The sequence below is a fragment of the Ranitomeya variabilis genome, chromosome 3 (assembly GCF_051348905.1).
Source record: "Ranitomeya variabilis isolate aRanVar5 chromosome 3, aRanVar5.hap1, whole genome shotgun sequence".
In the NCBI taxonomy this organism is placed as follows: Eukaryota; Metazoa; Chordata; class Amphibia; order Anura; family Dendrobatidae; genus Ranitomeya; species Ranitomeya variabilis.
Window position 1 is genome coordinate 198625782 of NC_135234.1, and position 70193 is coordinate 198695974.

The 70193-nt window shown below is 45.2% G+C and overlaps 1 protein-coding gene across 2 annotated transcripts; it reads right to left on the minus strand.

Annotated features, from left to right (window-relative positions):
• Positions 1 to 5277: 5277 nt before the first annotated feature.
• NRAS (NRAS proto-oncogene, GTPase) lies at positions 5278 to 35860 on the minus strand. Of its 2 annotated transcripts, none has more exons than XM_077294973.1 (6): positions 35628 to 35860; positions 11987 to 12114; positions 10357 to 10535; positions 6741 to 6900; positions 6528 to 6651; positions 5278 to 6437 (listed from the first exon to the last, which is right to left on the minus strand). In XM_077294973.1, exons 2-5 carry the CDS (start codon positions 12095 to 12097, stop codon positions 6532 to 6534), a joined length of 570 nt encoding a protein of 189 aa, XP_077151088.1. In that variant the 5' UTR covers positions 12098 to 12114; positions 35628 to 35860; the 3' UTR covers positions 5278 to 6437; positions 6528 to 6531. The 2 variants fall into 2 exon arrangements, with proteins under 2 accessions (XP_077151088.1, XP_077151089.1); XM_077294974.1 differs by having other exon boundaries at positions 35797 to 35855.
• Between the last annotated feature and the right edge of the window lie 34333 nt (positions 35861 to 70193).

Consider the following 70193-nt stretch of genomic DNA (forward strand, 5'->3'; position numbering starts at 1 on the left):
GGGGTGCCTTAATTGCAGCACATGCTGTTTATTCTGTTTTTTCTTTAAAATTGCAACATGTAAGTTGAAAAACAATGTTTAATTGTTGTATTACTTTGGGCCTCTAATTATATAATATTGGTATATTTACATTTATTTCTGAAGATATTATGCAGTCTATGAAAAAAAATGAAGGGGTGCCAAAAACAAAACCAAACACTATTGTGCTCTTTCTCCAGCCCAGATACAGAATGATATACAATGGTGCACAGAGACTCCCTACTGAGGTCCTCCCGCTCAGATGAAAGAACACTTCCTTAAACTAAAAAAAAATTAAAAAAAATTAGGAATTACAGTAGTCATGTTCCCCGTAATAGGTGCAGAATGTTTAAGAATACCAAAGAACTTGGCATAAATGCCTGATTCGAGCCATTATTTTAAGCAATTTATTTTTTTCTGTAAATTGATGCAATGTCTTACCCCCAAAACTAAAATGGAACCATTTGAAGACATGCATATAGGGGACCTACCCCTATAAAAATCATACTGGTACAGTAGACTTTAGTTTTATTACATATGTAAATGAGAAGCTTCGGTGTGACCAAGCACTTAATTGAGGGATGGAGCCCTTGGCCATCACCCACTCCTCCCCTTTTGGTAATGGACAGCGCTCACTTTTGGAGTGGTCCGACACCAATCTCTAACTGTACACATACTGAGACTGCAAGGCCACCATCATCCCTCTCCTGTAGTGGCCATTCTTTATACACAGTCACAAAGCACCTGCTGCCCGATACGGACGAGAAGGAGAGAAGAACACTCACATTATCAATGTGTGAGCGCTCTCATCACTGTCCTGTGTAGTGGACGCCTACTGCTGTCTGAACTTGTGTGCAGCTAGCGGCCTCAACACACCGGAATGATAACGGAACTGTGCACGCTGACACTGTGCGTGCTCTTGGCACCTGCTCTGTCTGTATGTGCAGGGCTGTGGCTTTAGATCAGGCATCGCTCAAAGAGAGCCCTATCAATCACCATAAAGGGGTTGGTGGTGGAAGGCTTTCTGAGCAGGCAAAACAGTGCACTGAAGACCCTTCATTTATATTATATAGTTTTTTTTATGTTAAACTAACCTACAATACTGGTATGATTTTTTTTTTTCTTTATAAGTGCAAAGTCCCTTTTTTGACAGTCTAAAAAAATTTCTATTTTTTTTTCGGGGGGGGGGGGGGGGGGGGGACTAACTCCCTTTAAATTAATAAAGGGAACCAACATTCCTCACTTTCTTTTTTTTAACCTAATAATTCGAAATAGGGGGGACCTTAGATGCAAACACGTTCTTGACCCCTGACTTTCTGCCTTCCTTTAGGGGCCTTCTTGACCTCTAGTTTTCTCTGTGTCTTATATTATCATTAGAAATAGGCCCGATGCTATCGCATCAGGAGTGAGATGAAATTAACATCTGTGCATACTTAGTGGTGCTGACAGGAGCAGTGGACATGTGTCACACCGTTTGCACTTTCCAACATATCTGTTCTATATCATCCCTCTGCATTTTTGTATTTTTGTGCAGGCGCAAGTGACACTGCCGCGGTGCCTTATGGGATTCGGGAACAGCGGCCGGGAGTCCCAACTGGCGATTATATATAGATGTTTAAATTTTTAAAGGCCAAAACTGAGTTTACAGTAATATAAAAGAAAAAAAAAGGGTTTACTACTGTTAGTAGCCAGTTGAAAAAAAGAACGCCCTCAGTGGGGAAAACAGGGTAATCTTGTAGTTGGATACCTTTCACAGTAATATGTAATGCTACACTTTGTTACATTTAGATACGCATGGGATTTGGATACTTAGATTCAACCACTGTAATCTCATATCTAATATATAATTGCCTAGAATACTACTTCCTGCAATTTGTGCCAACTTCCGTGGCTTTGTCCGGAGCTAATGTCCGGAGATAAGTGACGTCACCAGTGTCCTACACCCAGGCAGAGCACAGTGGCCCCAGGCAGAGCACAGGGGCCCCAAGCAGAACATGGGGCCCCAGGCAGAGCACAGGGGCCCCAGGCAGAGCACAGTGGCCCCAGGCAGAGCACACACCAAATCGGAGGCCGAGGGGCCCCGCCCACCAAATCGGAGGCCGAGGGTCCCCGCCCACCAAATCGGAGGCCGAGGGTCCCCGCCCACCAAATCGGAGGCCGAGGGGCCCCGCCCACCAAATCGGAGGCCGAGGGGCCCCGCCAAGCAAATCGGAGGCCGAGGGGCCCCGCCAAGCAAATCGGAGGCCGAGGGTCCCCACCCACCAAATCGGAGGACGAGGGGCCCCACCCACCAAATCGGAGGCCGAGGAGCCCCGCCCACCAAAAGTAAGTGCGGCCCCAAAAGTAAGTGCGCCCCCGGGTGCAAAAGTAAGTGCGCCCCCGGGTGCAAAAGTAAGTGCGCCCCCGGGTGCAAAAGTAAGTGCGCCCCCGGGTGCAAAAGTGAGTGCGCCCCCGGGTGCAAAAGTGAGTGCGCCTCCGGGTGCAAAAGTAAGCGCGCCCCCGGCCCCAGGTGCAAAAGTAAGCGCGCCCCCCAGTCCCGTGTGTGAAAAGTGATGCTGTAAAGCTGGTAGCGCTGTTCAAGCACCATGTATTTCCTTCAGGAAATGCCCATCTAATATATAATTGCCTAGAATACTACTTCCTGCAATTTGTGCCAACTTCCGTGGCTTTGTCCGGAGATAATGTCCGGAGCTAATGTCCGGAGATAAGTGACATCACCAGTGTCCTACACCCAGGCAGAGCACAGGGGCCCCAGGCAGCATATGGGGCCCCAGGCAGAGCACAGTGGCCCCAGGCAGAGCACAGTGGTCCCAGGCAGCCTATGGGGCCCCAGGCAGAGCACAGGGGCCCCAGGCAGCATATGGGGCCCCAGGCAGAGCACAGTGGCCCCAGGCAGAGCACAGGGGCCCCAGGCAGAACATGGGGCCCCAGGCAGAACATGGGGCCCCAGGCAGAGCACAGGGGCCCCAGGCAGAGCACAGGGGCCCCAGGCAGAGCACAGGGGCCCCAGGCAGCATATGGGGCCCCAGGCAGAGCACAGGGGCCCCATGCAGAGCACAGGGGCCCCAGGCAGCATATGGGGCCTCAGGCAGAGCACAGTGGCCCCAGGCAGCATATGGGGCCCCAGGCAGAGCACAGTGGCCCCAGGCAGAGCACAGGGGCCCCAGGCAGAACATGGGGCCCCAGGCAGAACATGGGGCCCCAGGCAGAACATGGGGCCCCAGGCAGAGCACAGGGGCCCCAGGCAGAGCACAGGGGCCCCAGGCAGCATATGGGGCCCCAGGCAGAGCACAGGGGCCCCATGCAGAGCACAGGGGCCCCAGGCAGCATATGGGGCCCCAGGCAGAGCACAGTGGCCCCAGGCAGAGCACAGGGGCCCCAGGCAGAGCACAGGGGCCCCAGGCAGAGCACAGGGGCCCCAGGCAGAGCACAGGGGCCCCAGGCAGAGCACAGTGGCCCCAGGCAGAGCACAGGGGCCCCAGGCAGCCTATGGGGCCCCAGGCAGAGCACAGTGGCCCCAGGCAGAGCACAGGGGCCCCAGGCAGCATATGGGGCCCCAGGCAGAGCACAGTGGCCCCAGGCAGAGCACAGGGGCCCCAGGCAGCATATGGGGCCCCAGGCAGAGCACAGTGGTCCCAGGCAGAGCACAGTGGCCCCAGGCAGAGCACAGGGGCCCCAGGCAGAGCACAGTGGCCCCAGGCAGAACATGGGGCCCCAGGCAGAGCACAGGGGCCCCAGGCAGAACATGGGGCCCCAGGCAGAGCACAGGGGCCCCAGGCAGCATATGGGGCCCCAGGCAGAGCACAGGGGCCCCAGGCAGCATATGGGGCCTCAGGCAGAGCACAGTGGCCCCAGGCAGCATATGGGGCCCCAGGCAGAGCACAGTGGCCCCAGGCAGAGCACAGTGGCCCCAGGCAGCATATGGGGCCCCAGGCAGAGCACAGTGGCCCCAGGCAGCATATGGGGCCCCAGGCAGAGCACAGTGGTCCCAGGCAGAGCACAGGGGCCCCAGGCAGCCTATGGGGCCCCAGGCAGAGCACAGTGGCCCCAGGCAGAACATGGGGCCCCAGGCAGCATATGGGGCCCCAGGCAGAGCACAGTGGTCCCAGGTAGAGCACAGGGGCCCCAGGCAGCCTATGGGGCCCCAGGCAGAGCACAGGGGCCCCAGGCAGCATATGGGGCCCCAGGCAGAGCACAGGGGCCCCAGGCAGCATATGGGGCCCCAGGCAGAGCACAGGGGCCCCAGGCAGAGCACAGGGGCCCCAGGCAGCATATGGGGCCCCAGGCAGAGCACAGCGATATTTTGGACCACTGTGCGGTGTTTCAGACCCCCTGTGTGATGTCTGGGGCCCTGTTCTTAAGTATATTAAAGATTAAAGTAACATATATTAAAGTATATTATAGATCAAATTTGACACGTTTATGAGCACCATTGAGTGATATACTCAAGAATTACATAATTTTTCAACATTTTATGGTTTCAAACTGTAAACACTCAGAGTTTTTTTTACTTCAACCAGAAAACCTTAACGGTTCATAAAAAACTTGACTGTTCAGGATATGATAAAAGTCATAGTATTCTGAATCTTTAACTTATAAAGATACCTTTACATGGGGTGATTATTGGTTCCAGAGAGGCTTTCGGCCGATAATCGTACACATGGCTGGTGACAGGACAATACAATATAAACGTTCAAAGGTAAACACTGATAACATTAAAATCTAATATATAATTGCCTAGAATACTACTTCCGGCAATTTGTGCCAACTTCCGTGGCTTTGTCCGGAGATAATGTCCGGAGATAAGTGACGTCACCAGCGTCCTACACCCGCTCAGGGTGGACAAAGATATATGCCTTCGTGGTGCGCGGCACTTTTCTGATTGGTTGCCGCCTGCCGCGAGCGACCAATCAGAAATGTGCCGTACTGTCAAGAGCTGGTGAGTGCAGCCATTTTTTGTTCTTTCTTACTATTATTTATTAATTGTATTATTCTTACATTTGAATAAATAAAGTATATATGGATTCTAGACTCCCGATTCTTTAGAATCGGGCTGCCATCTAGTTACTAAATAAACACGCAAAATAGAATACAATCTTTTATCTTGAATACACATCTTGATCTCAATGACCACACAAAGCTGCCAGAATACTGGACATAAGTGTCGTCAAGGGACGAGAGGAAAAGAGAAGTTGGTTTCATCAGACCGGTCACTCCAAACATGGATACCCGGACACATGACTACGGTAATATTTCCGCTTATTGTGTGAACAGTGGCTTTTATATAAATCTTTCAAACTTTTCTCCAACAACAGCCTAAGACTTAATAATCCCCTTAGAGTTCATGTCAGTCCAGATGGCGTTTCAAAGCCGTACAGTCTTTATCAGGAACGCTACAAATGCTTGCATAAGTACATTCTCGATTGTCTCTTGCTTGAATTCAGGCAACTTTGTAGATTTCAAGTTTTCCTATATTACAATGGGTTACAAAAATTAGGAAATATGAATAAATGTATATCTTACGACATCAGAATTAAAAGACCATGTATTTATTAATACTTGGTCACACTGAGTTACTTGGCTTTACGTAAATCTATATTTCAGTTTATGATAATGTACAAATACAGAAGGAAAATACGTTTTAATTTCACGGTTATAAAATACTGATCCAAACAAAAGGTTAGTTTAACATAACTCAGTATATGTAGCCTTCCTTCTATGCCGTAACAGAGTAAGGCTGACTGTGAACAACTACAAAACCCATATCACAACAGTTTGCACTGACACGATCATGATAATCTTGGTCCATCCATAACCATCTTTGCATCTGAGTAGAACTCAAGCAAGAACGGCTCAAAAAGTCAAGTAATTGGGCCGTCAAGAGCTGCAAAGGCCATCATGGCATTTTCTTAAACATTTCAAAGTGGGTTGTTTTGTGAAAGCGGTAACTAGTGATCATCAAGGGACGTAAGGCACAGTTGGCTGAACACAGTGCATCAGGCTTCATTGCCAGTTCAAGGTAAAGGGACGTCTTCTCTTGTTTTAAGACATACTATATGGAATAGTGGTATAGCCCTAAAGTTAGTAAACTGCACGGCAGGTGGTCACTACATGACTTAAATCCTTGAGATGAAGTGCAGCAATAAAAATACAAAGCAATCATCTCCACATCATACTCGGTTTAACCACAAACATCAAGGTCATTTCCTTTGGGGTTAGAGCTTTACATCAGGTGCGGTTAACACGTTGGTCCACATGGCAGTGGTTGTGTGGCAAGTGTGCACACAGTGGTACGACCATCCATGAACGAGGTAAATCATTTGTCAAGTGGAGTTTCTGTTATAACAGTCTTGTGAGATGGCATGCCAGCTTTGGTCTTCTTGTGGAGAGCAAGACCTCCAGTGCTTTGGCCAAAAATTCTAGAAAATGAGAGTTGGCAAACATCAAATCTTTGAATACACAGGATTACAGTACAAAACCAATATATATCATGGATAATTATCCCTTACCAGATTACATGAGGGAACAAGGCAATTTTATGCAGCCCTGGTTACTGTCTTCATTGCTATCAAGCTTTTTCATCCTGTACTGATGGATTTCACGAACCAGGGTATAAAAAGCATCTTCAACACCCTGGAGAGACAGTTTGCATGGAAATCAATGATACGGTGGCCAAATATAATATTGCAAAATATATTTGGATCACAAAGATGAGCATATACCTGTCTTGTTTTTGCAGATGTCTCAACAAATGGGATTCCGTAACTTCTAGCCAATTCTTGGGCTTGCTTGGTGTCCACAGTTCTGGTTGGGAGATCACATTTGTTACCAACAAGTACCATTGGAACATCATCTGAGTCTTTTACTCTTTTTATCTGCTCCCTAAAAATGAAAGAATGGGCATTTATTACAAATAACCTATAGAGGCAACATGTATGTGTTATGTATAATTATCTAGTAATAAGGATGCTCAAGAAGATTATACCACCATATAAACTGGTTATACATACAATCCACAAAGCAATACAGATGTCACCAATAGGGTTGAGCGAAACGGATCGTTCATTTTCATAAGTCGCCGACTTTTGGCAAAGTCGGCGTCTCATGAAACCCGACCCCTGTGCGGGGTCGGCCATGCGGTACGCGATCTTGGCGCCAAAGTCGCGTTTCGTATGACGCGTTTAGCGCCATTTTTTCAGCCAATGAAGGAGTGTGGGCAGAGTGATGACATAGGGGTTAGGGGCGTGCACGCCTATCTTCATTTCATCGCTTGTGCGCAGTAGGGATTTGGAATGTGTAAAACGAAATTTTCTGTGCTGGGACGGAGGGAGAGGGAGAGGGAGAGGGAGAGAATAAAAAAAAACAAAAAAAAACCCCATTGACGTGCATAGGGTTTCGTGTTCCGGCCGATCCTCGACTTTTCGCAGCAATCGGCCGATTTCGCCCGACTCGACTTTTCAAAAAGTCGGCTTTCGCGAAACATGACTCGACCCTAAAAAAGTCAAAGTCGCTCAACCCTAGTCACCAACATGAAAGTACAAGCAGCACTGAAGAACTGGAGCCTCATGGATATCATTCACATCCTTTTCTTACTCTCAAACCACAAAAACTCTTACAGTCGTTCTGATTCATTCTGGTCTTGACTAATGCAACTATTAATTGGTCTTCCCCTCACTAAACTCTCCCCTCTCTAATCTAGCCTGAACGCAGCAGTCAGGCTCCGGTTTTTATCCAGCCACTATACTGATACCTTCACCCTGTACCAGTTATTGCACTGGTCGCCCAACTTTGGAAAATAACCACTCACCCACAAAACTCACCAGTTTTACGCAGCCATACATCTCTATTCACCATCCTACCTGTGCTATCAGTTATGTTAATGATACAAGAAAGACATCCTCCATAACACCCAATTTCCCACTCCAGTCTCTTAAGACGTTTTGCTGTGCTGGGCCAGTTCCCCGTAATGCAGTATCCTAGACAATCCAGTTAATTCACAGTTTTGAGGATGTCCTACAAAGACATCTTTTTAGACAGATCTCCCTTTAAACAGATTTACTCAGAACCTGGTCCTTTCTTTTAACAGATCCCCCTTACTCTATGCAGTCAATGGCATTTTGAATCTGTACATGTAAAGCTGAATGAGCTAGATAGCAGCCTACATACATATAGCCAAATTTATGAATAAGATTATTAGGGAATCTGTCAGAATGTTTTGCTACCTCATCTGACAACAGCATGATGTAGGCAAAGAGATCCTGAATCCAACGATGTATCATTTATTTTACTGGGTGCAGCGGTTCTGACGCAATCAGGGTTATTAGACTTAGCAATGCAGCAAAGCTCAGAAAGCTAACCCCGCCCACACCACAGCTAACTCCGCCCACACTAGACTGTCAGTGTATATAGTCTATTAACAGTGGGCTGCTTATTACAGAAGCGGCAGAGCCACACTGAGCTGAGAAACAATTTCGCCAAAGCAATGGGGAAAACATTTAGTTGCAGATGTCAGTGCAGAGTGATAAAATGAGGTAAATACACAGATGCCTCGTGAAAAAAACTCAGAGGAATATGTCAAAGACCATTTAACCAAATTATTCATGTTGGACTGCACACTCGATGCAATAGTGGCTGCAGAGCTATTAGCAAAGTATTAGTCACCTAATGAGTAGTGATGAGCGAATATACTCGTTACTCGAGATTTCCCGAGCATGCTCGGGTGTCCTCCAAGTATTTTTTAATGCTCGGAAATTTTGATTTTATTGCCGCAGCTGAATGATTTACATCTGTTAGCCAGCATAAGTACATGTGGGGGTTGCCTGGTTGCTAGGGAATCCCCACATGTAATTATACTGGCTAACAGATGTAAATCATTCAGCTGCGGCAAGATAAACTAAATCTCCGAGCACTACAAAATACTCGGAGGACCCCCGAGCATGCTCGGGAAATCTCAAATAACGAGTATATTCGCTCATCACTACTAATGAGTTAACTTTTGTTAAGTCCAAGTTGGAATTATCAAAAATAATCTCATACTGGGAGAAGATATACATGTCTCCAGGGGAAATAAAAAAAAATAAACCTTTTATTCCACTCTGCAGCTACAATTACATCATGTGTCCAGTTCGGTATGAAAAATTTGGTGTAAGGTCTTCTTTAACTATATAAAAGGAGAACCCCGCTACTGGCCCATTCTGCCCTCACCTAGCAGAGCAGAGATACTCAGTGCTCCTCTATGAATTTCAAGAGCATTTAACCGAATGCCCACCATGTAAAGCTAGTGGTCACTGCGCGGTGGAGGCTTACCAAGAAAACAACTGATTGCTGTAAATTAAGGGGCATTTACACTGCAAAATAATCATGGCCAAGAGCATTGTTAAAAACGTTTGCATCACCATTATCATGCCCTGTAAACAGACTGGCGATCACCCAGCAGAGGAGCCAAACGCTCATTCATTTAGTGAAATTCTCTTCTGCGCAGTACAATTTAAAAAAAAAAAAAAAAAAAAAACAACACAACATTCTTGATGCTGTATCATTCAGTGTAAACAGGACTTGCACTCGGTCGGCCAGTGCGCATCGTTTACTAGGATCTGTTGTGTATATAGACATTCGGCGGTCGTAACATGCAGGCGGTCACACTGTGTGAACAGACCCTTAGAGAGGACAAATTAACATCGCCAGCTTCTATTCAATGAGTGGTTGTCTTTAGACAACTGATTTAATTTAGGGGGGGAATTACTTTAGCACTGGAGCCTTGTAGCACTGGAGTCCAAGGAGTTTGTATAGGTTTCCTCCCACACTCCACATACTGATTGGGTGTCCCAATGGGGACAGCAATGATGTATGTAAAGCGCTGTGGAATTAAGGGTGTTCTATAAATGAAAAAAAAAAAAATGATTTATTTTAATTCTTATCTTATTGACTATCAGAAAAAGAAAAGTAATCCCTTGGGCCTATGAGCAGACATCAGTATTCTACTAAGAACAAATGTGATTTTGCCTGCATTGCTCTTTTATTACTAGGTGGAATCCTTAAGTTATGGATAGGTCAGTTATATGATACATGACGAGACCAAATAGGCCATGGAAATTCATAAACTGTATGAGAGAGAAAAAAAAAGGCTGCAATATCTTTTTCTAACACTTCAGACGAGAAAACAAATTGCCCAAACAGTGCCCTGCCTGCCTCCACCATTGTGGGGTCGGTAACTGAGGATATGAGCTTTATACAGTCTGGTCATTCCTGTACTCCCGAGCCGGCAGAGGCTGCCACCAGGGAGTCATGGTCGGACCATGGAACAGGCAGGCTTAAATATTCATTACACTTGTGCGTTACCTATAGGAATTGATATCTGCAAATGATTTGCTATTGTTGATTGCGAACACGCAGAGGAAGCCTTCCCCCGTGCGCATGTACTGGTCGCGCATGGCGCTGTACTCTTCCTGACCCGCGGTGTCCAAGATATCTAGCAAGCAGGTCTCCCCATCAATCACCACCTGCTTCCGGTAAGAATCCTACAGGGAGACAGAGGCAAGGGAGGAAGAAATAGATCACACGTATGATTAGTTTGCTTCATTCATTGAGACACAATGGCACAAAACCTCATTGATGTGGCACAGTCAGGTCTGTCAAAAGGCAACATCTCTTCACTTTCACAAGCAAGTCTCAGCTTTCTTTCCCTTATGCAAACAGATTTTTAGCTGCCATATGTTTCAAAATCCTTAAAAAGGCCATTTGTTTGCGAGACAAGTTGTACTTTTGAATGACACCATTGATTTTACCATAATGTACTGTAAAACGGGAAAACAAAATCCAAATGCAGTGAAATTGGAAAAAAACAAAAGTGAAATTCTACAATTGTTTATTATTATTTATTTTCCATGTTCACTATATGGTAACACCGAGCTGGTAATATATGATTCCCCAGGTCAGTATGAGTACTCAGATACCAAATATGTATTTTTTTTCTTTTATTTAAGTGGTGAATTTGATTTTGAAAATTTCCATGAAAAAAAAAAAAAAAAAAGTTTTGCTTTTGTCACCATTTCCCAAGACCCGTAATGTTTTCAGTGTTTCGTGATCTTGGGCTGGGCGGGGGCTTATTTTTTGCTCCCTGAGCTGACATTTCTATTGATAACATTTAGGAGTAGATACAATATTTTGATCGCCTCTTCTAGAGTTTCAATATTTTTTGCTCGTTACTCTATTTACCGATCGGATTAATTTATTTCATATTTCAGCAAGGAAACGGTAGGGACTTTTTAATTAAAGTACATTAGAAAATAGATTAGATTATGGCATTAAATAGATAGGCACTGAGAATGAAAGTTTGGGTTTCGGACTACCCCTTTAACTTGTTTAGTGTGTGTAGCCTGTAGCAGCCCCAATAGAGAGTACTAGTGTAGCGACTAGGGTTGAGCGAAACGGGTCGTTCATTTTCATAAGTCGCCGACTTTTGGCAAAGTCGCGTTTCGTATGACGCTTTTAGCGCCATTTTTGCAGCCAATGAAGGAGCGGTAGAGTGCTGACGTAGGTGTTAGGGGGCGTACACAACAGGCATTTTTTTTCGCGTGCATTACAGCGATGTGCAAAGTGTAAAATGAGGGAGAGGGGTTGTGATTTTAAAAAACTTTCTTCATTCGGCCGAAACCCGACTTTTCACGAGAGAGAGAGAGAGAGAGAGAGAGAGAGAGAGAGAGAGAGAGAGAGAGAGAGAGAGAGAGAGAGAGAGAGAGAGAGAGAGAGAGAGAGAGAGAGAGAGAGAGAGAGAGAGACTTTCTTCATTGGGTTTCGGCCGTAACCCGACTTTTCACGGTGGTCGGCCGATTACACTCGACTTTTAAGACAGTCGGGTTTCACAAAACCCGACTCGACCCTAAAAAACTACAGGTCGCTCAACCCTAGTAGCGACCATGCTCGTGCAAATATCACTTATCTCCTAGGTTCGGCTGATTGTAGGCTGTACCTCAATGGTAGGATCGTATTCATCCACAAAATGGTTCTGTATAAGCTGTATCGTTAAGGCACTCTTCCCAACGCCCCCAGCTCCCACCACCACCAGCTTATATTCCGTCATTTCTGTCGCATGGATCCCTGCAGAAAAAAAATAATAATTTCAGTTAAAATTTATACAATAAATATGTAAAAGAAAAAAAAACAAACAAAAAAAAAACCAAACACACTTTTTGTCATTTTAATGGGTCCGATCGCTGGAGCTCCACGCCCACAAGAGAAGGGGAACTGATACCGTGGTCTTCCTCGCAATAGTCAGGAGTGACCGATCCGCTATGGTGGTGCATGCTCACTGCTCCATTTAGCGTTTATGGGACTGATGGAGACCGAGTACAGCGCTCGACTGGATAAAGACATTTACGTGCTCACATCTATTCACATTATATCGGCAGCCTACGCCGGAGATGTTGGGAGAAGGTGGCACTGTATCCAAGTGTACGGGCACATGGGCTCCTCTGCTGCACAATAGTCCGTCTTTCCACTGTAGACCTTAGTATAGAATACGTAGACGGCAGCAGTCTGACATGGGCCATGGATAAATCCTTACAAAAAAAATATACTATTTTATCAGACGTAATAGCAAAAGTAATTTGTGTTTTTGGACTACGAGAGACCAAGAGAAATAAGAGAATGTTCTTACTTAGCAAGTTCCCCGCACGGACCAGTGCCAAGTCATTTCCCATTATGTGCCCATTTGTCTGTTTCTAAAAACAAGATTGTAGCCATGGAGAAAAATGTAACAACCAGTAAGATGAAACCACAGAAATGATGATTATGTCTGCAGGTTTCCTTTTCGGTTTGAGATGCTCGTGAACCCCTCAAATCCCATAGAAAGGGAGCTGCACAGGGGGCTCCTCCATAGTTACAGAACTGGTGGCCGAGAAAAGGCACCTGACGGAAACCGCAGATCTTCCCATCCCATAATATAACGCATGAAGTCCGCCATCACTCCAGGATAAGGCTAGTTTCACACTAGCGTTAACTGCAATACGTCGCAAATGCGTCGTTTTCCCGAAAATACGCATCCAGCAAAAGTTCTTGCTGGATGCGTTTTTTCGTCATAGACTAACATTAGCGACGCATTTGCGACGCATTGCCAAACGTCGCGTCCGTTTTGCGACGCTTGGGCGTGTGGTAGCGGACCGTCGGGAAAAAAAAACCTTACATGTAACGTTTTTTGCTCCCGACGGTCCGCTTTTTCCGACCGCGCGTGCGCGGCCGGAACTCCGCCCACACCTCCCAGCACCTCACAATGGGGCAGCGGATGCGTGGGAAAAATGCATCCGCTGCCCCCGTTGTGCGGCGGGGACAACGCTAGCGTCGGGGACCTCGGCCCGACGCTAGTGTGAAACTAGCCTTAGAGGAGACCAGACAGGCGAAGGAAGACACAGGGACGGACATTCTGCTGCAACTATCCACAGTCAGCCTCCCATTATACATGCTGTTAACCCTTTCAGGGGCAGGAGATTTGTGGTTTTCACCTTTAGCAGTTTCCTCCCCATCTTTTCTTTATGTTATGGTTGGTGTAGCCATACGGGGGCTTGTTTTTAAAAAAGGCAAGTTGTAGTTCTAATCGATACTATTCCTTTTCTCATGTAATGTATTGAAGAAAGAGACAGAAAAAGCCAAATCCTAAGGCTACTTTTACACTAGCGTCGTACAACGCACGTTGCAATGCGACGTGCCGACGCATACTGTGAAAAAAAAAAAAAAAGGGGGGCAGCGGATGCAGTTTTAAAACGCATCCGCTGCCCCATTGTGATGTCCGGGGAGGCGCGGTCGGAAATAGCGGACACGACGCACAAAAAAAGTTACATGTAACTTTTTTTGTGCCGACGGTCCGCCACAATATGACACATCCGTCACACGACGGATGCAACGTGTGGCAATCCGTCGCTAATGCAAGTGTATGGAGAAAAACGCATCCTGCGGGCAATTTTGCAGGATGCGTTTTTCTCCAAAACGACGCATTGCGACGTGCGTCGTACGACGCTAGTGTCAAAAGCACCCTAAGTGGTGTGAAAAGGTGAATCCCCCACAAAAATGCAATTGCCACATTGTCTCTCCGGTTTTTCTCTTCTGGCGTTCAGTAAAAATGAGACATCAGAATTATTCTACATTATTACGATAACGACGATAGCAAAGTGCTGTAGCCTGAGAAGCAGCCATCTGCCGGTACCCCGGGCGCCTCTTCTGACTTGTAGGCCGGCGAGACATCACCATGGTCACACGATGCTGCTCGTGACGTCGCACCTGGCCCACTAATCAGAAGAGACCCCCGGGATGTCGACCGGTCGCAGTCCTCCTGCAAATCCAGATACGAAAGTGCAGAAAAAATTAATAAAAAAAATAAATTCAACATAAAAACCTAATTTAAAAGGGTCGCTAATCGCTATACTTTCAAGTAACTTTTCAAATTACGCAATCATGTGCAAACATCAGGAATAAAGGTACCTTCACACTAAACAACTTTCCAACGAGAATGACAACGATCCGTGACGTTGCAGCGTCCTGGATAGCGATCTCGTTGTGTTTGACACGCAGCAGCGATCTGGATCCTGCTGTGATATCGCTGTTCGGAGCTAGAAGTCCAGAACTTTATTTGGTCGTCAGGTCGGCGTGTATCGTCGTGTTTGACAGCAAAAGCAACGATGTCAGCAATGTTTTACATGGAGCTAACGACCTGTGAGAACGATAAGTGAGCCACCGTTACGTCACTGGATCGCTCCTGCATCGTTCTGGAGCTGCTGTGTTTGACGTCTCTAAAGCCAGCGATCTAGTTTAGGTCGGATCGTTGTCTATATCGCTGGAGCGTCGCTTAGTGTAACGGTACCTTTAGACTATTCCTGGCCATTATATGACTTGCAGATTGGAGGTTATCAGCCGCGAGGATGTCTCCATACATATCACAGCTCACAATGGAGGACAATAGATGGCAGTCCTGAGCTGTACATCCAGCAGTAGGGTGAGATGACAGACTTGATAGAAAGTGCAGCACTAGTTTTCTGTGTCTCCCACCCCCTCACCATACAGTATAATATGCAGTGTAACCTGACACCTCAGTGGTGGCAGTCTGTCTCTTTATTAAGCTGTCTTTTTAGCTGATATTTTTCTCTCTGAATGAATAGTAAGATCAGAAGGCGGGGGAGGGGAAAGTATTGTTCCATAGGTGGAGAGAGAACCTGGATTGTCTGATAAGATATTACAAACATTCTTAGGGTACCGTCACACATTGAAATTTCCATCGCTACGACGTTACGATTCGTGACGTTCTAGCGATATCGTTACGATATCGCTGTGTCTGACACGCTACTGCGATCAGACACCCTGCTGAGAATCGTACGTCGTAGCAGATCGTTTGGAACTTTCTTTCGTCGCTTGATCACCCGCTGACATCGCTGGATCGTTGTGTGTGACAGCGATCCAGCGATGTCTTCGCTTGTAACCAGGGTAAACATCGGGTAACTAAGCGCAGGGCCGCGCTTAGTAACCCGATGTTTACCCTGGTTACAAGCGTAAACGTAAAAAAACAAACCGTACATACTCACCCGTCGGTGTCCTTCAGGTCCCTTGCCGTCTGCTTCCTGCTCTGAGTGCCGGCCGGAAAGTGAGAGCAGATCACAGCGGTGCTGCGCTCTGCTCTCACTGTACGGCTGCACTCAGAGCAGGAAGCAGACGGCAAGGGACCTGAAGGACACCGACGGGTGAGTATGTACGGTTTGTTTTTTTACGTTTACGCTTGTAACCAGGGTAAACATCGGGTTACTAAGCGCGGCCCTGCGCTTAGTTACCCGATGTTTACCCTGGTTACCCGGGGACTTCGGCATCGCTCCAGCGCCGTGATTGCAACGTGTGACCGCAGTCTACGACGCTGGAGCGATGATTATACGACGCTGCGACGTCACGAATCGTGCCGTCGCAGCGATGAAAATTTCAATGTGTGACGGTACCCTTACATTCGCCTGTACTATTGATTTATGCAAAGTTGGTGGAAAGTACAGTTCCCTTTTGAACAATAGGTCACTTTCTGATTACAAATTCCCTTTCACAGACGTCAACATCTAGAGTCTCGCTAGGTGTTCCACTGAAATAAATATCATTATTCACATAGTCCATGAGCCAAGAACCAAATTTGACGATATCGGTACCAAGCGGAGTGACTAATTCTCTTTGGTATTTTTAGGTAGATGCATGTCTGTAGTTTATTTTTTGATATGATAGCCCTTACATATACGTAGCTTATTAACCCCTTCAGCCCTAGGCCTATTTGTACCCAAGTGCCTAAGCCAATCTGACCTGTGCCACTTCATGGGCTAATAACTTTGGAACGCTTTCACCTATCCAAGCCATTCTGAGATTGTTTTCTCGTGACATATTGTACTTCACGTCAGTGCTAAATGGGAGTCAATATATTTTACCTTTCTATATAAAAAAATGCTAAATATTCGGAAATTTTGGAAAAATCGGCAATTTTTTAACTTTGAAATTCTCTGCTTTTTACAAAAATACTGATACCCCCCATAATAGTTATTAATTTACACTCCCCACATGTTTACTTCATATTGGCATCATTTTGAAAATGAAACCTTATTGTTTTACGACGTAATAGGGCTTATAGTTTTATGCGCAATTTTTCACATTTACAGCAAAACCCACTTTTCAAAGGACCAAGTCACTTCTGAAGTCACTTTAAGGGGCTTACATAACAGAAACCACCCATAAATTACCCCATTTTGCAAACTACACCCCTCAAGCTGTTCAAAACTCATTTTTAAAAACTGTTAACCCTTTAGGTGTTCCACAGGAATTTTAGCATGAGCCAAGAACCAAATATGACGATATCGGTACCACCCGGAGTGACTAGATGTAGTATTTGTAACAAAATTTAATCCAAGTTATGTAAATACACACTGAACATGTCATGTGCATATATATATATATATATATATATATATATATATATATATATATATATATATATATATATATATATATATATATGTTACTCCATAATATCTTCAACATCGGACTCTGAATCTGACTGTTGTTCTACTGGCTCGTCTTCAGTACCCTTGTTCTGGCATGTCTGTAATCTGCACATGTCTGTGCACTTCAGGCCATTGCTGAGGCAAGTACACTGAGGAAGTTCACATGACCGCACACACTTGCAGGACAGTAGCTGTATAATAGCTTCTGGTGCTGGTGCCCCTTGCATCCACTTGACAACAAGCTTTCCGTCGTTATCTATCATCCAACCGCAGTCTGTTGGGTTTGCAACCCATGGCTGGCTCTGCAGACTTCTCCTCCAGATCGCAGCCTGGTAGTTTGCACGCAGTGCATGCATGAAAAGGCAGTCCTGGCAAGGAGGGAGTTGACTTGACTCTACCACTCCACGTCTGGCACAGAACAGCTGATAACGGAGCCTGTTTACCTCAGTTGTTTGGGTAGTTGGCAGGTACATGTGGCAGGTGATTTCCTGTAACTTCTCAAAAAGTTCGGTAGACACTTCCCATGAACGACCAACTTCCTGAAAGGCATCCTGGTATGTCTTGTTCATCTTCAACTGCTTGAGTGTCGTCATCTTCCCACGGCCAGCGAATGCACTGACGGTGTCACAGCCTGTAAATGCATGCATACCAATCAATGAATCACATACGCTGCCTCCCAATGTTCGGCTCAGAGTGGTGATATCCAGGAATCTTGTCCGGTTCTGTGTACCGCATTTCTGGAACAGGTGGGATGGGATTTTGTGGCACATGCCCAGACACAGGACCATGACATCAGTATCCTCCGAAGTGATGATGACCGACTTGTAACCAGATTCTGCTGCATGAAGAGCATGGAGAAGGAGGCGTGTGTCTGCTTCTTCTTGATTTGACTTAAGGTCAGCAGCCTCTTCCCACTGTTCTTTGGTGATCTTAAAGCAGAGCTGCTCACATGTGACATACAGCTCCTTCTCCTCAAGCTTCTCCCTGTGGTGTTTCGCCTTCCATTCTTCTACCAGAAACTTTATGAGACTTGCCTTGTTGGAGGAACTACTTAGAAGCTTTTTCCACTGCTGGATGTTGTGCCCATGTTGAATGTTCTTGAAATGGATCCCTGTGCCTTCATATCTGTTGACTCTTTCTGTATCTTTGATGGATGTCTCCTTGTAGACGTCAAAGACAATATCAATGCGCTTGCTCTTAGCACCCTCATGGATAGCGCGACTCATTGCTGTGCCTGCTAGCTGGCCAAATGTTGCATTGTTTCCCTTCAGTTTCTGAACCAGGCTCATCCCATCAATGATGGTTGCAGAGGGCTCGGGGATCACTTCTGCAGGACGAGCATTCCTCTCCAACTCCCTTGCGAGGGCAGCCTTGTTGGTCTTGCGGATAGACCCATCACCATTGGCAAGTGCCCATGGCAATGGACCCAGGGGATGAGTCAAGACATCACTCATTTGTAGCTTTCTGTTCTCAGCTACAAGTATCATCTGGCCAAATAGGTTTCTGTCAGCCTTCAAAATTACCTCCTTGCCAAGACCTTGTCTGCGTGTCTTCATTTGGATGTTAGAGAACGTTTTAAGTTTGTTCTTCGTCATCTTGTCATGAAACAATGTAGTTGGCTTATCGGTACCCAAACGCTCATCCTTGAATGTTTGATATGCATCCTCTCCTATACTGTATGCCCCTTGAAGGTCTTTGGCTACATCTGGTGGTGCTACAGTCGCTGTTGACAAACTGATAAGTTCACCATTATGCTCTTTGTTGAAGGGGTTCACCCAACCTGTCTCCAGCAGTTGAACGAAAGATTGGACATCGGCTTCATCTCTTCTAATCCTAGACACCTGTAGGTCTGAATGGCTGAAGTCAGTATATTGTTGGCCTACCAGGGCCCTCAGCTGCCTCAAGTACATACTGCGGTACTCTGATGTCAGGTAGAACCTGGAAACAGCTCCAACTTTGAGGCTGAAGCCTTTTGTGCCCCCTGGTGTCTGGGTGTCTTTGTTGATTGTCTCTTCAATGGTCTGGTCCACAGGAATTCGTCCAAAAGGATTCTTGCTACCGATCTGGACCGAAAAGCCACCTTGCATGAAGTATTCATGGACCTCTGGGTGTTCTATGGGCAGCCGAGACATTGTGGCATAGTAATAGGTTAGGTATCGGGCATAGTTGACCTTGTCATAGGCAAAACACCATGGTATCATCTGTCGGATTGCTCCTAGGTGAAGCATCCAGTTGCCTTCTCTTGAAGCTCGAACCAGGGCCAGCATGGTCTCGACCATGTCCAAGTATGACATCCAGAATGCTGAGAGTTGTTCATTTCTGAGGGTCTCAAGATAAACTTGAAAGAGCTTCAGGGTAAGTGTGCAAGATTCATTATCCAAGAGCTTTTCGAAGGATCCCTGCGACACACTGATGCGAAAGTTTGTGATGTTCTTCAGTGTTTCATCCAGATGGTGAAGGTCCCTTGCATGGTTTTCTTCTAGCCATGGAAGGAAGTTTTTCCATGCAAGCCTCATAAGTGCTTCATAGACCAGCTTGTGTAGTCTCACTGCTCTGTTGTACCTCCGGCCGTCCATCACTCCAGACACTGATCCTTCAGCGATTACACCGGATTCAACACACAGATCTCTAAGGCCTGCATCCTGAAATCTGTTCCCTATGATAGAGAGGAGATTACAGATTGTGTGGAAGACACCCATTCTAATTATAATGTTCTTGAACTTCTCCTGTTTCCAGATAACCTCGGCAGCTTTGGCATAGAGTGCTTGATCAAACACACACACAATTCTGTTAAGCTTCAGGGTCTGCATGATGGCATGTGTTTGCTCCAAGACTTCATTCACAGTGGACATGGCTGTTGCAGGAGCATTGATAGTGGGCAGGTAGCTTACAGTGTCCTGGGCCACTACAATGTCGCTGCGGATTTTTATGTTGAACCCAGTCCAACTGCTGGTGGTCTGATCCTCATGGTCTGACATTCTAGCCAGAAGCCAGATATGGTTTTTGGTTTTTGAATCCTGGACCTCCTTGGTAGTGTTAACATTCGAAGTCTCAATCCTGGGTGGCTCTCCCCGCTGCCCAACATTGTATATCGGTAGCATTAATTCTGTCAGAGTTATGCTTCTTTTCTTCGACTTGGTTACATCTGGCAGGACTTTCTTTGTCACAGAGCATGCAACATTGGACTGAACAGCAATGCCATTGACTCTATGAGATGTACCTGCTCCACTTAGTGTCTCCTCAAGTCTGTCAATGTTATCCCAGGCCAGGGTTGTGAACACACCTGGGTAGATACTTGCTGGCATTGGGATGTCATCCTTTGAACATTCCAACTTCTGGATACAAAGGGCTGTATCGATCTCCTCAGCCATTGAATATGACACACAGTGGCCAAGACGATTCAGAGTTCGAATCAGTTCTGTATTGCCGGTCAAAGACTTAACTGCAAAGGATAGCAGTACGTGCTTTGGTGGCTTTGTCTTTCCATTGGTAACAGCAAAAACCAAGTCACTGCCGAAGGATGTGGCAAGACGTTGAGCTCTTTCACAGGTAGTTTGGCACTCACAATCTCCTGTAAGCAGGGTTTGCAGGAATTGAGTGACTAATGCAGGAACGACATTCTGATCTGTATTGGGAGGCCATGGCTGACTCACATCTTGCTTCTTGATCTCATTCCTTAGCTGCATTGCTGCTTTGGTTACGATATCTCCAGAGTTAGCAGCTCTTGCTTCTTGCAGATCTTTTGTCATGCTGTGTACTTGCCGGACAAGGTCGTCCATTGATAGGCTACATGGATAGACTAGAAGCTTACCTTTCTCATCTGAGAGAAAGCGGAGTGATTCCCCAATCTCTGTTTCAAGTTTTCGTCGAACATGTTTCTTTGTCGATGGTTTCAGTTGGATGATACCACGGGATATCATTAATCTCTCAAGCCTAGATGTGAGGTTTATCATAGGCAGTACTTCTGGGTTTGGGAACAATTTAGTCCTTATATACAAGAAGAGTTCTTCAAGGGCCTCTTTCTCTGCCTCTTCGTAGCGTACTTCCTCGCTTTCGACCTGATTTTCAGCTGCACTAGACCTACAGGCCACTTGGGAATCATCTTTTGTGAATAGTTTGTAGCACGACTTGTGGTAGTGCCCCTCTGCAGCAACAAGGTCTCTGCTAAGTAAACCAAGTATTCTCTGTGTGCCTTTCCTTATCGCTGCTCTGCGGATCGTCTCATCTGCTCGTAGCTCAACACACTGGACAATTGGCTCCCTTGTTTGTTTTCCTTTTAGGTACTTGCTTGACTTCTCACAGAAGATACATACTTTGGCATACACCCTGCTATCACTGGGGGCACCCCTCGGTAGCTTCCTCATGGAGATTTTGCTTGCTGTTTCGACATTGACACCCTTGCCAAGGATAGAATCCAGTGACTTCTTCATTGTAAAGATACTACGACATTTACGGTGATATTGTATGTGTGGTATTTCTCCTTCTTCAAGGCCCTTAGCTGCTACCAGGACTGATTCATGCTGCCTGATCTCTGCAGCCCTAAGCAATGTTTTCCAGGAGTCCAAATCCTTAAGGGACGCCAGATCATCGCTGTCATCATTAGAGCAGTGTATGATACAGTCGATCCGTGATTTCTTCCTTGCTGGTACTTCCATCATGCCGTTAGATAGTCAGTAAACACCTGCAAACACAAAGAAAAACATTAAAATTTTATTTACCGTATTTCCTGGCGTATAAGACGACTTTTTAGCCATGAAAAACATGGCTCCAAGAGGGCGGTTGTCTTATACGCCGAATACAGCCGCCGGGGGGAAAGGCCGCCGCGCAGGGAAGGAGGAGGCAGGGGCCCACCTTCATGAGGCGCTCGTTCTTAGAGCTGGGAGCGCTGGTGCTAGGTGACTGTTCCCCCTCTCTCCACAAGTTCCTTACCAGCAGCAGCACACAGTACAGGACTACAGGACCTGTGGTGATGTCACGGCCATGTGATCAGTCACAAGCCTGGGAGGTGTCAGCCTCTACAGAGGGAGATAGGAGCTCTGCAGAGAAGACCGGAGAGTCCTGTTCAGCACAGAACGTGTATGTGTCAGTGTGTGTGCGTGTGTTGGGGCACCTCAGGGTGTCTTCAAATGTGACATAGCCCCCTAGATTTCTTCCAGTAAAATTTGCACTCCAAAAGTCATTTGGCGCTCCTTCCCTTCCGAGGCCTGCCGTTCCCCAATACTGCAGTGTACGACAACATATCGGGTGTTGTTGTGTTCGGGAGAGATTGGTGAACAAATAGTGGGGTGCATTTTTTGCTGGTACACCTCTTAAAAATAAAAAAATGAGCCTAAAATGACACCTTCATGTAAAAAATGCACTTTTTCCATTTTCTCAACCAAGTGTTTCCAACTACTGTGAAACACTGGTTGGGTCAAAGTGGTCACTATACCCCCTAAAAGATTCCTTGGGGGTGTAGTTTCCAAAATAGGGTCACTTTTTGGGGTTTCCACTGTGGGGGTACCTCAGGCAGCCTTCAAATGTGACATGGCCCCCTAGATTTCTTCCAGTGAATCCGCCACCCAAAAACCACATAGCGCTCCTTCCGTGTTGAGCTGTGCTGTGTGCCCATACTTTAGTTTACGAGTACATGTGGGGTGTTTCTATAAACTGCAGAATTAGGGTAACCAAGTTTGGGTTTGCCGTTAACCCTTGCTAGGTTGCAGGTAAAATTGGATTACAATGTAATATCTGGAAAAAAAATGAAATTTTGAAATTTCGCCTTCATTCTGCTAAAATTCCTGTGGAACACCTAAAGGGTTAACAGTTTTTAAAAATGAGTTTTGAACAGCTTGAGGGGTGTAGTTTGCAAAATGGGGTAATTTATGGGTGGTTTCTGTTATGTAAGCCCCTTAAAGTGACTTCAGAAGTGACTTGGTCCTTTGAAAAGTGGGTTTTGCTGTAAATGTGAAAAATTGCGCATAAAACTATAAGCCCTATTACGTCGTAAAACAATAAGGTTTCATTTTCAAAATGATGCCAATATGAAGTAAACATGTGGGGAGTGTAAATTAATAACTATTATGGGGGGTATCAGTATTTTTGTAAAAAGCAGAGAATTTCAAAGTTAAAAAATTGCCGATTTTTCCAAAATTTCCGAATATTTAGCATTTTTTTATATAGAAAGGTAAAATATATTGACTCCCATTTAGCACTGACGTGAAGTACAATATGTCACGAGAAAACAATCTCAGAATGGCTTGGATAGGTGAAAGCGTTCCAAAGTTATTAGCCCATGAAGTGGCACAGGTCAGATTGGCTTAGGCACTTGGGTACAAATAGGCCTAGGGCTGAAGGGGTTAATAAGCTACGTATATGTAAGGGCTATCATATCAAAAAATAAACTACAGACATGCATCTACCTAAAAATACCAAAGAAAATTAGTCACTCCGGGTGGTACCGATATCTGGCCCGGCTCATGGACTAACAGGAATGAAATACAAATTAAGAAAATGAAACAAAAATGAAAGATTCCATACAACCTTCATTTACATTATATGATACAATATACAATTTATAGAGCAATACCCTCTAAAAGCTGGCTACACCACAGATAGCGGTCAGTGAAAGGCTCGAACAGTCGACAGCTACCTCCCCCAGGCCCCACGTGTTCAATTCAAATGCTGCCAGGCCCCTCCTTTGTGGCGGGTTTATCAACAGGGAGGACAAAAGGGTCCTTTGTTCAAATTTCAAGTGCTTAAAAGGAGTATTCCAAACTCCAAGATCCCATCCCAGTATGTAGTAAGTGTATTAACAATAATATTAGCAAATACCTCCAATTAGAAATGTACTATAGTTCTTCTGATTAGCTATGTTGCTTAGACCAGGTGCAAGGCATTGCAGTAGCTTAGATATCCATGGTTACAATCACTAACAACTCACTATGAATGGATGTAACCGGATACCTAAGCTGCCGCAATGCCCTGTACATGAGGTAAGCGACATAGAAATGTAGTATAGTTCTTCTGATAAGCTATGTCGCTTACCTCATGTACAGGGCATTGCGGCAGCTGAGATATCCGGTTACATCCACTCATAGTGAGTTGTTAGTGATTGTAACCATGGATATCTAAGCTACTGCAACAGGAGGTATTTGCTAATATTATTATTACACCTACTACCTAATGGGATAGGATCTTGGAGATGGAAATACCCCTTTAATCCTTCTCTCCCCAACATCAACTGTCATGAGAGAAATGGTGGCCTCTATACACATTAAATGGATGTCTGTCTGTCTGTCTGGTCCACTTTACAAGAATATTAATAAGGATGGAGGGTTTAACCTCAGTGCTCTTCTATTGCCCATCTTTGGGGAGCAGGCACTGGACATTTAAGGATGACAGCCAAAGTAAGTGAAATGCAGCCAAAACTATGGACATTTAAGGGGTAGATGTTACTATGCGTGCGCTGGCGCCATTCTTCTGGATGTCATTTTTTTATTTTTATTTTCTTAACCCCACACTATGATATGCAGTATATATAATAGGGGGTAGATCAGTGAGGGATCAGTGACCTGTCAGAAGCCATACTGAAGAATACCTAATCAGAGCACCACATGAAGACCCCCACAGGCCGTCCCAAAGCGCGAGCATATCATTAACTCACACCTGAAAATAAAGAATAAACAACCACAAGACAGATTTCACCAAACAAGGTATCATTTTAATCGCGCCAAACAGACACTTGCTGTAGGTTACTGAGAACAATCCTGCTGAAGGGTTCTCTTTATTATTTATTTATTTATTTTTTTAAACGCTAGTCACACTAAATACACTGCTCAAAAAAATGAAGGGAACACTAAAATCCCACATCCTAGATATCACTTAATGAAATATTCCAGTTGTAAATCTTTATTCATTAAATAGTGGAATGTGTTGAGAATCATAAAACCTAAAAATGATCATCGTAAATCACAACTAATATCTCATGGAGGTCTGGAGTTGGAATGATGCTCAAAATCAAAGTGGAAAATGAAGTTACAGGCTGATCCAACTTCAGCGGAAATACCTCAAGACAAGGAAGTGATGATCAGTAGTGTGTGTGGCCTCCACGTGCCTGTATGACGTCCCTACAACGCCTGGGCATGCTCCTGATGAGGCGGCGGATGGTCTCCTGAGGGATCTCCTCCCAGACCTGGACTAAAGCATCCGCCAACTCCTGGACAGTCTGTGGTGCAACGTGACCTTGGTGGATGGTGCGAGACATGATGTCCCAGATGTGTTCAATCGGATTCAGGCCTGGGGAATGGGCGGGCCAGTCCATAGCTTCAATGCCTTCATCTTGCAGGAACTGCTGATACACTCCAGCCACATGAGGTCTGGCACTGTCCTGCATTAGGAGGAACCCAGGGCCAACCGCACCAGCATATGGTCTCACAAGGGGTCTGAGGATCTCATCTTGGTACCTAATGGCAGTCAGGCTACCTCTGGCAAGAACATGGAAGGCTGAGCCAAACCAGTCATGCTTAAGGATGTTGCAGGCAGCAGATCGCTCTCAATGGCACCTCCAGACTCTGTCACATGTGCTCAGTGTGAACCTGCTTTCATCTGTAAAGAGCACAGGGCACCAGTGGCAAATTTGCCAATCTTTGTGTACTGTGGCAAATGTCAAGCGTCCTGCACGGTGTTGGGCTGTGAGCACAACCCCCATCTGTGGACATCGGGCCTCAGACCATCCTCCTGGAGTCGGTTTCTAACCGTTTGTGCAGACACATGCACATTTGTGGCCTGCTGGAGGTCATTTTGCAGGGCTCTGGAAGTGCTCCTCCTGTTCCTCCTTGCACAAAGGCTGAGGTAGCGGTCCTGCTGCTGGGTTGTAGCCCCCCTACAGCCCCCTCCACATCTCCTGGTATATGGCCTGTCTCCTGGTAGCACCTCGAGCCTCTGGACACGACGCTGACAGACACAGCAAACCTTGCCACAGCTCGCATTGATGTGCCATCCTGGATGAGCTGCACTACCTGAGCCACTTGTGTGGGTTGTAGAGTCCGTCTCATGCTACCACGAGTGTGAAAGCACAACCAACATTCAAAAGTGACCAAAACATCAGCCAGAAAACATTGGTACTGAGATGTGGTCTGTGGTCCCCACCTGCAGAACCACTCCTTTATTGAGTGTGTCTTGATAATTGCCAATAATTTCCATCTGTTGTCTATTCCATTTGCACATCAGCATGTGTAATTGATTGTCAAACAGTGTTGCTTCCTAAGTGGACAGTTTGAATTCACAGAAGTTTGATTTACTTGGAGTTATATTCTATTGTTTAGGTGTTCCCTTTATTTTTTTGAGCAGTGTATATTGATGTGATGTAGATTTCGCTTTTGTTCACTCATTTGCAAGTTATTATATTATAATATTGATAGAGAAATTATTAACACTTCTATGTTTTCAAGCATTCTGACTGTGCAGCATCTTTTCCCACACCTACTTAAAGGGAACCTGTGAGCAGTTTTGGCTGATATAAGATATGACCACTGCCTTTCAGGGCATATCTACAGCATTCTATCATGCTGTGGATAAGCCTCTGGTCCGACCTGAAAAATAAGTTTTATTATACTCACCTGGGGGGGGGGTCCGGTCTAATGGGTGTCGCAGGTCCGGTGCCTCCCACCTTCTTATGATCGCCGACTTCCTGCTTGCTTCATGGCTCCCCGGCATCGCTCTCGGCGCAGGCATACTTATTACCCTGTTGAGGGCAGAGAAAAGAACTGCAGTGCTCAGGAGCTGGGAAAGGTCAGAGAGGCCCAGCACCTGAGCACTGCAGTACTTTTCCCTGCCCTCAACAAGGTAATAAGTATGCCTGCGCAGGAGCGCCGATGCCGGGGAGAGGTGAAAAAGCAGGAGGGCAGCCATCATAAGATGGAAGGCACCGGACCCAGACCTGCGACACCCATCAGACTGGACCGCCCCACAGGTGAGTATAATAAAATTTATTTTTCAGGTTGGACCAGGGGCTTATCTACAGCATGATAGAATGCTTTAGATAAGCCCTGAAAGGCGGTGGCCGTATCTTATATCTGTCAAACCTGGTGACAGGTTCCCTTTAAAGGGAACCTGTCACCAAATTTGTCCCATGAGGTAAGGCAAGTACCTGTAAGCCCTCATATACAATACTTGAATATGCAGACTACATGCCCCAGACTCCAGTCTGCAAGATAAGAAAAAGCCCTTTTATTATACTTATCTACAGGGTGGTCCGGTTCGATGGCCGTCGCTGTCTTGGTCCTCCTCCGTTTCATGTGGATGACGCATCCTACGCAGAGCACTTCTCTCTACCCTGCAGGGCAAAGCAAAGTACGGCAGTGTGTCGGCACATGCGCACTGCAGTGCTTTACAGAGAAGCACGCTGCGCCGGACCGCCATGCTGGACACTATGGATGATGTAGGACGTGTCATCCACACAGAGGAGAAGAACCATCGGGCATAGTATAATAAATTATCTTTTTCTTGTCTTGCAGGCTGGATTGGGGGCATATACACTGCATATTAGAATGCTGTATATGAGGGCTTACAGGTACTGGCCTTCCCTCATATTGGAAAGACCTGGTGACAAGTTCCCTTTAAAATGTTATGCTCAGTTCTGTGCACGATGACCACATCACACAATCTCACAGCTGCACATATAGTGGCTCTAGCCATCACTGTTGCACAGAGGTCACAGCGGGGAGGCACACCCCAACACTTCCTACCATTCACAAAACATCCCAAATGTGACTCCAACAGCAAGGGTCAGGAAGCGAAGCCGCTCATTCACAATGTGTGCACAGTAACTGAACCAATACCATCAGGTAGAGAAGGATTTCCACTTTTGGACACAACTTTACCATAACTGTCTCCGATACCAATACACCAAGCAGGTCTGCGTACAGGGGTCATCAGTAGTTATATGGCATATTTACCCTAACCACAACACAAAGCTGCACGTGACACGGGTGGATAAGAGGCTGGTTCCACAGAGAACAGTGCGATTAATCTGCCACCAAAGACGACTATAGTAGGCTATGTGCACACGTTGCGGATTTGCCTGTGGAATTTTCCGTGCGGATTCTGCATCTCTTGGCAGAAAATGCAGGTCAAAATCTGCGCATTTTTCCTGTGGATTTTGTGCGGATTTCATGTGTTTTTACCCCTGTGTATAATGGAATAGGTGCAGAAACGCTGCAGAAAGGCACAAAATTGACATGGTCCTTTTTTTAATCTGCTGCGGATTCCATGTGGAATTTTTCACACCATTAGCACAGCAACTTTTTTTTGCCATTGATTTACATTGTACTGTAAATCAAATGCGGTTCTGCACGGAAAAAAACGCTGCGAATCCGCAGTAAATCCGCAATGTGTGGACATAGCCTTAAAGTTGTCCAGGAGTAGGAGAAAAAAAAGGAGAAAAAAAAAAGATCTGCCCATTTCCCCCCAAAACAAACCGTGCCCCCATATCTGTCTGTAGGCGGTGTATGGTAATACTGCACGGTGGCATCGCCCCCATATCTGTCTGTAGGCGGTGTATGGTAATACTGCACGGTGGCATCAGGGGACTGCACTACAGTACCAGAAAGCCGATAGGGAAGAGTGGGGACGTTTCTGGAAATGAAAAAAAATGAAAACCTATTTTATCCCGGTCCTGGAAAGCAGATATGGTTGCTGCACTTACACAAAGCAGAGTTAGACTATACAGGCTTACAGTGCACTTGGCGTAATTTAAAGTGAATCTGTCACGTTTTTTCCCCATCCCAAGAGCAGCCCGATGTAGGGGCGGAGACCCCAATGCCAGCAATGTGTCACTTACTGGGCTACATGCAGTAGTTTTCATCAACTCAGTTTTATCTGCTGCAGATGTAGCAGTGCTCTCAATGCTGAGCTCTATATAACCACCCCCCTCCATACAGATCGACAGCTTCCTGTTTACACTGTGCATAGGCAGAAAGCCGCCAATTCGTTGTGGGGGCAGGGTTATACAGAGCTCATGAATATGGAGGACTACACAGCAGCAAGCTTACTAGTCCTCTAGTGATAATCTGTGGAATCATGGTCTCTATCCCTACATTATTCGGTGGCACACACCTAGTGACAGATTTCCTTTTTGGCTGTGTAGTCTCAGGTAACATCGACTATTAGCTGGATTCCTTTGTGCCATGTATGTAGTTTGCCAAATTTGTTCCTTACGTCACCTTGGGATGACTGATGATGCAAGGAGCCACGTCCCTTCTAAGTGGAGCCGGCATCATTTCGGAGACATGCACCCGAATGCCCCATAGAAGATTCAGTACAGTCGGCACTCGCTCCAGGACCACGCCAGCTTCAATTAGAATAGCAGTGGCCACTGGCTAAGGGTATGTGCACACTGACTCTTTTTAAGGCAAATTAGCCCGTCGTAAATACGAACATAATGAACGGCAATGTAAAGGCGGCATTGCTGTGCACAAGTCCAGTCTGCTGTTCCTTCTTCTAACTGCTTCAGGGCTGGACGCCGTACAGAAGTGACATGATCACTCCTCGGGGGCTTCTGTTTAGAAGCTGTCTGCGCTTTATGGTGGAAAGTTATATGTATAATGTGTTTATATGAGGCATTTGTTTCACTCATCCAGTTTGCCTCTCATCTTAATAGACTTTCATGTCTGTGTCATCGCTTTGGCACCGAGATCCGCTGTAAGCCGGCAAAGTAATGACAGGAGAATCTGCGTTGTGATATTCTCACCCATACTTAATCTCACATAGCCCTTTCCTGTTATTACCAAATGGCTATCCTGCCTGAAAACGAGCAGAGAGGGGGTGTACTGTTTACCTATATAGAAGAATCTACTAACAACAGATCACAAGGTCCCGACCTCCATGTAAGTGCTTTACTTTACGGGAGATCGATTCAATCGTAACATTTGTTTTGGTTATCGTTTTATCACAAAAAGAACAGTGACCTCACTTGTAATTACCCAACGGTGATATTTGTCGTAATCGCTTTTATTATCCACTTATCTCCCCTTAAAGGAAATCTGTCAGCAGGTTTTTGCTACCCCATCCGAGAACAGCATAATGTAAGGACAGAGATCCTGATTCCAGCGATGTATCACTTACTGGGGCTGCTTGCTTTAAATGCTGCACATCTAGCAGTTCTCCAAATGCTGAGCCCTGTATAAGGCTATGTTCACATGCTGCGGATTTTGCTGCGGATCCGCAGTGTTTCTGCAGCTGCGGGTCCACAGCAGTTTCCCATGCGTTTACAGTACAATGTAAACCTATGGGAAACGCAATCCGCAGTGCACATGCTGCGGAAGAAACCGCGCGGAAACGCAGTGGTTTACATTCCGCAGCATGTCAATTCTTTGTGTGGAATCCGCAGCGGTTTTACACCTGCTCCATAATAGAAAACCGCAGGTGTAAAACCGCAGTGGAATCCGCACAAAAACCGTGGTAAATCCGCGGTAATTCCGCAGGTAAAAATGCAGTGCTTTTTACCTGTGGTAAACAGGAAAAAATGGAGGGCACCATCAATGTCAATAACTGGACTAATTATAACAAGGGGGTCAACCCAAGCTTGACCTGAAGTAGTACACACATACAAAAGAGAAAAGGCATCAAGCTATGTAAAGAGGACCACCACTTAAATATAATAATATAAATTTTATTAAACAACTAGAAAAGCAGAAACACCACTCTATTAAAAACAATTAAAACCAAAACCAAAGTGAGCCGTGGGTTCCATATCAGGAACCTACCCCCCTGGATATGTGTGATGGGACAGAATAAGTACAAGGATAACCAAAAGTACAGTTGGTCTTATAATGATACACGTATTAATCACAATAATATGTTTGTCCTAGATAAACGAATCACTGATGCAGCTAGGAAAACACCACCGTAAAATATACAAAATTGGCACAAATTGCGATATGAGTGGCACAATAAGATGACAGTAATAAATATTTACAAATGGCAGTGGCACAATGAGATGACAATAATGAATATTTACAAATAACATATAGGCTACAGCTGCTAAAACATATGTAACATAATATATAGCAGAAGGATGTGTATAAATATATATGTATTGTGATGCTCACAAAAGGGAGAGAATGTCTTATGCTGCACGAATATAACAATGTACAGATATACCACCCAAAAAGGGGAAATAAATAGCCCTCCCGAGCTGTTGATGGATATGAGCAGCCCACTATACCATAATGTGGCCACACTGTATCTAGCCCCTTAGCACACAAAAGTGCGCCTAAGACAAATAAGTACCATAATTAGATAGAATGTAAAATACATACACTCAGTAAGCCTTAAAGTGCCTATGAAAGAAGGCCCCAGAGATGATAAAGCCTAGTAATGAAGGCTACCAAGTTGCAAGAAATTAGTCCTGCTGAACGAACATGACCAAGATACCCATCACCACAGTATCCAGGGGGCACGGAGCTCGACGCGTGTCGCCACCAAAGTGGCTTCGTCAGGAGCTAGATACAGTGTGGCCACATTATGGTATAGTGGGCTGCTCATATCCATCAACAGCTCGGGAGGGCTATTTATTTCCCCTTTTTGGGTGGTATATCTGTACATTGTTATATTCGTGCAGCATAAGACATTCTCTCCCTTTTGTGAGCATCACAATACATATATATTTATACACATCCTTCTGCTATATATTATGTTACATATGTTTTAGCAGCTGTAGCCTATATGTTATTTGTAAATATTCATTATTGTCATCTCATTGTGCCACTGCCATTTGTAAATATTTATTACTGTCATCTTATTGTGCCACTCATATCGCAATTTATGCCAATTTTGTATATTTTACGGTGGTGTTTTCCTAGCTGCATCAGTGATTCGTTTATCTAGGACAAACATATTATTGTGATTAATACGTGTATCATTATAAGACCAACTGTACTTTTGGTTATCCTTGTACTTATTCTGTCCCATCACACATATCCAGGGGGGTAGGTTCCGGATATGGAACCCACGGCTCACTTTGGTTTTGGTTTTAATTGTTTTTAATAGAGTGGTGTTTCTGCTTTTCTAGTTGTTTAATAAAATTTATATTATTATATTTAAGTGGTGGTCTTCTTTACATAGCTTGATGCCTTTTCTCTTTTGTATGTGTGCTTTTTACCTGTGGTTTTCACAAATCCGCTGCCGAAAAATCCGCAGACCTCAAGAATACGTGTGCACATACCCCAACTCCAACCACACCACTGATTATAAGTTTTCTGCATGCACTGTGCATAGGCAGAAAGATGATAATCAGTGGGGGGGCTCATAAATACAGATGACAACATGGCAGCAGGTTATTAGTCATCTATGATAATCTCCAGCTGATAAACCTTATCAAAACTACACCAAGAAGCCCAGTAAGTGACATCACTGGAATCGCGATCTCTGTCCCTACATTATGGTGCTCTCAGATTACATGACAAAAAAAAAAAAAAAAGCAGCAGATGAATTGGTCAAATGCAATCTATAGGCAGATCCTTATATCTGTGAAACAATTCTTTAAAATCTTGATCTATTTCTGGATTATTTTCCTAATATGTGTTACCAGTGGCCTGTTCGGATCTCATTCCCTTTAACGGCTTTGGGGAGGCATCTGTAATCACATCCTCGCTGCAACCCCTACAAGTGCTCGGATCATTCCAGAGATTGCTGCAGAAACTGCTCACATGTGACAGAAGGATACACAGAGAATATGAGCAATTTCTGGAGAAACTCATGGCCATGTAAAATTAGACAGGACTCACAGCAGTTTGTGCAATGTTGGAATTTTTAATCGTTTTCTTTAAGGCAGCCATTATTGAAAAGTGTAGTGTTTTCCTTGTTTTGGTAAGGGGGGGGCATTGTTTTTAACACACACTATACCATGGTAATGCTTTCTTATAGTGTTTCACTACATGATTCTTTGCATTACTTCAAAAATGTTACAAAAAAAAAAAAAAAAAAAAAATGTTGTAGATGTACGGAAAAGCCACCATAAAAAAACGCTGGAAAACTGTAGTGTTAGAAGCATAAAGCCTGAGGCTGCACCACTGAGGAATCTTCAACAAGTCCCATTATGCTTTCCTTCAAGGTGTTCATCTTTTGAGCCAAATTTTTACAGCGACCCAACAGCAGAAAACTGGTATTTACCTTCAGTCATAGTGGTAATCTGCAGAGAAATACTGGATTATAAACACGGGAGGATGCTTAAGTGGAAGAAGCTACAGAGCAGGACGTCAGACACAAAGCGGGGGTCCGACTACAGTGAGCGCTGACTGATCTCAGCTCCGGGGGCGCCACAATGACTGGAGAGGCTGTAGGGAGAAGCTGTAGAGAGGGACGTCAGACACAGCGGGGGTCCGACTACAGTGAGTGCTGACTGATCTCAGCTCCGGGGGCGCCACAATGACTGGAGAGGCTGTAGGGAGAAGCTGTAGAGAGGGACGTCAGACACAGCGGGGGTCCGACTACAGTGAGTGCTGACTGATCTCAGCTCCGGGGGCGCCACAATGACTGGAGAGGCTGTAGGGAGAAGCTGTAGAGAGGGACGTCAGACACAGCGGGGGTCCGACTACAGTGAGTGCTGACTGATCTCAGCTCCGGGGGCGCCACAATGACTGGAGAGGCTGTAGGGAGAAGCTGTAGAGAGGGACGTCAGACACAGCGGGGGTCCGACTACAGTGAGTGCTGACTGATCTCAGCTCCGGGGGCGCCACAATGACTGGAGAGGCTGTAGGGAGAAGCTGTAGAGAGGGACGTCAGACACAGAGCGGGGGTCCGACTACAGTGAGTGCTGACTGATCTCAGCTCCGGGGGTGCCACAATGACTGGAGAGGCTGTAGGGAGAAGCTGTAGAGAAGGACGTCAGACACAGAGTGGGGGTCCGACTACAGTGAGTGCTGACTGATCTCAGCTCCGGGGGTGCCACAATGACTGGAGAGGCTGTAGGGAGAAGCTGTAGAGAAGGACGTCAGACACAGAGTGGGGGTCCGACTACAGTGAGTGCTGACTGATCTCAGCTCCGGGGGCCGCCTCAATCACTGCAGGAAGAAGCTGTAGGGCAGGACGTCAGACACAGAGCGGGGGTCCGACTACAGTGAGCACTGACTGATCACAGCCCCGGGGGCGCCACAATGACTGGAGAGGCTGTAGGGAGAAGCTGTAGAGAGGGACGTCAGACACAGCGGGGGTCCGACTACAGTGAGTGCTGACTGATCTCAGCTCCGGGGGCGCCACAATGACTGGAGAGGCTGTAGGGAGAAGCTGTAGAGAGGGACGTCAGACACAGCGGGGGTCCGACTACAGTGAGTGCTGACTGATCTCAGCTCCGGGGGCGCCACAATGACTGGAGAGGCTGTAGGGAGAAGCTGTAGAGAGGGACGTCAGACACAGCGGGGGTCCGACTACAGTGAGTGCTGACTGATCTCAGCTCCGGGGGCCGCCCCAATCACTGCAGGAAGAAGCTGTAGGGCAGGACGTCAGACACAGAGCGGGGGTCCGACTACAGTGAGCACTGACTGATCTCAGCTCCGGGGGCCGCCTCAATCACTGCAGGAAGAAGCTGTAGAGCAGGACGTCAGAGCGGGGATCCGACTACAGTGAGCGCTGACTGATCACAGCTCCGGGGGCCGCCCCAATGACTGGAGAGGCTGTAGGGAGAAGCTGTAGAGAGGGACGTCAGACACAGAGCGGGGGTCCGACTACAGTGAGTGCTGACTGATCTCAGCTCCGGGGGTGCCACAATGACTGGAGAGGCTGTAGGGAGAAGCTGTAGAGAGGGACGTCAGACACAGCGGGGGTCCGACTACAGTGAGTGCTGACTGATCTCAGCTCCGGGGGCCGCCCCAATCACTGCAGGAAGAAGCTGTAGAGCAGGACGTCAGAGCGGGGATCCGACTACAGTGAGCGCTGACTGATCACAGCTCCGGGGGCCGCCCCAATGACTGGAGAGGCTGTAGGGAGAAGCTGTAGAGAGGGACGTCAGACACAGAGCGGGGGTCCGACTACAGTGAGTGCTGACTGATCTCAGCTCCGGGGGCGCCACAATGACTGGAGAGGCTGTAGGGAGAAGCTGTAGAGAAGGACGTCAGACACAGAGTGGGGGTCCGACTACAGTGAGCACTGACTGATCTCAGCTCCGGGGGCGCCACAATGACTGGAGAGGCTGTAGGGAGAACGCCCTCCAGAGGCTGCAGGGAGAACCCCCATCAAATAACTTATCCCCTTTCTATAACTTGCAGTTTTGGGAAAATCCCTTTAACAAATACTACAACATATAACAAAAAACTAATTAAAAGTTTAGTTCCACTTGAAGGGAGCCGCCCCGGGGGTCCGCACCGTCACATTCTTCAGATGGGTGGAGGTCAGACAGACCCCTTATTACCGGCTTCCTGTGCGCGCTGCTGCGGCGGCTTTCCGAGCAATGCGGCTTTTCCACCTGCACAGATGAGCTCCGCACCGTGTGCAGCCTGTGCCGTAAGTGGAGATCCCCACACTCCTCAGCCCAGGACGCTGCATAGAAAGTGCTGTCCCGATAGAGGCTGGAGTCGCGACAGGAGCGGCGAGATCCTCCACATACGGGAACCCACGTGTGAAGTGACTCACCCTCCTCCACACCGCAGCGCCGCGCTCTTCTCGGTCCATGCACCGGTCACCGTGTCCCTGGATTCCCGGAGCGGCCGCTCTGTCCGGGCGCACCCTGCACCCTCCTCCCCCCGCAGCCGCTTCCGCGTCCTCAGCTCCAACCCTCGCGAGATCTCCGCCCTCCGCTCACCGAGCGCCGCTGTGAGGTCGGGTTTGGGCTGACACCGCTCATGTTACCACATGGGAAGGTCCCTGACTTCTGCCCCAGCAGCCCGGCCTCATATGTGTGCAGAGGGAGAAGGAAGGGCCATGCGAGGCCAATTGCGGAGTTAGAAAATATACAGCTTTTTGGGGTGGGAGCAATGTGACATGCGGTACAAGGGACGCGGCTTCTAGACAACACACATAACAAGTATTATGGACATATATATACGTCATTGTGATCATTACCATAGGTGACAAACATTTGTTAATCATATATGTGGTGAGTGTGAGCATGGGGTCCGCGCAGTAACGGCACACGTATTGGGGTCAGCCTCAGGTTTCCTTCCAGCAGTACTGTGTGTTAGGGGCTGTTAACTCCTTAAAGGGAACCTGTCACCCCCAAAATGGAAGGTGAGCTAAGCCCACCGCCATCGGGCTTATCTACAGCATTCTGGAATGCTGTAGATAAGCCCCCAATGTATCCTGAAAGATGAGAAAAAGAGGTTAGATTATACTCACCCAGGGGCGGTCCGGGGCCTCCCATCTTCTTACGATGACGTCCTCTTCTTGTCTTCACGCTGCGGCTCCAGCGCAGGCGTACTTTGTCTGTTGAGGGCAGAGCAAAGTACTACAGTGCGCAGGCGCCGGGAAAGGTCAGAGAGGCCCAGCGCCTGCACACTGCAGTACTTTGCTCTGCCCTCAACAGACAAAGTACGCCTGCGCTGGAGCCGCAGCGTGAAGACAAGAAGAGGACAGGTTCCCTTTAAGGACCGAACCTCATTTTACAATTCTGACCAGTGTCACTTTATGAGGTAATAACTCTGGAACACTGCAGTGAATCCCCCTGACTTTGAAACTTTTTTTTTCATGACATATTGTACTTTATGTTTAGGTCAGTATTTCTTGCATTTATGAAAATATTCAAAACTTGACAAAATTTTAAAAACTTAACAATTTCCTAACTATTCATTTTAGTGCCCTTAAATCAGAAAGAGATGTCGCAAAATGTATCTCAAATGTATGCAAGGAATGTACCTAGATGCCTGCTGAGCACTTTGAACCCTCAGGTGCTTCACGGAACTTTATAACATAGAGCTGTGAAAATAAAAAGTCAAATATTTCGGCCAATGATATTTCAACATTGAAGACCCTGCCGCGCCATTTCAAGCAATTTCATGATTGCGACGCCAGCCTTTTGAGAGTGAGGGGCATTGACTCATTAGAAGTTGGGATTCGGGGAGGCGGTACTTTTCAACGTTTATCCCAAATGGAATCAAGATGGATATGGGCTTTAAAAACAGTCCACCCTGGAGGACTAAACGAAAATATTAGTTATGCCCCATTTTTGTAGACATTGGTTGAGGCTAGCGCATAGCAGGCGCTGGTGGATCGGTGCAATATTATCGCATTGTTGTTTTTAATTGTTTTTATTTTTTGTCGTGTTTTGTTGTCATTATTTGTTTTTCAGTTTTTTCTAGTTTCGATTGTGGTTATTGCTTGAAACGGATCGTGAATGAAGATATCTGCCGGATATTGGACATCCATAAAGAATCCTGTTTTTCCTGGTGGAAGATGGCTGAGATCTACCTCACTTAGTGGACATTACCGGTATATTCATTTATGATGTATTTATTTATTTGCAGGCCTTGACATTATGTGTCAGGATATTATTTGTTAACATCTTATGAAAGGACTTTATATCTCTACAGCATTGTGCTTATGTATATTGTTAATTTATATTTGATTATGGAATATTTAGAGCATTTATGGTTTTAATATTCAGATATCTTAGCATATGCTGTTTATTATATACTATATTGGCCTGTATATATTTCTTCCGGTGTCAATTTAGCTTCTTTTGATGGGTTGGGGTTGGTGTGCATTATGCTACTTCTCAGGGCTTTTGCCCATATAAGCCAGGTTTACCAGTTGCGGTGCCCATTACTAATCGGCGCGGCCGGACGTTCATTATTATATACTTATACTCATTTGTTGTGATTCTCCTGGGTCCCCTGCGCTGCCGCTGGTCCGAGTGTTTGCCGGGTGGTTGATGACATGGGGGCCCCCATGATCGTCTTTCCCCGTTGTAGGTCTCGGCAGGCGCCAGCGTTATGGGTTGCTATGACTACACCAAGTGACTTCCGGTATCGCGGGTGATCACTTCCGGGAGCGCGTCTTCGGCGTGATTCTAGCATCATATGATCACTATGGTTATGTGGCTCTACTTCCGACATTGTTACTCCATTACTTCCGGGTATAATCTTATTTAAGCACACTCCACAATCCAACTAGCGCCCCCTGACGAAGGTTTTTTAACCGAAACGCGCATTGGGGTGAGGCGTGTTTCAGGCGAGTTGCATCACTGCGGTGGGTATTATTCTGTCTTTGCCTTATATATTGATTATTGCTGTCTTTGACTGTTTGATACCAGAGTGGCGCCGTTATGGTCACATACCATGATTAGCCTCACCGTGTGTGCCATTGTTATGTCCATTAGTTTGGCATACTGTTATGGATGGGGATCCACTACCAACGGGTATTAAATTATAGTTCTTTATTATTTAAGTGATTTAGAATTCATTGCCCTTGTGGAGCCTATCTCATCAGGGTTATTAGATGCATATTTGGTAACTCCCTGTTTTATGCCTCCCATCAATGTTGTTTTTATTGCACCTGTTTACTTGTGTGCTATACCTTCTCCAGTCACCTGTTGTCAATTTTTAACATGTGTGATAAATAAAGGTGTTTTGCTATTTCTACATAGATTTTCTGACTGAGTATCATCTGTTCTTCTGTGGTATGTGTTATATATGATGATAGGTCATATTATAGTCGTATTCATGGTGAATTATTATTAATTGCATTTATATATACCATGCATACTATTTCTATAAGTGGTTATATATTCTTTGCTGTGTTTTGCACAGCTTTTCTTATAGATATGGACTTTAAGGCTAAGGAAATTGCCTGGCTTTCTCATATTGACCAGGTTTTTGGAGAAGATGGGACCAGCTCGCAGCACACCAATGACCATAAGTGGGATGATCAATTTGTGATCCTACAGAATATGATTATTAAAAGAACTAAATTGTGGTGGAACTGTACCTTTTTGGATAAGTATTTAGCCAACAATATGATTCCGAGGGGTCTAAGGGTCCGCGTTATCCCCACCTTTCCTGTTGAGGATGTCACCTTGATGACTGGTTGGGAGGAGGCATGCAATATGTGTTCTAATACACTGATGAAATTATTGAATGACTATAACAGAAAAACCATTACACAATTAGATGCCTCCATTTTGGCTGTGGAGAATGAGCTAAAGACTTGTGGTACACCTGAACAAATTGGTGGATTGAATGGGCTTATTGACAGATCTTTGGAAGGTGTGATTAAGAAAATCCGTGATACCCAAACCACTAAACTGGGCAGGGATCGACGTGATTATGAGAATAAAAGAGTTTACCTATGGAGGAAAAATAGACAACAAGGGGAGCAAATTACACGTACTCCATCTCAGTCATCAATATCTTCGGCCAGTGATATATCTGAGAGATCTAGCTCATCAGTGGCTACTAGATCAGGAATGACAACTCGCAATCAAAGAAACTTTATGTTCCATCCTTATAGACGTGATGAGTATCCAGCTGAGTCACGTAAACATAATAATAAGGTAATTAATCTTAGCTCACATGAGTTCACGGACACAGATTTGGTGTTATTGGATAGGGGTTTGTCATTCTCCCCAGCAGCTCCCTTTGATGTATTTGGTGCGGTGAAGGATCTCCATCTCTTTGCTAGATCTCTAATATTTAAGAAACATTTTTTTGATGGTAATTTGGCTGCATTGTTTCCCACAGAGGAGGAACAAGTAGCCTTACGTACTCTGGAAGAACTGGCCACCGAACATAGTACCACTGAAGGAGGTATGATTCCTGTATCAATTCGCCCGAGATCTAAGAAATTTCCTCCCTTATCCACATGTTCAAATGTGGAGTTATTTGTACAACTGGTAACTAAAGATTTTCTGGATATCCCTCGTTACATCTATAGGGATAACCTTACTAGGGAGGAAAGGGGACGTCTGCATGTCCTTCGGAATTTATCTGACGTTGTTTACAAGCCAGCGGACAAGGGGGGTAATGTGGTGATTTGGCCAAAAATACTTTATGAAAAAGAGGCCTATCGCCAGCTTAATAATCAAACATGTTATAGAAAGCTTACATTTAACCCCTTGTCCGCGTATCTACGTCAATTAAATGATATCATCAAAGGCGCTAGGGAGGAGGGGACAATCACTGGTGAATTGGCTTCTGCCTTAGTGGTTGTCGAACCCACGATCCCCACCTTCTATCTTCTGCCTAAAGTCCATAAGGACATGCAGACGCCCCCTGGACGTCCTATAATTTCAGGCAGAGGTAATTACCTTGAAAAGGTAAACCAATGGATTGATTCTAAACTCCAACCATTGGTGGAAAGTCTTCCCTCTTTCCTGAAAGACACTGGTGATTTTTTAAGGCGTATTGATACGACACATCTTGAGGTGGATGAGATACTGGTGACAGCCGATGTTGAATCGCTGTACACCAGTATCAGACATCAGGATGGCTTACGTGCCATTGATTTCTTCCTGAGTATGTCTAATTTACCTAGGGATTTGGCTAGTCTGGTCTATAGGTTATTGGAATTTTCTCTAACGCACAATTTCTTTGTTTTCAAGGGGTCCTTCTTCCTGCAGCTCCAGGGAACAGCTATGGGGGCTCCGTTCGCCCCAGCTTACGCCAACCTGTTCCTGGGGCTGTGGGAGAGGGACCTTCCCCTGCCGGATCGTGAGTCGTCGATGGGTCGCGTTCTTTTTTGGGCGCGGTACATCGACGACATTTTCATGATCTGGCAGGGCTCGGTGCAAGGCCTCAATGATTACATGGAGGCATTGAACGCTAATAATTTGAATGTTGCACTGACCTATAGATCAGACAATGACAGTATCGAATTTTTGGATGTCTTAATTAAGAAGGATGACTGGGGAGAATTGCAGACGGATATTTTTCGTAAGCCGACGTCCACTAATTCATTATTGCATGCCTCCTCCTCACATCCAGAGCATGTAGTCCAAGCAATCCCAACAGGACAGTTCCTGCGTCTCCGAAGATTATGTTCCACTGATAGAGCCTTCTTTTTGCAGGCTGAGGATCTGAAGGGGAGACTGTTGTCACGTGGATATAGCAAACGGAGTGTTAAAAAAGCCTTTAACAGGGCGAAGTACACTTCCAGACATACTCTTCTTTATGAAAAGAGAACCCGTAAAGAGCATGAGATTGTTAGATTCGTGACTAATTACAACTCACAGTTTTCCCTCATGAGACAGGCTTTGGCAAAATCCTGGCATGTATTGAGGGCTGATCCCATAGTGGCTCGGTATCTTCCTAAAAATGTTGGCATTGCAGTTAGACGCTCCAGGAATCTGCGTGATATCCTGGTGCATAGCCACTATACGGGGATGCCGAATCGAACTTTTTTGGACACGTTTACAGGAGAGGTGGGGTGCAGCCCATGTGGGCGTTGCGTTGCGTTGCGTGTCCTAATATCGAGCGTACCCGCATCTTCTCTGACTCTGATGGTTCTCGCCAATATACCATCAGAAAGCGTATCACCTGCATCACTAAAAATGTCATCTATTATGCAGTCTGCCCATGTAACAAAATTTACATCGGCATGACAACGAGACATTTTAAGATCAGAGTCAGAGAACATGTGTTGGGGATTGGTGCGGCAGTTACGGCCAATGATATTTCAACATTGAAGACCCTGCCGCGCCATTTCAAGCAATTTCATGATTGCGACGCCAGCCTTTTGAGAGTGAGGGGCATTTACTCATTAGAAGTTGGGATTCGGGGAGGCGGTACTTTTCAACGTTTATCCCAAATGGAATCAAGATGGATATGGGCTTTAAAAACAGTCCACCCTGGAGGACTAAACGAAAATATTAGTTATGCCCCATTTTTGTAGACATTGGTTGAGGCTAGCGCATAGCAGGTGCTGGTGGATCGGTGCAATATTATCGCATTGTTGTTTTTAATTGTTTTTATTTTTTGTCGTGTTTTGTTGTCATTATTTGTTTTTCAGTTTTTTCTAGTTTCGATTGTGGTTATTGCTTGAAACGGATCGTGAATGAAGATATCTGCAGGATATTGGACATCCATAAAGAATCCTGTTTTTCCTGGTGGAAGATGGCTGAGATCTACCTCACTTAGTGGACATTATATTCATTTATGATGTATTTATTTATTTGCAGGCCTTGACATTATGTGTCAGGATATTATTTGTTAACATCTTATGAAAGGACTTTATATCTCTACAGCATTGTGCTTATGTATATTGTTAATTTATATTTGATTATGGAATATTTAGAGCATTTATGGTTTTAATATTCAGATATCTTAGCATATGCTGTTTATTATATACTATATTGGCCTGTATATATTTCTTCCGGTGTCAATTTAGCTTCTTTTGATGGGTTGGGGTTGGTGTGCATTATGCTACTTCTCAGGGCTTTTGCCCATATAAGCCAGGTTTACCAGTTGCGGTGCCCATTACTAATCGGCGCGGCCGGACGTTCATTATTATATACTTATACTTATACTTATACTCATTTGTTGTGATTCTCCTGGGTCCCCTGCGCTGCCGCTGGTCCGAGTGTTTGCCGGGTGGTTGATGACATGGGGGCCCCCATGATCGTCTTTCCCCGTTGTAGGTCTCGGCAGGCGCCAGCGTTATGGGTTGCTATGACTATACCAAGTGACTTCCGGTATCGCGGGTGATCACTTCCGGGAGCGCGTCTTCGGCGTGATTCTAGCATCATATGATCACTATGGTTATGTGGCTCTACGTCCGACATTGTTACTCCATTACTTCTGGGTATAATCTTATTTAAGCACACTCCACAATCCAACTAGCGCCCCCTGACGAAGGTTTTTTAACCGAAACGCGCATTGGGGTGAGGCGTGTTTCAGGCGAGTTGCATCACTGCGGTGGGTATTATTCTGTCTTTGCCTTATATATTGATTATTGCTGTCTTTGACTGTTTGATACCAGAGTGGCGCCGTTATGGTCACATACCATGATTAGCCTCACCGTGTGTGCCATTGTTATGTCCATTAGTTTGGCATACTGTTATGGATGGGGATCCACTACCAACGGGTATTAAATTATAGTTCTTTATTATTTAAGTGATTTAGAATTCATTGCCCTTGTGGAGCCTATCTCATCAGGGTTATTAGATGCATATTTGGTAACTCCCTGTTTTATGCCTCCCATCAATGTTGTTTTTATTGCACCTGTTTACTTGTGTGCTATACCTTCTCCAGTCACCTGTTGTCAATTTTTAACATGTGTGATAAATAAAGGTGTTTTGCTATTTCTACATAGATTTTCTGACTGAGTATCATCTGTTCTTCTGTGGTATATACCTCAACAGACAAAGTACGCCTGCGCTGGAGCCGCAGCGTGAAGACAAGAAGAGGACAGGTTCCCTTTAAGGACCGAACCTCATTTTACAATTCTGACCAGTGTCACTTTATGAGGTAATAACTCTGGAACACTGCAGTGAATCCCCCTGACTTTGAAACTTTTTTTTTCATGACATATTGTACTTTATGTTTAGGTCAGTATTTCTTGCATTTATGAAAATATTCAAAACTTGACAAAATTTTAAAAACTTAACAATTTCCTAACTATTCATTTTAGTGCCCTTAAATCAGAAAGAGATGTCTCAAATGTATGCAAGGAATGTACCTAGATGCCTGCTGAGCACTTTGAACCCTCAGGTGCTTCACGGAACTTTATAACATAGAGCTGTGAAAATAAAAAGTCAAATATTTCTCACAAAAATGTTCTTTTAGCTCCAAATGTTTTATTTTTACAAAAGGTAACGGGAGAAAATGGAACCGAAAATGTGTTCTGCAATTTCTCCTGCGTACGCGATACCCCGTATGCTTAGGAAAACTACTGTTTTGGCGCACAGTAGGGCTCAAAAAGGAAGGCGTGACGTTTTGGATCGCAGACTTTGATCAAATGGTCTGCAGGTGTCAGGTCGCATTTGGAGTGATGTGCCTAAACAGTGGAAAACCCCCACAACTGACCCATTTTGGAAACTAGACCCCTCAAGGAATTTATATAGACTTGTGGTGAGCACATTTAACCCACAGTTGCCTCATAGAATTTTACAACGTTGAACTGTGAAAATGAAAAAAATACATATTATTCCTACAAAAATGTTCTTTTAGCCCCAATTTTTTTTTTTATTTTCACAAGGATAGCAGGAGAAAATGGACCCAAAAACGTGTTGTGCCATTTTTCCTACGTACATATCCAGTGTAAAATGAGGTCGTACATGGAGGGCAGAACAGCAGAAGCCCTCCATGTACGACCTCATTTTACAAACTACACTCCCCAATTAATTAATCTAGGGGTGCATTGATCATATTGATACCACATGTGCCTCACAAAATTTTATATCATTGGGTGGTGGAAAAAGAATGATTACATTTTTACCACTAAAATGTTTTAGACACAGATTTTACATTTTCAGAAGGGGAAATAGGAAAAAATTGCAACTAAATTTGTTCCACAGTTCCTTCTGAGTGTAGAAATACCCCATATGTGGCTGTACAATACTGCTTGGCCATACGGAGAGACTTGGGAGGGACAGAGAGCCATTTGCCTCGTGGAGCGCACATTTTCCTAGAATACTTTGCAGACTCCATATTCAGAGCCCCTAAGTGCTACCGTAGAAGAGCAGAATCCTCCCTCTTCTGGAAATTATACTCCTATGGCAATTTATCTACAGGTGTAGTGATGATTTTGACTCTATGGGTGTTCTGAGTGAAAATTGCAAATTTGCTATTGTGACCAGTACGCTGAAGTGATCAGCACGTTGGGCTCAGCTCATGCTTCTGGAGACATGCACCCATAAAATAGGCTCTTATCGTTACAAAAATGCCAAACATATGGACCCTAAGTGCGGTTTAGGCACACTGTGGGGCTCTGAAGGGAGGGGGCATTTGGATTTGGGTGCAGAGAATTTGCAGAATTTCTTTTGGAGGGCAAGGAGCCATTTCACATTTCTAGAGCCTTTGTACTACCAGTAACGTGGAAGCGTCATTAATTTCCGTTAACAGGTGATGGACCTGAGTGGGGACTTGTTTTTTGTGTGGATTGATTTGAAGCTTTTAACATTTTATATAACATCTTGGATCACAATTATCCAGTGCTCTACGCTGAGCACTTACTTTGGGGTTTCCGTCAATCTACGAGTGATGTGATTTAGATGAATCCCCCGAGGGATCCATTCACTATAATGAGGCAGCAGAGTTACTCTGGAGTCTCTCTGGCCTCTGTTCAGCAGTTTCCTTTTCAGAAGTGCACAAAACTATGGTTAACAGCACTTTTATGCTCGCCTAAGAAGACAGACAGCGCTGTATCATAGGCCAGACAGAGTCCATAGTTTCTTGATCTGCCTCATTATAGGGAATTTTCCGCTGTGGGTTACATCTGAATCATGTATTTCAGAGATTTACACAGAAACCCCAGTGTAAGAGCTCACTGTAGTGCGCAGGATAAAGGTGAGCCGAGCCTTACTGCGCTCTTTGAGAGGAAGAATGAAAAACTCAACAGTAGGTGAAGAATTGGTTTAATTTGTCTTTTACACTGCTCCTCGTGCAGTATAAGTGATTAGACTACTTTATTCTTCGAGTCGATGCGATTACAGCAATACCAGATTAATTTTTTTATGTTTGGCTGCTTTCACACACTAAAAGACGCTTTTTATTGCAAAACTTTTGCATCCTCATATTTTGAGAGCTATAATTTTCCTGTATTTCTCCCAGCAGAGTCATGCAAGGGCTTGTTTTTTGCAGGACAAGTTGATATTTTTAGTGGTACCATTTTCTTTTTGATCACTTTCTATTCTGATTTTTGGGAGGCAGAATGAATAAAAACCAGCAATTCATTAATTCTTTTTCAGTTGGAGATTTTATGCCATTCTGCATGGGGTAGAATTGATAAGGTAGCTTTATTCATCTAATGGATGCGCCATTTCTGGGGTGGCTGAGGGCAGGTCTTATTAGGCTGGGAAGGGCCCAGTAGCCATGGACCTTCCCAGCCTATTATCAGCCAGCTGTCTGCTTAACCTTTGCTGGTGATTAAAAATAAGGAAGACCATAAGTTGTTTTTTTTTTTGGGGGGGGTCCACCCTTTTTAATAACCAGTAAAGACTAAGCAGACAGCTGTGAGCTGATATTAACAGGCGGGGAAGGTCCTTGGATATTGGCCCTTTCTCAGAATAATAAGACCAGCTCACTGCTGTCGGCTTTCCCTTCGCTGGTTATTAAAAATAAGGGGGACCCCATAATCACCATAAAAGGTCAAACACTCCGATACAAAATACAATTACATATATATATTTAAATAAAAGGGATAAAATCCTAAACAGTGATACACTTGAAACCAGAAGTTTACACACACTATATAAAAAGACACATATACATGTTTTTCTCAATATCTGACATGAAATCAGAATAAATCTTTCCCATTTTAGGTCAATTAAGATTACCATAATTATTAATATTTGCAAATGCCAGAATAATGAGACAGAGAATATTGAGACATGTCAGATATTGAGAAAAATGTGCATATGTCTTTTTTTTTATAGAGTGTATGTAAACTTCTAGTTTCAAGTGTATAAACAACATGATGTAATATAAAAAGATGAGAAATAATCCTCAAACATCCATTGATACACTGTTTATATGAAGAATTTGTGATGATCATCCAATCAAAGGATCATTGCCATGGTTATAAAACTCTAATCCACATACATAATGGGTCATGAATATGAAAATGACCCCATCTATAGATCCAATGAGAGGGTTCCTATGAAAATGCGCAAAAAATCAGCATGGAGGCGTATTCAAGGCGTTTCTATAACCCACCTATTCTAGTAAGGTGTCTATGCTAGCATGGATACCAAAACCCTATCGCTATTCAGATACCCCTAATCCATTGCTCATGCGTGTGCAATGCCCAGTCTCATGAGCTATACGGCAAACGTCACCAAGGAACAATCCGAGCGACACACGTTCACCATGCGTGGTCGGCGCACACTGCAGGACAGCGTCACCAAAGTAGTAGTCTAATGATCACAACAAAGAAGATGCCCAGATGACGTACAGGGGTCATAAAGTTCAACTCATCCAAATAATGACCCATTCTAGTTACATGTAATCGCCCATAGCAACCCGCAAAACCAACAACATAATTCAATATCCAAGTATATAGGAGGAGGAAGGTAAGGGGAGGAGAGAACAGACAAATTAACGTAAATGTCATATGTTTTAATAGACGTCATTCAATGTCTGTTTCCAGCTGTATCAGCAAAGCTCGGTCCCCACACCTTAATCCACCGCCATTCTGGTTTTATAAGGGGAAATGTATCTAGAAAAGGAATGTAAATAGAAATCAATTAAAAACATGTCTAGATCATACAAATATGTATTAAAATTGTATTTCGACTCTGACAACCCATTACTATTGCCTAAACATGGATTAGAATGGAATCTAATCAGCTGTCCTCCTCTGAGCTGAGCTGACAGTGAGGGGTTTATTAGACTTTTATACCATTCCATCTACCGATCACCCATGTCAAAGTCCAGGTAAAGCAACGATCATTGCCGATCTGACCATCTTTCCTGCAGCGTTTTCTGCTAAAAGCTCTCACGAATCAAATTCGTAAGTATGTATTTTCATTATTCCATGTTTTGTAACCTTTTTAAAACATTGTACTTTGTTTTGTATATTAAATCTAAAATGCAATAAGTTTGTTCCTGGCTGCTCTAAACGTACCAGAAACCCTGAGGGGGCGAGAATAGCTTGGCTGTGTAGGCGAGTGGGGGAGTGTGGGAAGCGGAGACGGCCTGTAGGCTATGTGCCCACGTTTTTCCACTGCGGAAACGCTTAAAAAAACGCTTACTAATCACATCCCATTATTTTTAATGGCATTCCGCAATTGTGCACATGCTGTGTTTTTTTTCGCAGCGGAAAAAAACCAACACAGCATGTTCATTAATTTTGCGGAATCGCAGCGATTTTGCTGCTATATAAATTGTATTGGGATGCATGGAAAAAACGCATGAAAAACGAAAAAAAAAAACGCGACAAATACGCGTTAAAAACACAAAAAAAATGCAAAAAAAACGCGAGCGGATTTCCCTGGCAAGGGAGTCTGGTTTTGAAGACGAAAATTCTGTTTTCATTCTGCAATGGGGGCACATAGCCTTACAGTACCATCCGATGCCAGTGTGTCGCGTGTGAGTGGGGTTCAGAATAAAATCAACGGAGACTAAACTTCTTTAGAATTTTTTTTTTATCCTGTTCTGCAAACCACGACACCACTGTATGAATTGCCATCTTGCTTTTAAGGGTATGTGTCCACAGGCCGGATTACATCCGGATTAGCTGCGGATTGAATGCTGGCTACAGCCGCAGTGTCCAGATGTTACAGCATAGTGGAGGGGATTTCATGAAATCCCGTCTCCACTATGCGTGTGAACACACATCCAGCGGCCCTGCGTTTACGGACATGAGGCGCGTCTTTTTAGACCGCAGCACGTCTGTTTACCTTGCGGCAACGCTCCGTTGCTGCAAGGTAAATAACACATTCCTATGTATAGGGTGCGGCAATTCCGGATGTGTGCAATGAACACATCTGGAATCACAGCGCGTACAGAAGGGGTGGCGCTTTGGGCGGAGCTGGTTTTCCACTCCGTCCGTCCAAAGCGCCGACAGTCCGGCCCGTGGTCACGCACCCCAATACATTTTTGTCCCTTCAATGACTTTTTGAGATTCAGACATTTTTCAGATGAGGACAAATTAGGATAATATGGCAGATAATTGATCATTTAAAAGCCAATTTCATAGAATTTTCACAGGGCAATACGAGACTTGTGGGCGACTTTTTATTACTACCTTCTATATAAAACGAGGACAGGGTGGGAGACAATACGGATCGCTTAGCATCACCATAATGAGTTTATTTGAATGTCCATGAAATCAGACAGTTCAGTGTATTACATGGCTGTGTCAGTACAACGATAAAGACCGAGCTGGGTTGACAGTGCTGGCAACTACGGAAGCCCGGGGGGTTATGAGATTATATATATAGTATTTATAAGCTGCAGCTCCCATGATACAATCACTAGTGCTATTGGGAATCTCTCCCTGTCTGATTACCCCAACGCTGTGTCCATCATGGTGATTACTACCAGCTCACAGTGTGCTTGACACCCAATCCCTGCCCTCTATTAGCTTATTTAAAGAATAACTAAACCAATACAAGATTTTTATTTATTTTTTCTCCTAATTTCACTACCCTTATTATAAGCTGGACCCACATAGGCACAGATTGCTCAAGAGACCCTTGAGATAGGAGCTGTCAGATCAGTAGACAGGAGCATATAACATGCGCTCAGATCGGAGTCAGGGTATGTGCACACGCTGCGGATTTTGCTGCGGATTCGCAGCAGTTTTCCCTAAGTTTACAGTACCATGTAAACCTATGTAAAACAAAAACCGCTGTGCACATGCTGCGGAAAATTCCGCGCGGAAACGCTGCGGAAAAAAATAAGTAGCATGTCACTTCTTTCTGCGGATTCCGCAGCGGTTTTCAACCTGCACCAATAGGAAAGTGCAGTTGAAAACCCGCAGAGGAATCCGCAGAAGAAACAGCGTGAAAATCCGAAGTGAAAACCGCAGTGGTTTTGCACTGCGGATTTTACAAATCCGATGCGGAAAAATCCACAGCAGAATCCGCAACGTGGGCACATACCCTAAGGATTCAATAAAAAGCATAGGTAATGAAGCATATGGTTTCTCTGGAATTTGTACATCTTTGCTCTCTGGGTGCCATGAGCTGTAACTCCTGTCAACTGAGCTCCGCGCCTCTTGGGGGGTTGAAGTGAGTCTTTGATCGGTGGAGGTTCTAGTAGTCGGACCTCCATCTATTTGCTTATAATTAGAATTGCTCTAAAATATGAAAAACCTTTAGGCTAAGTTCACACTGGATGTCTTTGCTACGTTTTTGGTGGCTGTTTTGCTGCGTTTTTTCATTCAGTTCAACGGGTGGAAAATGCTCTATGTCCAAAAAAACATGCAAAGCACAAAATACTGATGAAAAAAAAACCCAGTGTGTGCATGAGATTTCGGAAGTCTCATAGGCTTTGCTGGTACTGTAGAAAGCGGCTCAAATTTAGCATAAAAAAGCAGCAAAAACACTCAGTGTGAACTTAACCTTATAAAAGGTTTAGTTGCTTTTTAAACATTTTTTAACACCACAAGTCCGAGGGAGCCATACATTTATGTCATTGCATCTTTTGCATTTCCTTTGTGTATATTTACTATCATATCTATTATCTCTGATTGATGACCTTTACATTTTAAGCACTGACTAGTGACTACTACTCCTATGTGTCTCTAACCTGATAAAGAACAAATACACCTTTTGTGGACATGTTACTATTATTTATGTTTATAGGTAAAAGCTACGTTCCATATATTGTTTGGAGTTAAAAACTTTGCAAAAAAAAAAAAACACAACACAAAAGATAATAACTTCTTTAAAGGGAATCTATCAGCAGGTTTGTGCTACCTCATCTGAGAGCAGCATAATATAGGTTAAAAGACCCTAAATCCAGCCATAGATTATGGGTGTAGCAGTTGGGACACAATCACAGTTTTTAAACGTAGAATGCAGCAGAGCTGAGAATGCTAACCCAGCCCACTATAGACAGCGAGAGGCTTATCACAGGAGGAGGTGGAGTCTGACTAGCAGTGTGCGCACATTAGACCTGGTGATAATTTCCGAGTGATAAAAACAGTACACAGCTTAATAAATGACACATCATTGAATTCAGTGTTTAACCCCTCCTCATGCGGTCCTCAGATTACATAGAAATCTGCTGTCAGGTTCCCTTTAATTGTTACACTGCCTGAGCCATAACTTTGCAACACAAATAGTCTCCATGCTTAGAACAGGGATCCCAAAACCTTAGTCTGGTGAGCATTTTTTCATCTGGCAAGACCTCAGGTGGTGGAACCTAAATGGAGGTCTGTCTTCTGAAAAATATCTTCATCCAAACTAAGATCTCCTCACTACAAATGCCTTGAGCTCGGTGCCCATGTAGGGCTCCAGTGGGTTCAGAAGAAGCAGCACTAGTCACAACTTTACCTTACCTCCATCAATGAACTTTGATCTATCCAGCTATCCCTCTCCTGCATTTTCTCCCTCTCATCCACCATCAAGATGTTGAGATGAATGACTTTGTATCTTAATACCTACAGCAAGCAATTAAGAGTGTCAAAGCATATATGATAAATAAACAGCCAGAAGGGGGTACTTATCATTCAGATGTCATGTGACCTCTACACATTTCACCACATGGCTCATCAGGATGTAGGATAGATGAATGTTGCACGCAAGATAGGGAAATTACTTAATATAATATAATAAAATAATTTTAAACCAGGAGGTGGAGGTCCAAGTGGAGGAGTGGCACAATGCCTTGTGTGTAGTATTGTGTACTTAATAAATATGAAAAAAAAAATGACATATGAGCCAACCTATTTTTTAATAACCAGCTAAGGGAAAGCAGACAGCTGTTAGCTGGTCGTCTTATACTGGGAGGGGGCCAATATCCATGGGCTTTTCCAGCCTATTAATATCAGCCAACAGCTGTCTGCTTTGCCTTTGCTGGTTATTAAAAATGGTGGGACCCCCCCCCCCCCAAAAAAAAAAAAAAAAAAAAAAAAAAAAACCAGGGCACCCCACCTAGATTTTTAATATACAGCTAAGGCAAAGTAGACAACTGGGAGCGGATATTAAATAGGCTGGTAAGGCCCATGGATTTTGGCACCTTTTCAGCCTACTAGAACCGGCCCTCAGACACCACACAAATGGCGCATCCATGAGATGCTCCAATTCTGGCTCTTCCCGATTGCCCTTGTGCGTTGGCAATCGGGGTTATGGGATTGTTGGGTTGATATCAACAGCTGGCACTGACCTCAAAGTCCACAGTTTAGTAACGGAGAAGCGTCTACCAGACACACACATTACTAACCCAGTAATCAAAAGAAACAAGCAAAAAAAAAAAAATCTTTATTTGAAGAAAAACAAAAACTCCCAGAATTTCCCTCTTCCGCCCATTAAAAAACAAACAAAAAAAACACACCAGTCCACATGGAGGTCCCACAGCAATTCTAGTCTTAATCTTCCAGTGTACGGGAACGGGTCTCCATAGACTGGAGCAGCAGACACTGCCGGGTGTCATGGAGGTGTCGGATAGATGCCTTGCCATTACTAATTCTTGGGCATGATGTGAGCACCAGCTGCTGACATCAAGCCTGCAATCCCATTACCCCAATTGCTATTGCTCCAGGGTAATCGGGAAGTGCCGAGGCTAGAATGCGCCAGAATTAGTGCATAATGGATGCTCCATTTCTGAGGCAGATGAAGGTTAGTCTTTTTAGGCTGGGAAGGGGCCAATATCCGTGGATCTCCCCAGCCTATAAATATCAGCCCTCAACTGTCTGTTGTTCCTTAGCTATTTAAAATAGCGTGAACCCCACATCAGCCTTTCAACAAGCTTTGTTAAGCATCTGAACACAGACTTCCGGGAGAAGTCAGTGTTCGGAGTTCAGCTCTGAACTCTAGATGTCCAGTATGAACCCCGAATTTTACAGTTCAGGTTCGTTCATCCCCACCGGGCAGTTATCTAACTAAAAATCTGTCTCCAGAGCCTATTTTAAATGAAAGGAGGTGTTACCAATGTGAAAGATGTCATGACTAAGGGTACTGTCTCACAGTGGCACTTTTGTCGCTACGACGGTACGATCCGTGACGTTCCAGCGATATCCATACGATATCGCTGTGTCTGACACGCAGCAGCGATCAGGGACCCTGCTGAGAATTGTACGTCGTAGCAGATCGTTTGGAACTTTCTTTCGTCGCTGGATCTTCCGCTGTCATCGTTGGATCGGTGTGTGTGACACCAATCCAACGATGCGTTCGCTTGTAACCAGGGTAAACATCGGGTTATTAAGCGCAGGGCCGCGCTTAGTAACCCGATGTTTACCCTGGTTACCATCGTAAAAGTAAAAAAAAAAACAAACAGTACATACTCACATTCCGGTGTCCGTCAGGTCCCTTGCAGTCTGCTTCCCACTCTGACTGACTGCCGGCCGGAAAGTAAGAGCAGAGCACAGCGGTGACGTCACCGCTGTGATCTGCTTTCACTTTACGGCCGGGAGTCAGTCAGAGCGGGAAGCAGACTGCAAGGGACCTGACGGACACCGGAATGTGAGTATGTACTGTTTTTTTTTTTTTACTTTTACGATGGTAACCAGGGTAAACATCGGGTTACTAAGCGCGGCCCTGCGCTTAGTAACCCGATGTTTACCCTGGTTACCCGGGGCCTTCGGCATCGTTGGTCGCTGGAGAGCGGTAGGTGTGACAGCTCTCCAGCGACCACACAACATCTTTCCAACGATCACGGCCAGGTCGTATCGCTGGTCGTGATCGTTGGAAAGTTGCAGAGTGTGACAGTACCCTAAGGGTATGTGCACATGTTGCGGATTTCTTCCAGATCCGCAGCGTTTTTTGCGGTGCAGAAACGCTGCAGATCCGCAAGTGATTTACAGTACAATGTAAATCAGTGGTAAAAAAAAACGCTGTGCTAATGGTGCGGAAAATTCCGTGCGGAAACGCTGTGGATTAAAAGTAGCATGTTACTTCATTTTTGCGGATCTGCAGCGTTTTTGTACCCATTCCATTATAGAAATCCGCAGGGGTAAAAAACGCAGTAAATCCGCAAAAAATCCGCAGCAAAATCGCAAAAAATTCGCACAAAAACACATCAAATCCGCACCTGCGTTTTCTGCCAAGAGATGCAGAATCCGCATCAGAAATTCCTAAGCCTAATCCGCAACGTGTGCACATAGCCTTACACTTTGCTCTGCTGATCTCACTGCAGAGAGGTGTGTGATTACAACTAACCCAAGAGCACTGCCTCATTACAAACATTTACACTTGTTTCTCACTCAGGGTATGTGCACACGTTGCGGTTTTTACTGCGGATCCACAGCGTTTTTGACGCTGCGGATTCCCAGCCGTTTTCCATGTGGTGTACAGTACCATGTTAACCTATGGAAAACAAAAACCGCTAGGCACATGCTGCGGAAAAAAACGCGTGGAAACGCTGCGGTTTATTTTCCGCAGCATGTCAATTCTTTGTGTAGAATCCACAGCGATTTTACACCTGCTCCATATTAAAAAACCGCAGGTGTAAAACTGTAGTAGAATCCGCACAAAAAACGCGGAAAATCCGCAGTGAATCCGCAGGAAAAACGCAGTGTTTTTGCCCTGCGGATTTATCAAAATCAGTGCGGAAAAATCTGCACACCAGTCCGCAGCGTGTGCACATTGCCTCAAGGCAGTCAGCTCTGGAGCAGAGCTGTACCTGATTTCAATTATCAGAACATCAGAGCTGAACTGTCCCATTAAAAAACACATGCCGTCAGTGCTGTCAGCTTTGCAGTACTGCACTTCAGTCCGCAATGGCTTTGCGAGATGGAAGTAGAAGCACTATGAGAGGACAACTGCAGCTGCAAATGTGTTTGTAATGAGAAAAAGCTCACTTCTGCTATACTGGGTTATAATCACACAGCTCTGCTGTAAGATCAGAGAGCAGTCATTACATGTCTCATACTGGTAATGTCCCCTTTTCGTTTAAAATAAGCTTTGGGTGCAGAGTGTCATGCAGATCTGAGCACTTAACAATTTAATCCCCAAAAATGGCACAAATTATAACAAATTGGAATACTTTTTTGTGGTGGTGCATGGCAGGGGAAAGATGCGCACCCCTCTTAATGAATGTGGTAAGTCTTACTCCAACAGGCTCTTCAAAAACACCAGCCTTGATGAACAGGGCCTGTGTGCACAGAAAAAAAATTTCTGGAATGCATCGTCATTTACTTACATGCGCCTCAGCTCTTCTGACATCTGTGAAAACAACAGGATTACAATGATGGATTAAAGAACCGCTCCCGTTTTTTTTCAATAATTTCAGCGCTGTAGTGGTTCCACTATTGAAAAGTTCCCTGACCCTAGTTCTATACTTAACAGTCGGTATCTTCAACGCTTCCCATCGCTGCTGCGGTCCCGATCCGCCATCTTGTGACCACAGCTTCTGACTAACCAGAAGCCAGAGTTAATGGTCGCAAGCTCGACAGAGTTGTGACTTTTGGTTCACCCAGCAACCCTAGAGCGATCCGGCAGGTCATAACCTGCGGAAGAGATTATATATATATATATATATATAGATAGATAGATATAGAGTGTTATTGATCTTTATTTACGCTGCCAGTTGCTGAATGTCAAACGCCAGAGAAAATAAACAGGTGTTTAAAAAAAAAAAAAAAAAATTCTACGCATTTCAAAGTAAGCCACTTCTTCAGGAAAAATAACCCGTAACAACTGATATGGCTTTTGTTTCGTGAAGAAGTGGGTTACACTTCGAAACGTGTAGAAATATAAAAAGAACGCTTTTTATTATATCTTCTCTGGCATTTGACATTCTTCCTCAGCTGGCAGCGCGGATATAGACCACAAAATGTCAAATTTTGTATAGGTTTTTGGTGAAATCACCTGTGGATCTGCAGCAGCTGATATCGATACCATTTCTGATAATCAACCAGATTAGACCTGATTTTTGCACTTTTTTATTATCAGCTTTTTATAGAACCTGCAGAAGAGGAATGGAGAGGCACCAATAACAGAAGAAGACTGCGGCTGATAAATATAATACTAGGGGCAGGGAATTTACATTAGTGACACCACACAAGCAAAGGGAAGAGGTGGGGGGGGGGGATTAGAAAAAAAATTAATCGATGGAGTGGTGCTTCAAATGGAAGAAAAGAACAGAATGTCAAGGAAGGACAGTAGTAGAGACAGATGGGGGGGGGGGCACCAGATTTTGATGATGGTACTACAGAAAATAGATGCTCAGTTTCTGGAGTTTGCTTGGGGCTGCAGGATTGCATTTGACAGCAACACCGTTCAGTGTATGCTGCTTCTACTTTGCAGCATAATGACATGAAAAGCAAGTGGAATCTGGGCTGGTTTAAGACAGATTTATGAATTGCAAAAAAGAAAAAAAAAAAATCAAAAGATGTGACAAATATAGCAGATACTAAGCAACACTTTCATAAATCTGTTGCAAATAGCGCAACAAAGCAAGCTCTGAAAATTCAGAATTCACACCCATGACGTTGGGTGAGGCCTAATATATGGCTGAAGTGCCCAGGCTGCCAGTGCAGAAGTGAAGACTGCCCTGGCTACCACAAAGAACCATGCTTGATGAGCGACCAGGGTAGTTTGAATCCTTTTGTTTATCTATATTTTGTGGCTATGTGCCCAAAATCCGGTAGTAGCAGCGTTTTGGATGCAGTGTATGTTCGCTGCGATCAAAGCACTGCCGTCTATTGAACGCAGGTGAATCCTCATGTGTTTACCGCATTCAATACATTCTATTGATGAAATTTCTGTTGCAGAGACTAGGGTCTCCACAAGAGAAACTGATATGCTGCGGTCCTGAAAGAAACACCACGTCAGTGTCTGCGGGTGATTCGCAGACACATAGTGGACATGGGATTTCTTGAAATCCCATCCGCAATGCTGTAACATCTGGCCACTGCGGGTTTGACGCTGCATAAATACGCACTAGTAGGAGAAATTACACAATAGTGCAGGGGTGGCGAATTAATTTTCCCAAGGGGCCACGAGAGACCGTGACTGTTGTGGAGGGCTGAACCAATAGGCTGATACTAATTTTGCCCAGTATTAATATCAACATAATTATATTTTATATTAATTGTATCAGTTAATATTGAGCAGAATTAAGTATACTGGCATACAATAAGGACCCAAACACGGATATAGATAGATATATATATATATATATATATATATATATATATATATACATACACACACACATATACATATATATATATACATACACACAGTGGGGCAAAAAAGTATTTAGTCATTCAGCAATAGTGCAAGTTCCACCACTTAAAAAGATGAGAGGCGTCTGTAATTTACATCATAGGTAGACCTCAACTATGGGAGACAAACTGAGAAAAAAAAATCCAGAAAATCACATTGTCTGTTTTTTTTATCATTTTATTTGCATATTATGGTGGAAAGTAAGTATTTGGTTAGAAAAAAAATTTCATCTCAGTACTTTGTAATATATCCTTTGTTGGCAATGACAGAGGTCAAACGTTTTCTGTAAGTATTCACAAGGTTGCCACACACTGTTGTTGGTATGTTGGCCCATTCCTCCATGCAGATCTCCTCTAGAGCAGTGATGTTTTTGGCTTTTCGCTTGGCAACACGGACTTTCAACTCCCTCCAAAGGTTTTCTATAGGGTTGAGATCTGGAGACTGGCTAGGCCACTCCAGGACCTTGAAATGCTTCTTACGAAGCCACTCCTTCGTTGCCCTGGCGGTGTGCTTTGGATCATTGTCATGTTGAAAGACCCAGCCACGTTTCATCTTCAATGCCCTTGCTGATGGAAGGAGGTTTGCACTCAAAATCTCACAATACATGGCCCCATTAATTCTTTCATGTACCCAGATCAGTCGTCCTGGCCCCTTTGCAGAGAAACAGCCCCAAAGCATGATGTTTCCACCACCATGCTTTACAGTAGGTATGGTGTTTGATGGATGCAACTCAGTATTCTTTTTCCTCCAAACACGACAAGTTGTGTTTCTACCAAACAGTTCTGTTATGATCCTGGTGGTAGGATCTCAAACTGACCTGACACATATACCCTGAATATATAGGACAAGTTCTGGGGATGTGGAAGCTATACTGACCGCAATCCTGATCCTATCCAAACACACTAAAGGCAGCTGTGGAGCGTTACCTGAAAACCTAGACGCCTCGTCACAGCCTGAGAAACTGACTACCCCTAGAGAGAAAGCAAAGACCTCACTTGCCTCAGAGAAATATCCCCAAAGTTTTAGATAGCCCCCCACAAATAATAACGGTGAGTTAAGGGGAAAACACAAACGTAGAGATGAAACAGGTTTAGCAAATGAGGCCCGCTAATACTAGATAGGCAGATAGTAGATAGTTTTTGTACTGACCGCACAGACACCTATCAAAAGTAAACCACGCAGAGAATACAAGAACCCCCACACCGACTCACGATGTGAGGGGCGCACTCTGCACCCCAGAACTAACCAGCAAGCAAAAAATCACATAAAAGCAAGCTGGGCTGAACTCATGATATAATGAGAAACGTTTTCAAGGAAATAATGAGAAACTGAACAAGCAAACTTAGCTTCTCATAGCAGGAATATTCAGGAGAGCACAGGATCAGGACTGAACACACCGACAGCAGGCGACAAGTAAAGGTCCAGATGAGTTAAATAGGCCCAGCCTAGCAGGAGATGAAACAGCTGAGCCCAGCCAAGACCAGCCATATCGCTAAAGGCCACCAGAGGGAGCCCAAGAACAAACTCACACAGTACCACTCATGACCACACGAGGGAGCCCGAGAACGGAATTCACAACAGTACCCCCCCCCTTGAGGAGGGGTCACCGAACCCTCACCAGAGCTCCCAGGCCGATCAGGACGAGCCAAATGAAAGGCACGAACCAAATCGGCCGCATGGACATCGGAGGCGACAACCCAGGAATTATCCTCCTGACCATAACCCTTCCATTTCACTAAGTACTGAAGCCTCCGTCTCGAAAATACGAGAATCCAAGATCTTCTCCACCACATATTCCAACTCCCCCTCGACCAAGACCGGAGCAGGAGGATCAACAGAAGGGACCACAGGCACCACATATCTCCGCAACAATGACCTATGGAACACATTATGAATGGCAAACGATGTTGGGAGGTCCAAAAGAAAAGACACAGGGTTGAGGATTTCCAAAATCTTATAAGGACCGATGAAACGAGGCTTGAACTTAGGAGAGGAAACCTTCATCGGGACATAACGAGAAGACAACCATACCAAATCCCCCACACGAAGTCGGGGACCCACACAGCGACGGCGGTTAGCAAAGCGCTGAGCCTTCTCTTGGGAAAAAGTCAAATTGTCCACCACATGGTTCCAAATCTGCTGCAACCTATCCACCACAGAATCCACCCCAGGACAGTCAGAAGACTCAACCTGACCCGAGGAGAAACGAGGATGAAAACCAGAATTGCAAAAGAAAGGTGAAACCAAAGTAGCAGAACTAGCCCGATTATTGAGGGCGAACTCAGCCAATGGCAAAAAGGTCACCCAATCATCCTGGTCAGCAGAAACAAAACATCTCAAATAAGTTTCCAAGGTCTGATTAGTTCGTTCGGTTTGACCATTCGTCTGAGGATGGAAGGCTGACGAAAAAGACAATTCAATGCCCATCTTAGCACAAAAGGATCGCCAAAATCTGGACACAAACTGGGATCCTCTGTCGGACACAATGTTCTCCGGAATACCATGTAAACGAACCACATTCTAAAAAAACAGTGGCACCAAATCGGAGGAGGAAGGCAACTTAGGCAAGGGTACCAAATGGACCATTTTGGAAAAACGATCACAAACCACCCAGATGACAGACATCTTCTGAGAGACAGGAAGATCGGAAATAAAATCCATGGAAATATGCGTCCAAGGCCTCTTCGGGACAGGCAAAGGCAAAAGCAATCCACTGGCACTAGAACACGAAGGCTTGGCCCGAGCACAAATCCCACAGGACTGCACAAAGGAACGCACATCCCGCGACAAGGAAGGCCACCAAAAGGATCTCGCCACCAAATCCCTGGTACCAAAAATCCCAGGATGACCCGCCAACACCGAAGAATGAACCTCGGAAATAACTCTACTGGTCCATCTGTCTGGGACAAACAGTCTCTCCGGTGGACAACGGTCAGGTCTATTGGCCTGAAACTCCTGCAACACCCGTCGCAGATCAGGAGAGATGGCAGACAAAATCACCCCCTCTTTGAGAACACCAGTCGGTTCAGAAACTTCCAGGGAGTCAGGTACAAAACTCCTAGAAAGGGCATCAGCCTTCACGTTTTTCGAACCCGGAAGATATGAAACCACGAAATTGAAACGAGAGAAAAACAGCGACCATCGAGCCTGTCTCGGATTCAACCGTTTGGCAGACTCGAGATAAGTCAAATTCTTGTGATCCGTCAAGACCACCACACGATGCTTGGCTCCCTCAAGCCAATGTCGCCACTCCTCAAATGCCCACTTCATTGCCAACAACTCTCGATTACCAACATCATAATTCCGCTCGGCAGGCGAAAACTTTCTTGAAAAGAAAGTGTCAAGGTGAAAATATATTTTCTTATATACCTTTTGTACTTTTATATATTTTATACTGTGAAATAATAAGTTTTCCCTTGCTAATGCAAATGTAATTGTATTAAAGATGGCTGCCAGTGTTCATTCTTCATTTTAGTTCAGTGTTTAAAGAGTTAAGTTTCATTTCTTCTGAAGTCGAAACCTAAGGAATAGAAAGAAGAGGAGGAATCCACCGGGAGATGTCCGAACAAATCAGAAGGCCTGAGCACTAGACGTATACTGCTTAAACCCCGCCTATTGCATTCCTTTTTAGTACCGTGTATTTGGAAAATAAAGTTCAGTTGGTATGACTGTGGCTGATACATATAGTCACATGAGCATGCACTGAGATTGAACCAGCTACCTGTCTGACTCATTCTTACCCGGTACCACATGCTTATAGTTTAATTTGGAATGACTGGTGAATGAGGGTATATTGTCGTTACGACCCCGACAAAAGCACATGGTCTCATCACAGAGCCATCAGAGCTTCTCTGCGACAAAACAGCCCCTGCTCCAATCTCAGAAGCATCAACCTCGACCTGAAAGGGAAGAGAGACATCGGGCTGGTGCAAGACAGGAGCCGAAGAAAACCGACGTTTCAACTCCTGAAAGGCCTCCACGGCCGCAGGAGACCAATTCGTCACATCAGAACCCTTCTTGGTCAAATCCGTCAAAGGCTTCACCACACTAGAAAAATTAGTGATGAAGCGACGGTAAAAATTAGCAAAACCCAAGAACTTCTGAAGACTCTTCACAGATGTAGGTTGAGTCCAGTCATGAATAGCCTGGACCTTGACTGGATCCATCTCGATAGTAGAAGGAGAAAAAATAAAGCCCAAAAAGGAAACCTTCTGGACTCCGAAGAGACATTTAGAGCCCTTCACAAACAAGGCATTGGCACGCAGGACCTGAAATACCATCCTGACCTGCTTCACATGAGACTCCCAATCATCAGAAAAGACCAAAATATCATCCAGGTACACAATCATAAATCTATCCAGGTACTCTCAGAAGATGTCGTGCATGAAGGACTGAAACACAGAGGGGGCATTAGAAAGCCCAAAAGGCATCACCAAGTACTCAAAATGGCCTTCGGGCGTATTAAATGCTGTTTTCCATTCATCGCCCTGCTTTATGCGCACAAGATTATACGCTCCACGAAGATCTATCTTGGTGAACCAACTGGCCCCCCTAATCCGGGCAAACAGATCGGACAACAGTGGCAAGGGATACTGAAATTTGACCGTGATGTTATTTAGAAGGCGATAATCTATACAGGGTCTCAGAGAACCATCCTTCTTGGCCACAAAAAAGAACCCCGCACCCAAAGGGGACGAGGACGGGCGAATATGTCCCTTCTCCAAGGGCTCCTTTATATAACTCCGCATAGCGGTATGTTCTGGTACAGACAAATTAAAAAGTCGTCCCTTAGGGAACTTGCTACCAGGAATCAGATTTATGGCACAATCACAATCCCTATGAGGAGGTAGGGCACTGGATTTGGGCTCATCAAATACATCCTGGTAGTCCGACAAAAATTCAGGGACTTCAGAAGGAGTAGAAGAAGCAATTGACACCAAAGGAGCATCGCCATGAATCCCCTGGCAACCCCAACTTGACACAGACATTGCTTTCCAATCCAGGACTGGATTATGAGCCTGCAGCCATGGCAGACCCAACACGACAACATCATGCAAATTATGTAGCACCAGAAAGCGAATTACGTCCTGATGTACAGGAGCCATGCACATGGTCAATTGAGTCCAGTACTGAGGTTTATTCTTGGCCAATGGTGTAGCATCAATTCCCTTTAGCGGGATAGGGAATTGTAAAGGCTCCAAGATAAAACCACAGCGCCTGGCAAATGACAAATCCATCAAATTCAGGGCAGCACCTGAATCCACAAAAGCCATAACTGGGTAGGATGACAGAGAGCAAATCAAAGTAACAGACAAAATGAATTTAGGTTGTACAGTACCAATGGTGACAAACTTGGCAACCCTTTTTGTGCGCTTAGAGCATGCTGAGATAACATGAGCAGAATCACCACAGTAAAAGCACAACCCATTCTGACGTCTGTGGTTTTGCCGTTCAACTCTGGTCAGAATCCTGTCACATTGCATAGGCTCAGGTTTCTGCTCAGAAAATACCGCCAGAGGGTGCACAGGTTTGCGCTCCCGCAAACGCTGATCAATCTGAATGGCCAAAGACATTGACTCATTCAGACCCGCCGGCGTGGGGAACCCCACCATAACATCTTTAAGGGATTCAGAAAGACCCTTTCTGAAAATCGCCGCCAGGGCGCACTCATTCCACTGAGTGAGCACTGACCACTTCCTAAACTTCTGACAATAAACCTCTGCTTCATCCCGACCCTGAGAGAGAGCCAGCAAAACCTTCTCTGCTTGGTCTACCAGATTTGGTTCCTCATAAAGCACTCCAAGCGCCAGAAAAAACGCATCAACATTTAGCAGTGCCGGATCTCCTGGCGCCAGAGAGAATGCCCAATCTTGAGGGTCACCCCGCAACAAAGAAATAACAATTTTAACTTGCTGAACAGAGTCGCCAGATGAGCGAGGTCTCAGAGAAAGGAATAACTTACAATTATTCTTAAAGTTCAAAAACCTAGATCTATCTCCGGAGAACAGCTCAGGAATAGGTATTTTAGGCTCTGAAATAGGACTGCGGACTACATAATCCTGAATGCCCTGTACCCTTGCAGTGAGATGATCCACACTAGAAGACAGACTCTGAATGTCGATATTAGTAGCTGCATACAGAACCACCCAGAGATTAAGGGGAGGAGAGAGGCCAAACACAGTGCAGAGGAAAAAAAAAAAATGACCTTAAGATTTCTCTTCTCCCTCTTCTGCTGCATTAACACTTTCTGGCCTGCTGTACTGTTATGATCCTGGTGGTAGGATCTCAAACTGACCTGACACATATACCCTGAATATATAGGACAAGTTCTGGGGATGTGGAAGCTATACTGACCGCAATCCTGATCCTATCCAAACACACTAAAGGCAGCTGTGGAGCGTTACCTGAAAACCTAGATGCCTCGTCACAGCCTGAGAAACTGACTACCCCTAGAGAGAAAGCAAAGACCTCACTTGCCTCAGAGAAATATCCCCAAAGTTTTAGATAGCCCCCCACAAATAATAACGGTGAGTTAAGGGGAAAACACAAACGTAGAGATGAAACAGGTTTAGCAAATAAGGCCCGCTAATACTAGATAGGCAGATAATAGATAGTTTTTTGTACTGACCGCACAGACGCCTATCAAAAGTAAACCACGCAGAGAATACAAGAACCCCCACACCGACTCACGATGTGAGGGGCGCACTCTGCACCCCAGAACTAACCAGCAAGCAAAAAATCACATAAAAGCAAGCTGGGCTGAACTCATAATATAATGAGAAACGTTTTCAAGGAAATAATGAGAAACTGAACAAGCAAACTTAGCTTCTCATAGCAGGAGACTGGTCACAAGGAATATTCAGGAGAGCACAGGATCAGGACTGAACACACCGACAGCAGGCGACAAGTAAAGGTCCAGGTGAGTTAAATAGGCCCAGCCTAGCAGGAGATGAAACAGCTGAGCCCAGCCAAGACCAGCCATATCGCTAAAGGCCACCAGAGGGAGCCCAAGAACAAACTCACACAGTACCACTCATGACCACAGGAGGGAGCCCGAGAACGGAATTCACAACACAGTTCCAGTTTGGTTTCATCAGACCATAGGACATTCTCCCAAAACTCCTCTGGATCATCCAAATGCTCTCTAGCAAACTTCAGACGGGCCCGGACATGTACTGGCTTAAGCAGTGGGACACGTCTGGCACTGCAGGATCTGAGTCCGTGGTGGCGTAGTGTGTTACTTATGGTAGGCCTTGTTACATTGGTCCCAGCTCTCTGCAGTTCATTCACTAGGTCCCCCCGCGTGGTTCTGGGATTTTTGCTCATCGTTCTTGTGATCATTCTGACCCCACGGGGTGGGATTTTGCGTGGAGCCCCAGATCGAGGGAGATTATCAGTGGTCTTGAATGTCTTCCATTTTCTAATTATTGCTCCCACTGTTGATTTCTCCACTCCAAGCTGGTTGGCTATTGCAGATTCAGTCTTCCCAGCCTGGTGCAGGGCTACAATTTTGTTTCTGGTGTCCTTTGACAGCTCTTTGGTCTTCACCATAGTGGAGTTTGGAGTCAGACTGTTTGAGGGTGTGCACAGGTGTCCTTTTTATACTGATAACAAGTTTAAACAGGTGCCATTACTACAGGTAATGAGTGGAGGAAAGAGGAGACTCTTAAAGAAGAAGTTACAGGTCTGTGAGAGCCAGAAATCTTGATTGTTTGTTTCTGACCAAATACTTATTTTCCACCATAATATGCAAATAAAATGATAAAAAAAACAGACAATGTGATTTTCTGGATTTTTTTTGCTCAGTTTGTCTCCCATAGTTGAGGTCCACCTATGATGTAAATTACAGACGCCTCTCATCTTTTTAAGTGGTGGAACTTGCACTATTGCTGAATGACTAAATACTTTTTTGTAATATATATATATATATATATATATATATATATATATTATATATATATATATACATATATATATATATATACACATACATACACACACACATACATGCACACACAATCACGAAAGAGCCTGCACACACAGCCCCCTATATATCGTATGAGCCCGCACACATAGCCCCCTATATATCGTAAGAGCCCGCACATACTTCCCCTCCATGTCCAGCATGAGGGCCTCGTAGCCTCCCCATGTCCAGCCAAATATGCACAAAAAACAAAGAAACACCCCTTGCTCCCATTCTGCCTCTCCTCCACCAATGCAGTCACCACTGTCTGCATCCCTAGGATGCCTATAGCAGAGACAATGTGCGGCAATGGACAGGCTGGGAGAAGGTATGTTGTGGCCCCACGGCCACACTTTGCCATGGTCTGCACTAATGAATACTTTCCCTTCTTCAACTCCCTAAAGGGGAAGGGAGTTTTTAATACAAGATGTCTCCCAGCAATTGGCTGTTGGCATTTTACTGCATGTACGCTGCCCCTTTAAGCATGGGGTGGGCACACGTGTGCACACTAGGACGTGCAGCGTGCACAAGCCTGAGGCATGCCACCTGACGGGAAGGGGACTACGTAGCCATTTATTAGCATGGGGAAAGTGAGAGAGCTATGCGGGGACGCGAGCATAAATGTTACAGTATGCTCGCCTCTCCCCCTTTACGCCCCCCTAATTCAAGCCCGCGAGGACTCTGCAAAGAAATTGGGAGGCCGAAACCTCATCACTGACTCCCACAATTTCTCTTCAGGACCAGGACTTCTCCTGTTCACTAGAAGAAAAGCAACACCTCTCACCATTTTATCAACTAGGATGCTTCTTTCCATTAAGCCATCCTCAGCATAAGATGAAGCGGGAATAGTACCAGGAACTCTGTTCATTGGCATCAGCCATCACCCTGAGGATTAAAGGACCAACTGGAGTTCCTCCGCCTGGTTGGTGGATTGCAGACTTGGAAGATACCACCGCCTTGACGTTCTCTTCACATGACCACCTAGAAAGTGAAGATACCTCCTCTGGGTCCATCTTCAGCCTGGTCTCCCAGAAGACGGCAGGGAGATTCCAGGGGCAAATCATTGGCACAATTATTGGGACTGTGTGGGGACATTACCTCTGCTTTCCTCTCTTCAGAGACACCCGAACACAGTTCGTCAGCGACCAACAGACCTGGCGGAGAAGATCACGACACAGATGACTGACCTGGACATGTGAGGACAGACCTCTTGTGAGACTCAACTGTCCCCAATGAAGCACCACATGGGGTCTCCATGCCGGTCTCTGAGGTAATGCGTAGAGTCAATTACTCCCTCGGTGTTCCGGCCACGCGCCTCAGAAGGAGGCTGCCGATCTCGGGGCAGAACTCCTCCCAGTGTTTTCTCCTTGTGCTTCCCCTGACGAAGCTGCGGCCAGCAGCGATACGCGTGGGGCCTCCCCCACACCATCTGGATCCCGGGATCATTTTCTCCCATTGCTGACTGCTGACGGTCGACGGCCCACTCCACGTACTGGACTACCTACTGGGTGACTTTCCCTTTGATCCTCTTTTTTCTCTGTCTACCTTGTGCCATTACTTTCACCTTTTTGGCCAATTTTATTTTGGTGAGGCGGTTTCGTGTCTTTTTGCCACCCCTTTCTCTGGCTTATTGGGGCCGTACTGGTGGCCTATTATATCCAACAGTGCAAGGGTATTCTATTTTACTATTTTTTATCTGGGGACGCCCAGATTTGCTATATTTATTTATTTATATCTACATTGTCATCTGTTGGTTATTTAATCAAGGGGCATACCATGTCTACATATAGATAGTATGCATTGCCTTCCACCCTTTACACCGTAGGTTTCCTCATGTAATGCATAATTAATTTTAAGAGCATATTGGTGGTGTATTTTTTGCCTTGTTGTTTACCATCTGCATTTGGGCCGTCTTCCTTTCCAATTGTCCATTACGGGTCCGGTGGTGTCTGTTGTTGTTTTTTTAATATGTTTTTATTCTTGTGCACTTGTCTCCATGTTCAATAAATTTATATATTTCTCTATTTAGACTGTATTTTCTCTGGGTGTGCGCTCCGTGTGCATGGCTTCTTTTCTTGTTTTTTTATGCATTATCCCTCCAGCCCTGCAGTGAGTGGCACCCCTCACTATTATGTATCTTGCATTTGGTATGCAGTAACACTGTTGCCCAAGTGTGGTGCTCCCTGGCCCCCCCAATTTTATATTCTCCTTGTGCTGTGACTTAGTTTTTCACTCTCTACAATAGACTTCTCTTCGTGTCCTTTCTTAGGATACTGCCGCACGTGGGGCAGGCGCAGCTCGGTGTCTTTCTATCTTGCGCTAGGCCTCTGTCAGGATCCCACCCCTGACAGGGACCCTCTGTCTGCAGCTCCTTTCCCCCTGTCAGGTGTTGCCTGGGCAAAGCCCAGCCAGCGTCTCTCTAACTTTCTATCCAAACCACCAGTTTTACCCTTCTGTGAGGAGTGCCCTACTAGATAGGAGCATGGCTCCCCCTGGTGGATTGGAGTGTGAAGTGTGTTGTGATGCCGTGATACCTGGAAAGATGGACTCCTTATTACCTTCAGACGTAATATCACTCCCCCTGGTGGAAGAATAACATTACTGCAGCAACAAGGACTCTGGGGCGCTGCACTGGCACACAAAAGATCCCAGGGGGGCTTGACCGACTTGACTAAAGGTACCTTCACACTAAACGATATCGCTAGCGATCCGTGACGTTGCAGCGTCCTGGCTAGCGAAATCGTTGTGTTTGACAGGCAGCAGCGATCAGGATCCCGCTGTGAGATCACTGGTCGTTGCTGAAAGTCCAGAACTTTATTTCGTCGCTGGATCACCCGCTGAATCGGTGTGTGTGACACCGATCCAGCGATGTCTTCACTGGTAACCAGGGTAAACATCGGGTTACTAAGCGCAGGGCCGCGCTTAGTAACCCGATGTTTACCCTCGTTACCATTGTAAAAGTAAAAAAAAAAAAACACATACTCACATTCCGGTGCCCGGCGTCTGCTTCCCTGCACTCCTCCTGCATCCTGTGTAAGTGCCGGCCGTAAAGCAGAGCGGTGACGTCACCGCTCTGCGGGAGATGCCGGAGATGTTCGGCGCTGACACAGGATGCAGGAGGAGTGCAGGGAAGCGGACGCCGGGCACCGGAATGTATGTGTTTTGTTTTTTTTTACTTTTACAATGGTAACCAGGGTAAACATCGGGTTACTAAGCGCGGCCCTGCGCTTAGTAACCCGATGTTTACCCTGGTTACCCGGGGACTTCAGCATCGTTGGTCGCTGGAGAGCCGTCTGTGTGACAGCTCTCCAGCGACTAAACAGCGACGCTGCAGTGATCGGCATCGTTGTCTGTATCGCTGCAGCGTCGCTTAGTGTGAAGGTACCTTAAGGCCATACAAGGACCAAACGGACCTAACAACTCACTAGTAGGAGAAACTACACACTAAGGCTGCAGTCACACTAGCAGCATTTGATCAGTATTTTACATCAGTATTTGTAAACCAAAACCAGGAGTGTGTGATAAATACAGAAGTGGTGTATATGTTTCTATTATACTTTTCCTCTATTTGTTCCACTCCTGGTTTTGGCTTACAAATACTGATGTATTTTACTATGTGTGCACACTGCCCCTTTAATTACCGGGTAACGTATACGGACATATATTTATTTATACAGCACCATTAATTCCATGGTGCTATACATGAGAAGGGGTTACATACAAAGTTATAGATATCGTTTACAGTAAACCAGTTTACGATGACAGACTGGTACAGAGGGGAGAGGACCCCGTCCTTGCAGACTTACATTCTAAGGGTACCGTCACACAGTGGCATTTTCATCGCTACGACGGCACGATTCGTGACGTTCTAGCGATATCGTTACGATCTCGCAGTGTCTGACACGCTACTGCGATCAGACACCCTGCTGAGAATCGTACGTCGTAGCAGATCGTTTGAAACTTTCTTTCGTCGCTGGATCTCCCGCTGTCATCGCTGGATCGTTGTGTGTGACAGCGATCCAGCGATGCGTTCGCTGGTAACCAGGGTAAACATCGGGTTACTAAGCGCAGGGCCGCACTTAGTAACCCGATGTTTACCCTGGTTACCAGCGTAAAAGTAAAAAAAAACAAACCGTACATACTCACCATCTGATGTCTTTCAGGTCCCTCGCCGTCTGCTTCCCCGCTCTGACTGACTGCCGGCTGGAAAGTGAGAGCAGATCACAGCGGTGACGTCACCGCTGCACTCTGCTCTCACTGTACGGCGGCACTCAGTCAGAGCGGGAAGCAGACGGCGAGGGACCTGAAGGACATCAGATGGTGAGTATGTACGGTTTTTTTTTTTTACTTTTACGCTGGTAACCAGGGTAAACATCGGGTTACTAAGCGCGGCCCTGCGCTTAGTAACCCGATGTTTACCCTGGTTACCAGCGAACCTCGGCATCGTTGGTCGCTGGAGAGCGGTCTGTGTGACAGCTCCACAGCGACCACACAACGACTTACCAACGATCACGGCCAGGTCGTATCGCAGGTCGTGATCGTTGGTAAATCGTATAGTGAGACGGTACCCTAAGGGACAATGGGGAAGAGACAGAAGGTCGGGGGGTGCAGAAGCTCTGGTGGTGGTGAGGTGGCAGAATGGTTGTTGCAGGCTGTAAGCTTTCCTGAAAAAGCTTTCCTGAAGAGATGAGTCTTCAGGTTCCGTCTGAAGGATCCGAGGGTGGTGGATAATCGGATGTGTTGAGGTGTGGAATTCCAGAGGATGGGGGATATTTGGGAGAAATCTTGGACTCGGTTGTGTGAGGAACGAATAAGTGTGGAGGAGAGTAGGATGACTTGGGAGGATTGAAGATTACGTGAGGGAAGATATTGGGAGATTCGTTCACAGATATAGGGAGGGGACAGGTTGTGGATGGCTTTGTTGATCAGTGTTAGTAGTTTGAACTGGATTTGTTGGGGAATTGGGAGCCAGTGGAGGGATTTGCAGAGGGGAGAAACAGGGGAGTAGCGAGGTGGATTTGTCGGGAAGCAGAGTTAGGCCGGGGACACACATAACGTATAAAAAAACGGTCTGTTTTTCACGGACGAGAATCGCACAAATGTTTCAAAAACAGTGATCCGTGTGCAGTGCGAGTATGCGATTTCCTCGCATCAAATGATCCGTGTGACATCCGTGTGTCATCCGTATGCCGAGATTTTCTCGCAGGCTTGCAAAACCGACATCTAATGGATTTATGTGCTCAAATGTTCGATATATATACAGGTCCTTCTCAAAAAATTAGCATATAGTGTTAAATTTCATTATTTA

Bases quoted from the DNA above. Each gene is read 5' to 3' on its own strand.
- NRAS (XM_077294973.1), bottom strand. From the start codon at position 12,097: ATGACGGAATATAAGCTGGTGGTGGTGGGAGCTGGGGGCGTTGGGAAG. The intron at 10,536-11,986 runs GTACAGCCTACA...GTCTCCCTGTAG, and splicing joins AATACGATCCTACCATTGAG to GATTCTTACCGGAAGCAGGT. The intron at 6,901-10,356 runs GTAACGCACAAG...TTTCATTTTTAG, and splicing joins GCAGATATCAATTCCTATAG to GGAGCAGATAAAAAGAGTAA.